Raw genomic sequence first — 50541 nt, forward strand, 5'->3', positions numbered from 1 at the left:
TTTTTTTTTTTAAATTGCCCAGTCTCTGGTATGTCTTTATCAGCAGCATGAAAATGGATGAATACAACAACAAACCTTGGACTCCCATTTGCCTTTTTCACTTGGTTCACACATCACCATTGGGAATCTCCTGGAGAGGTGGTGCTGTGATTTGGAGTAGGACATGAGTGCTTCCAGATCCCTGCCATATTACAGTCTTAATGGCACACTGGTTTTTAACACATCCATGAATAAAGACAAAATATAAACCCTATTCTACAATGTTGAAAGATCCAGAAAAGAGAAAACAACCTATCTTACTACCAAAGATCATCTCACACAATAATATATATATATTTAACATATATATTACATATATTATATGTATATAGAATTAGCTCACAATTTTGGAGGCTGACAAGTTCAAAATCTGCAGAGCTAATGTCTCAATTTGAGTCTGACAACCAGAAGCTATAGAACTAGGAAGAGCCATTGCTCCAGTCTGAAGGCTATTAGGCAGGAAAATTATCTCTCATGTGGGGGAAGATCAGCCTTTTGTTCTATTCAGGTCTCCAACTGGTTGGATGAGGCTGGCCTGTATTACAAGGGTAACCTGCTTTGCAAAGTCCACTAATTTAAAGATTGATGTCATCCAAAAACACCCTCACAGAAACACCTAAAATAGTGTTTAACCAAAGATATGGGCACTCCATGGTTCAGTCAGGTGACGCATGAAATTACTGTCACATGGGGTTAGTACAGCTGGCACAGCATTATAGATTGGGGTTTCTTTGCTCTATTAAGAAAATATCTGGTTTCTAACTATGACAGAGAAGCTAGTGTCAGATTAACCCTTCCTTAAGAAAATTATAAAAGACAAATACAACATAAAATTTAGATGGCTGAAGGTACTGGAGCACAATGAGGAATGCTATAACTTAAGAATTGGGAGGAGATTCCAGAGAAAGGAGAACAGCACTGAGGTGAGGCTTACATTTGCTGCTGCCTTTTTCCTCTAGGACTTTTGCTGGTTTTAGGTCTGAGGCATAAAGGTGAACAGAATACAGTCGCTTAGAGCAGGAGTCCTCAGTTCCCCAGGCCATGGACTGGTACCAGTCCGTGGCCTGTTAGGAACTGGTCCTCTCAACAGGAGATGAGCGGCGGGCTAGCAAGCAAAGCTTCATCTGTATTTACAGCAGCTCCCCACTGCTCGCATTACTGCCTGAGCTCCACCTCCTATTATATCAGCAGTGGCATTAGATTCTCATGGGAGCGTGAACGCTATTGTCAACTGCACATGTGAGGGATCTACGTTGTGTGCTCCTTATGAGAATCTAAGGCCTGATGATCTGCCACTGTCTCCCATCACCCCCGGATGGGACCATCTAGTTACAGGAAAATAAGCTCAGGGCTCCCACTAGTACTACTACATTATGGTGAGTTGTTTAAGGATTTCATTATATATTACAATGTAATAAGAGAAATAAAGTACACAATTAATGTAATGTACTTGAATCATCCTGAAACTATTCCCTGCAGCACCAGTCTGTGGAAAGATTGTCTTTCATGAAACCAGTCCCTGGTGTCAAAAAGATCGGGGGTTGCTGACTTAGAGCCTTTAATAGTGTCAATGGGCTGGAGAAACAAAAATTGGAATTCAGAGCCAACAAGTAGTTAGGATTCAAGGGATCAAGTTTCTATATAAAAGATAATCATGATGAAGTAGATACAATGTCCCGCATGAAATTTCCCTTCAAGGTAATTTTCTGCCTCATAAGTGATGCATGTGTGGAATGAGATACCAAATAATCATGCAAAAGCCACCTTCTAGAAGAGCAGAGATTTTACCAGCCTCACAGAAGGGAAGGGACAAAAATTGGTATATAAACATGTTAACGGGGAGGAGCCCTCACAAATAGCCCAGGCTCTTAGTTGACATCTCCCAAAGACAACATTATAGGGGTAAGGCCCAAAAGAAATAAACCAGACCCCCAAAGGACTGAAATCCATCCTTGGCTGAATCAAAGTAGTCTTTTTATACTCCATCTGCCTGAGAAGAAAATAAAATCTCCTCTTGAGGAAGATAGTATTACCCAAAGCCAGATAATTTTTGATACACACTTTGTGGCATTCAGTGAAAATGACCAGACATTCCAGGTAACAGAAAAACTGATTAAACACCAAGAGAAAAACATAGAATAGACTGTAGAGATTCACAGTTGATCCAGATATTGGAGTTATCAAACACAGGGTTTAAAACAACCTTGATCATTCTGTGTAATAAGATGGAACAAAATATAAAGAATTTCATAGAGAACAAAAATGCATAAAAAGAGTAAAATAAAAACCCGAGGACTAAAAATCAAAAGAACTGAAATTAAGAATTTGATAGATTTATTTAAAAGCAGATCAAACATAGCAGAAAAGACTAGAAGTTTAAGATAGGCATGTAGAAAGCATCCAGATTACACATGGAAAGAAAAAAGAATAGAAAATGCAGAAAAGAGTGAAGGAGACATGACACACGATGAAGACATCTGATATATGTTTGATTGTTCCAGAGAAAGAAGAGAAAATGGAGTAGAAGCAATTTTTAAAGAGATAGTATCTATTTTCCAAAACAGACATCAAGTCACATATTCAGGAAGGTGTATGAACCCTAATATTAATTAGGATTAATTAAGATTAAGATTAATTAGGATTCATACATGGAAAACTATACCTAGGAATATCATTTGAAAACAATTGAAAGACAAAAACAAAGAGAAAAATGTTAAAGCAGCCAAAAGGAAAAGTGGATTACTTGCAAAGGATAATAATAGTAATTATAGATAACTTTTTAACTCAGACAATGAAAGTCAAAATGGGTGACATCTTTATAACACTGAAAGAGAACATCTGGCTATCTAAAATTGTGTGCCCAGTGAAAATATCCTTCAAGCATGAAGGCAGAAGATGTTTTCATCTTGAAACACGTTTCATGTTTCATCATGAAAACAAAGATGTTTTCATATGGGTTAGGAAAACAGAGACACTCCAAATACTTCATGAAATAAAAAGTTTTAACATACGACTTGAGGCTTATATAAGTGTGGGAAGAGAAGGGGTGGGGCAGCTGGAGAAACAGAGTCACCAGCCACTGTAAACAGAATTGGTGGAGTGGGCAGGATAAAAAACAAACATTGAAAGCAAAACAAAACAACATAAGCAAATAAAATACTTCTATGAAACAAAGCTGGAGGACTTGACATAATATCAAGACTTACAAAGCTAGGTTAAATAAGACAGCGTAGTATTGACACAAGGAAAGACAAATCATTCAATAGAATTGTAAATGAGAGTCTAGAAACAGACCCACCCATACATAGAAAACTTTAAAAGTCTCAGCTCTGTTCATGGCTAGAATAAAGGGAATAGAAATTTTATGAATATTTTCATGGTCTCTATGATACACGTGGAACCTTGAGGTGGAGTGACAGACACCAGTGTCCCTAGTGATATTTTCATTACTTGGACCTGTGTGTTCATATCGGCTGTAACTGGCCAGGGCATTAGTCCCAACATTGAAAGCCATTTACCTCCATTCCAGGGTCAAAATAAGTATACCTGGGACTCTATGGCGTTACAAAGATGGTTCAATTCCACCACAGAGAGCATCGCAAGATCTCTGAAAATATAAATTTTAGATGGCTGTTGACTTATCTTGAAAATGGCCCATTCTTCTAGGTGGTTAAAAGGTTGGTTTGGAGTGTAAATACATCTGAAATGTACGCTTAGGGAGACTCTTACCTAATTCACAGATGACTGAAGGAGTTATCTTAGGGAGGAAAAGGAGAAGAAACCCAGTGAACAATCTCTAACAATGATGCTTTTCTAGAGAAAATCACGTGGCTCTCCTTCACGTGAGCCTCTGCAATTTCAGCCCTGATCCCTAGGCCAGCGTTCCCCCACTTAGTGCCACAGTGTCATAGCTAATGTTCCTGCAGCAAGAATGGTTCTGTTTTGCAGATGTCACTTTTCGTGCCCAGATAAGGCCCCTGAGGCCTCTCCATCAACACATTTGGGTTTTGATGTGCTGCCTTCATGGTTTCGCTGGGAGGTAGTTATGTGGCCAGTGACCACTGAGGGGATTTTGGCATTACCTGGTACGGAGTTCTGCTCTGTGGGAGAAAAGAGCACCCTTGACGGTTGGAGGATCCAAAAGATGGGGCCAGAAGGAAGCTTCATTGAGCACCTAGTGGATTTCAAGTGTTTAATGTTTCACATTTATGTATTCTTTTGATTTCCACAATTCTTTAAAGCAAGGTTTGCATGTTCCATTTTGCAGAAGAACTTGAGGCACAGAGGGGTTGAGCAATGTGTCCAAGGTTGTCCAGCCAGCTGAAGGGTGTAAGATGTCACTAGAGTCCAGGGAGCCTGCCTCAACTGGCTTCCCAAGGAGAAAGGAAGGGAAGAGGCCAAAGAGAGAGAGAGTGCTGTCTACAGAGCTTGGAGTATAGCGGGGCCTCTCCCACTAAGTTCTCTCCCAAAACTTAGTGCACCTTTATATCATGTCCTTCACCAGGGTGCTTTCTTTCCTGCCTCTGAGTCTTTGTCATGGAATTCTGCCATGTGACACAACTTCCCCTCATAGCATTAAGGTAGAAAAGGTTTTTTTACTTATCCTATGCCAGTCTCTGTACTAGAATACAGAAATAACCAACAAAGGGCACATCCCTGTCCTCAATCAGTGCTTCTTAAACCACCAACTGTCCATCCATGCTTCTGGATCTTTCCCTAGAAAGTCTTCCCCAGATGCTACTGCTCATGTGGCTTCTTCCCTCTCCCACTTCCTATGACCCTGGGAGTTGGATCCTTGTGGTATGGCAGCCAATGAGGCGTGGCTGAAGGGCTTTTGAGTTGTGCTCACAAAAGGAAGTGTGGCATAGAGATGAAACATGTGGGCTATGGAGATGAACAGCCTGGGTTCAAATCCAGGCTCTGCACATGCTAGCACATTGTGCTTCAGTTTCCCCACCTGTAAGATAAAGATGTAGCAGTGCCTTCCTCTCATGACTGTTGGAAATAGAAAGTTTATTGACATCTGTCAACTGCTTATAATGGTGTCTAACATGGAGTGAACACAAGACTGGTCTCAACAGTGTATTCCCTACGCAGCACTGGGTGCAGAAGACAGAAGCCTTGAAGGGTTGGTCCATACCTCCATGACAGTTAATGAATATCTTTAGACCACTGACTACTTTGGTCTCAATCAAGTGCCACTTTCTTAGAAGACATGACAGGGAGGGATCTTTCTGTTGCAGTTTTCTTTTATCAAGAAGGATGAATGTGGATACATTGCAGCCTTGGGCTTAAATCCAGCTTTGCCACTGAGCAATCCACTTTGTCACCATCAGGGGCCAGCTGCCCCTTCATGTACACTGTAGGGACTTTCCCGGGCATATTCTTGACCACAAAGACCTTGTCCTTGCTGTTGTCAAACAGTACATATTTTACTTAATTGTTTTGTTTACTGCCAGGTTTCGTCTGCTTGAATGTAAGCCCCATGTAGGCAGGACCTATTATCTGTTTTGTTCACTGCTGCATTCCCAATGCTTGGCATAGGAGGTGTTTAATAAGTCTGTTGAGGCAGTGGATGCATGTGCTCCGATAGCCCTGCATGGAGCATGGTCAGTGGTCAAATGGACCTCATGGTGCCATCCTGGGTGGGCCTTAGCCTGGCCGCACCCTACTCCTTCTTATCTCTGCCCAATTGACAGATGACTTCCCCATCACTACTTTGTCCACATCCACATCTGCCCACAGGCCTACAGCTACTCTCCACTGTCTACAAGGCCATGCTCACACTCACTCCACGGGGACCCAAAGCCTCCAGCCTTTTATCTCTGAACACCTCTCTAGCACTACCTTCCACCATGACCCTACCTGAACTTTCCATGGCTGCAAAGCTGGTTTTCTCTCATTTTATTGGGGCATACCTTTTCCTCTCTTTACCCATTGCTTTTGCCGATCGCATCTCTCCCCTGCCCTCTCCCAGACTATCCTACCCTTTTCTCTTTATTTAAAGCTTACCTGGTCTTCAGGATCTGAGCCTCACCTCCTTGGAGTAGGGTCAGGGGTTTCCACCACTGTAGCACTTTCTGGGATGGCTCCTTCCTAGACATGCACCACCTATATCCTACCCCGCTGCGTGTCTGGGCACGGAGTTCATTGTAGTGATGGGTATTGTCATCCAAGTGGTACACACATGCAGCTTGGCATCTCTTTCTGCTTCCCCACTACTTTCAAATAAATGCCTCTTGGAGGGGCACACATGGAAGAGTAGCCTTTCTATCTCTAATGGAGGCTGCATCGCAATTGAATATGGCCCCCAATTCACCCCGCTGACCCTGCCCTATGTCCATCATCCCTCCCAGCCATGTTTGCCTTCCTACTTTCTTTGGTCTTCGTGTTGCCCTGGGCTTTGACACGCTGTTCTTGCTGCTTGAACTTGACCTCCCTCCAGGTTGACCCGTGATTACGCCGGCCCATCTGCACACCTGCTTTTCTACGTGGGCTGTAATTTGGAGCCCTGACACAGGTCCAACCTCCTCTTGAGGGGATCTAGCCCCTGATGTCTGGGCAATGACATTTTAGGACAACCTCTCTAGTCTGTACAGCCCATATCGGCCATTGTGAAGGGAAAGACTGGCTTACTCCTGCTGATGCCCCCTGTGTTTTTCACTATGACCCTTACCCAAAGGACGCTCAACAAATATCTACAATGGTGGCAGCAGCAGTGGACATCTCCTGGGAGGCTGTAACATGAGGGTCGTTCTCATCTTCAACTTTCTAAGCACAACTAACACCAGATTTGGGACAATTGTGAATGAGTGGCTAGAAGCTGTTCCTCCCTTGTAAGGATTGCTCCTTAGTGTTCACAGAACCCAAGGTCAACTTTATTAGAATCTTGGCACACTGATTAACTGAACCACATAGCAGCCCCAGGATGCAGGCTGGTTCTGGCCTATCTGTTTGGTCCAGGACGAGATAAGATAACTCCTGGCCTCCCACCATGGTTACCCTGAAACTGGGTTGACAACTTTTCCCAGGAAGAGTAAGCTCTGGGTGGTGATCTCCCAAAGGAGCAAGAGGAAAGGCCTGTTGAAGTGGGCATGTGGGTCTGACATGGTGTTCAGAGATGGGGGCTGGGAGAGGAGGCCTGAAGCAGCCCCGGCCTCGGTCCCCTTCTCACTCATGTCCACCATTGCCTTGTGTGACACCTAGAGGACAAGAGGGGATGAAGACAGCATCAGTTCGGGGAACTTCAAGGGGAAGACACTGTATTCCTGCCATGAAGAATAGAAGGGACCTAAGGAAGGGGAGGTAGGGAAGGAAAAGCCCATGAAGAGATGCCTTAAAGACTGTGGTATTAAATAGTCTGCATAGGACAAGGAACAGGGAACTTGACTTTTAAATGTCCCACATGCCAAAGGAGAAACCTCCTACCTACCCCCACCTGCCCACAAACATCCATGTTCACCACTTTACCTTGGAGATGGTTTTGTTGAGCTGCCCAGTGACTCCTGAGAAGTCAGCTTCTAAGTTGAGTATGTTGGTGAGACCAATTTGGGGAAGTATGTCTTCCAGGTTATATGTTCCAGAAATTGAAAACCTTGGCAAGTGCAAATCCAACAGACTGGAGAGAGAAACAGACAGAGAAATGGTGCTCTCTTGTTAATATGTGCCACTCTTGCTCTGTCTGTTGGCAGCCTGAGCCATGGGAGAGAGGCATTTCCCAGCGTGAGAAGCAACCAGTCTTCCCATGACACTGTTCACTATGGCGGACCATGCCACTACCCATACCCACAGCTCCCTTCTCTTTGGACCTCCTGGAATATCTTGTGGCTGGATCTGAGAGGACTCCAGGCACAGCTACCTGTCTTTGTCATCTCCATCACATTTATAGAGGGCTTTCTAGGTGTCAGATATTGGCTATGTTTTTTCAAGGCTGAACTGATGGAATCCACATCATGACCACATAAAGTAAATACTGTCAACATCTTCCCACTTCCGTATCTGATGCATCAGCAAGTTCTGTTGGCTCAGCTTCTGAACTAGGTCCTAAATCCACCTCCTGGCATCCCCTAATACAAGCAGCCATTGTCTCTCACCCATCTCCACTTCAGGTTCCTCTAGTGTTAAATGGCATGGTGATGCCCCCTCCTTGGGGCTGTTGTGAGGATCTGATGGGAGATCATGTGTGTTGGGCATAGGGCACAAATGAACTCCTGCTTCTGCGTTTGGAGCATCTTTACCAGCTGATTGCCACATTTCCCTGGGTTAAGTTCAGAAATTTCTTTGGATCCACAGCAAATCTGCCCTTTCTCTCTGGGGTTATTCTTCTTTATAATTATGGTTTGACAGCTACCCAGGCACCTGAAAGCATGACTAGTTCATAACCAACTTGAACACTTCTGCCTCAGAAAATCGAATTCAGGTTAGAGAATCGTGGCTGGTTTGACTCCTGGGCAATATGAGGGTCTTGATGCCTAATTGAAGTAGGAGGACATCTAGGGCTATTTGACAAGTTTCCCATAGGCAGCACTTGGGTGGGAAGCAAGACCCGCGCCAGTTGGCTGGGGGGTGGAATAGAGTCTAGTGGGGCAGGGGTCTGACAGAGAGCCCAAAACACAGTGGATGTTTAACAACTGTGAATGAATACATACACGAATGGTGTGCCAGGAAGTGCAGTTCCCCTTGGCAAGCTAACCTGCCTCACATCTGAATGGAGTGAAACATGGCAGAGTCTGAAGTTCTTATATCTAAAAGCCCCTAAAAATGGATACTAAGATATTGTAACTCTCTGGCACAAGGAATATCTGAGATTTAGAGGAGTAACTTCGGTCAGTTTCGCTTTTAGAATGTCAAAGTGGGAAGAAGTCAAACCAAACCCTCCCTGAGGGAAAATCTACTGGTCTAGAAGAGTCTATGGCACTCCCTTCTGTGATGGGGGCAAGGAGAAGGCTCACCCCAAAGGAGCCAGGGACTATGGAGCTGAAATTAGCAACTGACTAGAGCCGTGGAGCTTCATGGACAACAGGAATAATCTCTTAAATCCTGGCCTCTCCCCTTGGCCCGTGCCTCTTATTTGGTACTTTAATCTCTGCCCAAACACAAAATGCCTTCTCTATCCCTGGTACCTCAGTGTGAATGGGGTGCTGAGAGAAGCCACCTTTGGATATGTGGGGTGGCTGGTGCCTCCCAGGTTGTGGTGGATTCAAGATGACCGTCAAAAGGTGGCATCTATGCACCCTCCCCTTGAATCTGGGTGGGCTCTGCACCACCCAGCCATTGGCTCTGCAACCACCCATTGGCTCTGCCACCAATACAATGTGGCAGAAGTGCCACTGTGCTGATTTCCGGGCCTAGGCCTTACCAGAGTGGTAGCTTTCATTTCCTGCCTTTGAAATATTCTGTCTTGGAGACCCTAGCTGCCATAGACCAGTATTAACTGTGCTGATCTGCTGAACCTGAGCTAGCCTCATGGAGACACTACATGCAGAGAGAGATGCCTGCCAGCCTTAATCTCTTCCAGCCAGCCCAGCACAAGCACCAGACACATAAGTGAAGAGAGTTCAGTGGCTTCAGCTCCAGCTGCCACCTACCCCAACACATGAAAACTGCCCAGCTGAGCCCAGTTAACCCATAGAACCAAGAAAGTGATTGTCTTAAGTCATTCGGTTTTGGGGTGGCTTGTTATGCAGCAAGCAGTAAGTAGAACTAAGTACCAGATTTCATCTCAGAGTACCCCATAAAAGAAGATGCACCCCCAAGAAGGTGTTAGCTGGTGAAGGGGGTCTAGGGAAACTAGAAAAAGCTGAAGTTGCTGTGATAAAACTACAAACCATAAAGCAAGTGAGATGGGAAATAGTTTAGAGATCACATAAAACAGGAACTTTAATGTTTACAATGTTCTTAATATTTAATTTTTAAACATGTTTTAATTAAAATAGAAGCACCCTTTAACAATATAATGATAATAATAATTTTTTATTAGAGATAGGATCTAGCTTTGTTGCCCAGACTGGAGTGCAGTGGCACAATCATAGCTCACTGTAACCTCAAATTCCTGGGCTCAGGTGATCCTCTTTCCTCATCCTCCCGGGTAGTTGGGACTATAGGCATGCATCAACATGTCCAGCTATATATGTTTTTTTCATTTTGCATAGAGGCAGGATCTTGCTATGTTGCCCAAGCTAGTCTCAAACTCCTGGCCTCAAGTAATCCTCTCACCTTGGCCACCCAAAGCACTGGGATTGTAGGTCTGAGCTGCTGCACCCAGCCATGATTATTTTTCACTGTCTCTGATCTGATTTCTTTTGCTGTACTTAACCACCTTCTGTTAGTGAATTGTTATTGGAGGGTGTGGTGGGGAGAGAGGAAAGCAAGAGGAAAGGAGATGGGGATCAGACAGACACCAGGAAAGTATAATAACAGTCAATGCCTGGTGAGCACTTCTTATGCTCCACGTACCAGTCTAAGTTCTACGTTCTCTATGGGTAGAAACTCAATGAATCTACTGAGCAACCCAATGAGGCAGGTATCATGTTCTTAGTTTTACAGTAGAGGCCCAAAAAAGGTGAGAAAATTGCCAAGATCACACAGTTAGTAAAGGACAAGATGGTGAGCCTAATCGAGATGGATGTTGGGCTTTTGCAGCTGGAGTTGATCAAGACCTGCTGGGGTTCTTGAGCAAGGTCAGCCAGCATCCTTCCGCTGTGACACTTACCTGGGCAGGAGCAATTGGCCCCATTTTCTCAGGGTCTCTGGCTGCAGAGCAGCCTCCACCTGCTTCATTTTCCCCGGGTCAGGGAGGACCAGCAGCGCCAGGGCATTTCCTCTGTATTCTATCTGGAGGACGGTGCAAGCCAAATCCTGGTCATAGAGGAATCTGTGCATTTCCTTTTGGTGCATCATGGGGACCTGGAGAGAAGTCCTCTCATCCACAAAGAAACTTTCCTGCTTCTGGGTCTGGTAGCGACTGAAAGGGTGCTTCCACTTGGCTTAGGACACAAAACCCATAAGGCCATGAGAACTCTTTTCAAGAGAGCAACTCTGGGTAGACACACACAAAACCACAGTTCCTCTTGGCTATGCAAGTATATGGCAAAAAAAGTGGAATGGTTACAGAGCCAGGAGACCAGAATTTAGGCCTGGCTCAGTCTCTAGGACAAGTCACCAGTGTTTGAGCACTAACAGCCTATGATTTTGTTCCATTTCAGAGGAACTCAGCTTCTAACAAGCCAAAAGGTATTTTTCCATCTACTAAGCATCTTCCATGTGTTAGACATTATCTCTTTAAATTGTCATAAAAATTAATACGAAATAAGTATTATTCCCATATCAGGGATGGTCAAACTGAGTCTTTGTGAGTTTATTTAAACATACTAATTTGCAGAGCTGGGATGACTGACTGAGCAGCTCAGATTGCTTGCAAACACTGAATTAATCCTTCTCAACCAAACTGCCTCTAGACAACAACCTTCTACAGAGACGCTCAAGAGCGCCTTCCTTCACTCACCTACCCCAACTCCCTAATCTTCAAACTGAAAAAGGAAAAAGAATTCAATTAATAAAATGTCATGCATTAGGCAAAAGCCCATTAAGATGTAGTTAGAAATGCAGAATTTTGGGGTCATGGTTACATTCACACGTGTAGTATCTTCTCTCTTACTTCTTATAAATCTGTCCCCACAAACACCTCTTGCAAGCACTCTGGTCTTGATAACAGGAGAACTGGGTCATCCTGTCCTACATACCCACGCCCAATCAATGACCAAGTATTGCTGATTCTACCTCCAAAACCACAACTTTATTCAAGGCCACCGTGCTACTTACTTTGGACCACTATGAAAACCTCCCAACTTGTCTCTCCTCTCTCACCCTTTCTCCCTTCCAAACCACCTTCCAAATTGTAGCCAGTTTGAGCTTCCTAAAACATATGTAATCCTGTCACTTCACATTTAAAAGTCTTTGGCAATTCTAAGGTTCCCTGAATAAAGCTGGGAGCCCTCAACCTGGCCCTGTTTCCCTCTGCATTGCAGCTCTTGGTTTCTTCCTATTATTCTGCTATTGTGTTTGATGTTCTATCCCAACTAAATTTGTTTCAGTTCTTTGAAAATGCAATGATATCTCTTTTCCCTGGACCTTTAGATATGCTGGTTTCTTTCAACCTGAACCCTCTTTGCCCCACCTCTCCCAAGCTTCTTCACCTGAGTGGATACTACTCGCTCTCATGTCTTAGCTTGGGTGGCTGTTTTACCAGGAAGCTTCTCAAGTCTGGATGGGTGTCTCTTTTGGGAACTCTGTGGCACCCAATGCCTACGCAAGGACAGCATCACCATCCCACTGAGTTATTTTGCATCTGCACTTATTTCCAACCCACATGGACTGTGGCTACGCACGGGTGGGAAAGCTCTATCTTATTCATAGATTTCCCCAAGTGGTTAGCAAAGAACCTATTAGCTGGCTCTCTGCTGTAAGAGCATTTACTTGCAGAGGCGGTGGCAATAATTCTGTCTGAGCAAGCCTCACCTTTGAAGAAGATGTAATTGGCAAGAACCATGAACGTGTCCTGGCTGAACTCCGGGAGGCAGTCCACGACTTGCCCGTATGTTTGCCTTCTCAAATAGTCATTAATCTGCCTCCCAGTTGTAACAGAATCTGTGAAGTTGGCAGAAAAAGCAAAAGCTCCATAAAGCTCCTTGATGCTGTCCAAATAGTGCTGCCGAGGCTTTAGTCGCTTGTCTAGGAACAGGGAGTTTCCTACTTTTAGTTCGAGTTTGGGGCTGGGCAGGGCAAGGGTGTGGAGGAGGCTCCGGAAGCCCTGGTGGATGTCGGCTTCAGGGGTTTCTGTGAGGTTGAATCCCAGGCCCTCCAGGATCAGAGCTGAGGTGTTAGCTTGGGCCCCAAGAGAGAGCAGGGCCAGGGTGGTGGAGATGCTCACTGGCGAGAAGAAGATGTTTCCGGGGGTGTCTGCTGCCAGCTCTTTATACAACCGCAAAGCAAAATTGGTAATGGTGGGTGTGATTCTGTGGTAGGCGGGGGCTGGCTCTGAGAGCTGATGCCTGGGGGGTTGAGGCCCCTGCAGACTTTTATCTCCATGGGCAAGAAGGGGCTGACAGTGGACAGAGGCCAGGATCCCTGTTCCCAGTAGCCAAAGCCAAGCTGGACCCATTCTCTGAAAACAAGAGGGTGAACATGTCACTTTTCTCCATAAATAACGTCATGATTCTCTATTGCTCATACCACAAATCCCACCTTCACAATGTGCCCCACAGGGCTGCCATGAGGGGCACTGAAGAAGACAAGGCTGTGGATGATTAGGATTCTGGACACTTTCCTCCGAGGCTTCAGTGAAGGTAGCAGCCCTTTATCTGCTTTACATATAGTAGGTTTCTAACATTTTGTTGAGTAAAAGTCTCTGGACTATAAAACAATAGCAATAACAACAACAACAATGGCAACTCCTGGCCAGGCATGTTGGCTCACACCTATAATCTCAGCAGTTTGGGAGGCTGAGGTGGGAGGATCGCTTGAGCCCAGGAGTTTGAGACCAGGCTGGGCAACATAGGGAGACCCCCTCTACAAAATGTTTTTAAAAATTAGCTGGGTGTGGTGGCATGTTCCTGTAGTTGCTGAGGTGGGAGAATCGCTTGGGCCTGGGGGGTCTAGGCTGCAGTGAGCTGTGATTGTACCACGGCACTCCAGCCTGGACGACAGAGTGAGAACCTGTTTTAAAAACAACCACCACCACAACAGCAAAACAACTTCCATCGTCTAGCCTCCCTCCCTCTTTTCTCTTTCTTTCTTTCTTTTTCTTTCTTTCTTTCCTTCCTTCCTTCCTTCTTCCTTCCTTCCTTCTTCCTTCTTTCCCTTTTCTTTCTTCTCTCCAGTCATTCTTTCAATCATTCATTAACTTTCAAGTATCTGCCTGGTCCAAGAGGTAGCTAGGTCCTCAGTATTTAGTGGGGAAAGAAGTAAACAAAATTTCAGATTTCCTAGAGTTAAGGGTTTAATTGACACTAGCTTAGGTGACACTCAATAGCTATATATGTGATGACAAATTGAGAAGAACATGCTTGGAGCAAATGTCCTGGCCACACTGCCAGTGATATTAGGCCTCCCTCACATCCAGCATGGCTATTGACTATGATCCTGCCCATTGGAAAGAAAAGGATGATGTGCAAAGCCTCGGTCAGGCCCCAAGAGAAAGAAGAGTGCCCTCCCCCTTTCCAGTTGTTCATTAGCTGGAGTGGCGATGTGAGGATCGGCCATCTGGATGTGTGGATGAAGACAGCCCAGGAGTGGGGAGCAAAGTAGCAGGACTGATGGAGCCTAGAGGAGCGACGAGAGACAGCAACTCTGTCTCCATGTCTCTGTCCAGCCTCTGATATCTGGGATACCTCTTGTCACATGCAGAGGCTGAAACCTCTATATTTTTTTTTATTGCTTCAGGGCTGTGGGGATGATGTCTGTTACGGGCTGAATTGTACCTGCCCGAAATTCATATGCTGAAGTCTAGACACCTAGTATCTCCAGATATGATCTTGTTTGGAAATAGGGTCATTGGAGATGTAATCAGTTAAGAAGAGGTCATTAGAGCAGGATCCTAATCCAATATGACTGATGTCCTTACAAGAAGGAGAAATTTGGACACAGACAACACACAGGGAGAATGCCATGTGCAGATGAAGGCAGAGATCAGGGTGATGCTTCTACAAGCCGAGGAAAGCGAAAGACGGCCAGCAAACTAGGAGAGAGGCAAAGCTAGGAAAGGAGCCTGGAGCAGATTCTCCTTCACAGCCTCAGAAGGCACCAACCCTGTCAACCCCTTGATCTTGGACTTCTAACCTCCAGAACTGAGAGTCAAAAATTTCTGTTGTTTAAGCTGCCTGGTATGTAGTATTTATTAAGATAGCCCTTGCAAACTAATGTGATATCTCTTGTGCTTTATTTTAAGTTACAAAATGTGCCAGAAGAGCCTTTATTCCACTTCCAGGGGATCAAAGTGGTACAGGAGCAGGAAGACCCCTTGTTTTAGGGCTGGGAATGCAGCCTGAGCTGGAGGGGGAACTGCAGTGCAAACAGGGTTGTCTCTACTCACCCTGCCCAATGTTCCATGCTCTCCTTTCCCTTTCAGTCCCATCCCCCCGCCCTACACCCATCTTCAGGTTCTTGCAGAAGACTCATGACCACATTGCTACTGGGACCCTCCCAAACCTTGATTTTCTCAGTAAGGAAGGCAGCCTTCTCTTCTCCCGTCAAATCCAACTCTTCCACCGTTCCATTCACTGCACAGCAGCTGTGCACTGCTGACCACCTCTATCACTCCTCATTAGTTTGTCCTGATAACATTTGTGTCTTAACTGGCACCTTTAATAATTTTTTGCCTAAACCAATGACTTCTGGATCAATTGCAAATGCTGCGACAGTGAAAGAGAGATTATATTTTTGCAAATGGGTTTGTAGCCCCTGGTGCCCTAAGTAGCCTGCCAAACGACAAAGGCCAGGTGTCAGGAGGGACGAATGTGGTCTCATTATCTGCTATGTTGAAATGCGTTTGCTGGTCAAAGTACTGTGGGCATGCCCCCAAGGCTACGTCCTCCCTTTCTCCAGCACAGTGTGGGTTCACTTAATGACAGCCCCAGTGAACTCCCAATGTGGGTTCACTTAATGACAGCTTCCATACACTTCAGATTTTCTTTTGATCGAAAATTTGGAAGATGCAAATCAATTTAAAAATTGTTCTACCCCTGGGTAAAATAAAGTGCCTGTAACGAAACTATTTCTGGTTTATTCTTTTTATCCCATTGAACTCAGCACCATTTTCTACTCCACTGCACCCCAAGGACTCCCTGACTTGCAAATGACCTATTTCCCAAAGGGGATTCAATTGTAAATGAGGGGGCCTTGGAATCAAGGCTGTGCAGTAACTCACTGCCTCATACTGTGCAAAAGCAGCTGTCTGAAACTCAGTGTCTCCCTTTGCAAAATGCGAATGATATTGCCCACGTCCTGGGTGTGGGGCCATTTCGGGATTATATGACAGTCAATGTACAAAGCTCCAGGCATGCCGAAAGTACTCAATGGCAGTTTTTTTCCCTTTCTATCAAGCCTGGGGTAATGATGCCCAATTCATTTCTTAATTCCTCTTCCAGAAAGATCCCAGAGGAAAATTAAGAACTATATTCATGAAGTATAATATTCTCACTTATTAAGGGTTTATGAAGTGATAGGATATTACATGCATTGTAACACTGGCTCCTGACAAAGGCAGGGGGAGGGGTGTGTGTAAAGGAGATAGAGGTGACATTTTGGATCAGCTCAATGCCTGGTGGAGGGGTGCTGCTGGAGTTTAGCTGGGGAACAGCTGGGCTCCCGAAAGCTCTTGAAACACCCAGAATAGTCACATTCAATGAAGAGTGGTCCTGCCCAAATACCGGTAGTGCCCTTGTTGAGAAACACTTGCTTTGTCTTATTTAATTTAATCCTTATGAGAACCTCAAAGCACAGGGATTATTAGCCCTACTGTACACAGGGAACGACTGATGCAGGGTTAGGACAAGCCGCCTGGTGAGAGCAGGAGCAAGACTCAGATTCCAGACCAGAGCTCCTAAGCACCCTTTTCACAGGACAGCTTCTAGTAAATTTGCTGCAGCATCATTGTCATTGTGCTTTGGGTTGTATTGTTTCATTTTCTTGTCTAACTGGCAGGAATATTTGGGATTCTTCTCTCAGAATTCTTGAAGTTTTCCATAAAAGGAGATTGAAAACCTGAAGTCTCTCCTTTAAGACTCAGAGGGTGTACATGGTTGCATTTCTTCTTCAGGGACTTACTTCTCCCATCCTTACCACCAAAGCCAGGAACACACACACACACACACACACACACACACACACACACACACAGAGAGAGAGAGAGAGAGAGAGAGAGAGAGAGAAGGGAGTGAGGCAGTTGCTGCCCCTGCCCTCATTTTGGGCACAGGCAAAGTACTTACAGAGCAAAGGCACTGAGCAGGGGCCCAGGTCTTCAGCACTGCATCACCTCTACCCACAGGAAAATGGTGTTTGAAGATCGCAGCAACCTGGTCAATATTTGTCAGGTCAATTCTGGGAACCGGTATGAAGACAATGCACAGCAAACAGGAAGGGCTCTTTTTTTTCAAAGTATCTGCCCTGACTGCCTGTCCCACAAACAAATGGTGGATTGTGACTTAAGCCCAGGCTCGGTTTGAGAATATTCTGATGCTGGCAGCAGGTGGTGGTGTGGTTGCGGCTGATGCCTGTGTCTGTGGTTGTATGATCCAGGCTGTATTCTTTTTTTTCTAACTTTTTTATTTCCATAGGTTTTGGGGGAACAGGTGGTATTTGGTTACATGAGTAAGTTCCTTAGTGGTAATTTGCAAGATTTTGATGCATTCATCACCCAAGCAGTATACACTGAACCCAATATGTAGTCTTTCATCCCTTACCCCCCTCCCACCCTTTCTCTCGAGTCCCCGAAGTCCGTTGTATCATTCTTATGTCTTCCCATCCTCATAGCTTAGCTCCACTTATGAGTGAGAACATACGATGTTTGGTTTTCCATTCCTGAGTTACTTCACTTAGAATAATAGTCTCAAGGTCCACCCAGGCTGCTGTGAATGCAATTAATTCGTTCCTTTTTATGGCTGAGTAGTATTCCATCATATATATATATACACCACAGTTTTTTTATCCACTCGTTGATTGATGGGTATTTGGGTTGATTCCACAATCTTGCAATTGCAAATTGTGCTGCTGTAAACATGTGTGTGCAAGTATCTTTTTCATACAATGACTTCTTTTCCTCTGGGTAGATACCCAGTACTGGGATTGCTGGATGAAATGGTAGTTCTACTTTTAGTTCTTTAAGGAATCTGCACACCGTTTTCCATAGGGGTTGTACTAGTTTACATTCCCACCAGCAGTGCAGAAATGTTCCCTTTTCACCACATCCACGCCAACGTCTATTATTTTTTGATTATGGCCATTCTGGCAGGAGTAAGGTGATATCACACTGTGGTTTTGATTTGCATTTCCCTGATCATTAGTAATGTTGAGCATTTTTTCTTATATTTGTTGGCCATTTGTATATCTTCTTTTGAGAACTGTCTATTCATATCTTTAGCCCACTTTTTGATGGGATTGTTTGTTTTTTCTTGCTAATTTGTTGGGATATCTCTGGATATTAGTCCTTTGTCAGATGTATAGATTGTGAAGATTTTCTCCCACTATGTGGGTTGTCTGTTTACTCTGCTGACTGTTCCTTTTGCTGTGCAAAAGCTCTGAAGAGCTTAATTAAGTCCCACCTGTTTACCTTTGTTTTTATTCCATTTGCTTTTGAGTTCTTGGTCATGAAATCCTTGCCTAAGCCAATGTCTAGAAGGGTTTTGCCAGTGTTATCTTCTAGAATTTTTATAGTTTCAGGTCTTAGATTTAAGTCCTTGATCCATCTTGAGTTGGTTTTTGTATAAGGTGAGAGATGAGAATCCAGTTTCATTCTCCTACATGTGGCTTGCCAATTATCTCAGCACGATTTGTTGAATGGGGTGTCTTTTCCCCACTTTGTGTTTTTGTTTGCTTTGTCTATGATCACTTGGCTCTAAGTACTTGGGTTTATTTCTGGGTTCTCTATTCTGTTCCATTGGTCTATGTGCCTATTTTTATACCAGTACCATGCTGTTTTGGTGACTATGGCCTTATAGTACAGTTTGAAGTTAGGTAATGTGATGCCTCATTTTAGTCTGGCTTTGGCTATGCAGGCTCTTTTTTGGTTCCATATGAATTTTAGCATTTTTTTCCCCAGTTCTGTGAAGAATGATGGTGGAATTTTGATGGGAATTGGCTCTGAATTTGCAGATTGCTTTTTGTGGTATGGTCATTTTCACAGTATTGATTCTACCCATCTGTGAGCATGGGATGTGTTTCTATTTATTTGTGTCATCTATGAGTTTTTCAGCAGTGTTTTGTAGTTTTCTTTTAGAGATCTTTAACCTCCTTGGTTAGGTATATTCCTAAATATTTTATTTTTTTGCAGCTATTGTAAAAGAGATTGATTTCTTGATTTGATCCCCAGCTTGGTCACTGTTGGTGTATAGCAGACTTACTGATTTGTGTACATTAATTTTGTATCCTGAAACTTTGCTGAATTAATTTTTCAGTTCTAGGAGATTTTTGGAGGAGTCTTTAGGGTTTTCTAGGTATACGATCATATCATCAACAAACAGTGACAGTTTGACTTCCTGTTTACTGATTTGGATGCCCTTTATTTCTTTCTCTTGTCTGATTGCTCCTGCGAGGACTTCCAGTACTATGTTGAATAGAAGTGGTGAGAGTGGGCATTCTTGTCTTGTTCCAGTTCTCAGAGGGAATGCTTTCAACTTTTACCCATTCAGTATTATGTTAGCTGTGGGTTTGTCATAGATGGTTTTTATTGCATCAAGGTGTGTCCCTTATATGCTGATTTTGCTGAGGGTTTTAATCATAAAGCGATGCTGGATTTTGTCAAATGCTTTTTCTGCATCTATTGAGATGATCATGTGATTTTTGTTTTTAACTCTGTTTATGTGGTGTATTACATTTATTGACAACCATCCCTGTATGCCTGGTATGAAACCCACTTGATCATTGGATTATCTTTTTAATATGTTGTTGGATTCTGTTAGCTAGCATTTTGTTAAGGATTTTTTGCATCTATGTTCACCAGAGATATTGGTCTGTAGTTTTTTGTTGTTGTTGTTGTTGTTGTTGTTATGTCCTTTCCTGGTTTTGGTATTAGGGTGATACTGGCTTAATAGAATGATTTAGTGAGGATTCCCTCTTTCTCTATCCTGTTGAATAGTATCAATAGGATTGGTACCAATTTTTCTTTAAATGTCTGGTAGAATTCAGTTGTGAATCCATCTGGTCCTGGACTTTTTTTTTGTTGGTAATTTTTTAAATTACCATTTCAATCTCACTGCTTGTTATTGGTCTGTTCAGGGTATCTAATCCTTCCTGATTTAAACTAGGAGGATTGGATCTTTCCAGGAAATTATCCGTCTCCTCTAGCTTTTCTAGTTTATGCACATAAAGGTGTTAATAGTAGCCTTGAATGATCTTTTGTATTTCTGTGGTGTCAGTTTTAAAATCTTTCATTTCATTTCTAATTGAGCTTATTTGGATTTTCTCTCTTCTTGGTTAATCTTGCTAATGGTCTATTTTTTTTCCAAGAACCAGCTTTTTGTTTCACTTATCTTTTGTTATTTTGTTGTTGTTTCAATTTCATTCAGTTCTGCTCTGATCTTGGTTATTTCCTTTTTTTTCTACTGGGTTTTGGTTTGGTTTGTCCTTGTTTCCCTAATTCCTCGCGGTGTGACCTTAGATTATTCGTGCTCTTTCAGAGTTTTTGATGTAGGCATTTAGGGGTATAAACTTTCCTCTTAGCACTGCCTTTGCTGTATTCCAGAGGTTTTGATAAGTTGTGTTACTATTACAGTTCAGTTCAAATAACGTTTAAATTTCCATCTTGATTTCGTTGTTGACCCAGTGATCCTTCAGGAGCAGGTCATTTTGTTTTCATGTATTTGCATGATTTTGAAGGTTCCTTTTAGAGTTGATTTCCAGTTTTATTCCACTGTGGTTTGAGAAAGTAATTGATATAATTTCAATTTTCTTAAATTCATTGATACTTGTTTTGTGGCCTATCATATGGTTTATCTTGGAGAATGTTCCATGTGCTGATGCATAGAATGTATATTCTGTGGTTATTGGGTAGAATGTTCTGTAAACATCTGTTAAGTCCATTTGTTCCAGGATATATTTTAAACTCATTGTTTCTGTATTGACTTTCTGTCTTGTTGACCTGTGTAGTGCTGTCAGTGGAATATTGAAGTCCCTCACTATTATTGTGTTGCTGTCTACCTCATTTCTTAGATCTAGTAGTAATTGTTTTATAAATTTGGGAGCTCCAGTGTTGGGTGCATATATATTTAAGACTGTAATATTTTTGTGTTGGACAAGGCCTTTTATCATTATATAACGTCCCTTTATCTTTTTTAACTGCTGTTGCTTTAAAGTTTGTTTTGTCTGTTATAAGTATAGCCACTTCTGTTTGCTTTTAGTGTCTATTTGCATAGAATGTCTATTTCCACCCCTTTACCTTACATTTATGTGAGTCCTTGTGTGCTAGGTGAGTCTCTTGAAGGCAGCAGATACTTGGTTGGTGAATTCTTATCCATTCTGCCATTCCGCATCTTTTAAGTGGAGAATTTAAGCCATTTCCATTCAACATTAGTATTGAGATGTGAGGTAGTATTCCATTCATTGTGCTATTTGCTGCCTGTATACCTTGCTTTTTTAATTGTATTTTTGTTTTATAGGTCCTGTAGGATTTATGTTTTAAAGAGGGTCTGTTTTTATGTGTTTCCAGGATTTGTTTCAAGATTTAGAGCTCCTTTTAGCAGTTCTTGTAGTGCTGGCTTGGTAGTGGTGAATTCTCTCAGCATTTGTTTGTCTGAAAAAGACTGTATCTTTCCTTCATGTATGAAGCTTAGTTTCACTGGATACAAAATTCTTAGCTGATAATTGTTTTGTTTAAGGAGGTTGAAGACAGAGCCCCAGTCCCTTCTAGTTTGTAGGGTTTCTACTGAGAAATCTGCTATTAATCTGACAGGTTTTCCTGTATATGTTACCTGACGATTTTGCCTCACAGCTCTTAAGATTCTTTCCTTCATCTTGGCTTTAGATAACCTGAAGACAGTGTGCCCAGATGATGATCTTTTTGTGATGAATTTCCCAGGTGTTCTTTGAGCATCTTGTATTTGGATGTCTAGGTCTCTAGCAAGACCAGGGAACTTTTCCACAATTATTCCCCCAAATATATTTTCCAAACTTTTAGATTTCTCTTCTTCCTCAGGAATGCCAATTATTCTTAGGTTTTGTCACTTAACATAATCTCAAACTTCTCAGAGGCTTTGTTCTTTTTTTCTTATTCTTTTTTCTTTGTCTTTGTTGGATTGGGTTCCTTTGAAAACTTTGTCTTTGAGCTCTGAAGTTCTTTCTTGTTTCTTTGATTCTATTCCTGAAACTTTCCAGAACATTTTGCATTTCTCTCAGTGCTCTCCTTTATTTCCTAAAGGGTTGATTTTTTTTTTATTTATGCTATTCCTTCACTAAAGATTTCTCCCCTCATTTCTTATGTATTTTTTTAAATTTCCTTAAATTGGACTTCACCTTTCTCTGGTGGCTCCTTGATTAGCTTAATAACTGACCTTCTGAATTCTTTTTCAGGTAAATAAGGGATTTCTTTTTTGTTTGGTGGCGAGCTAGTGTGATTTTTTGAGGGTGTTAAAGAACCTTGTTTTGTCATATTACCAGCATTGTTTTTCTGCTTCCTTCTCATTTGGATAACCTCATTTGGATAGCTTCATTCTCATTTGGATGTCAGAGGGAAGATCTAGGGCTCAAGGCTGCTGTTCAGATTCGTTTGTCCCATGGGGTGCTCCCTTGATGTAGTACTCTCACCCCTTTCCCAGGGATGTGGCTTCCTGAGAACCAAGCTGTGGTGATTGTTATCTGGATTTAGTCACCCAGCAGGTCCACCAGGCTCTGGGCTGGTACTGGGGATTGTCTGCATAGAGTCCTGTGGTGTGAACCATCTGCAGGTCTCTCAGCCATGGATACCAGCACCTGTTCTGGTGGAGATGGCAGGGGGGTGAAATGGATTCTGTGAAGATCCTTAGTTTTTGTTGTTTAATGCACTATTTTTGTGCTGGTTGGCCTCCTGCCATAAGGTGACACTTTTTGAGAGATCATCAGTTGTGGTAGTATAGGGAGAACAAGGCTATGGGTAGGGCCTTAGAACTCTCAAGAGTATATGCCCTTTGTCTTCAGCTACCAGAATGGGTAGGGAAGGACCATGGGGGGAAGGAGGCAGGGCTATGTGTGTCTGAGCTCAGACTCTCTTTGGGCAGGGCTTGCTGTGTCTGCTGTGGGGAATGGGGGTGTGGTTCCCAGGTCAATGGAGCTGTTCCCAGGAGAATTATGGCTGCCTCTGCTGTGTCATGCAAGTTGTCAGGGAAGTGGGGGAAAGCCGGCAGTTACAGGCCTCACCCAGCTCCCAAACAACCCAAAAGACCAGTCTCACTCCCACCATGTCCCCCCAAACAGCACCAAGTTTGTTTATAGGCAGTGGGCAGGAAGGGCTGAGAACTTGCCCCAGGCTACCAGCCTCCCACTTATGAGAACAAGTAGGGCTTTCACGCCTATCGGCCTGTGGAGTCTGCACACCAGATTCAGGCCCTCCCTTGAGTTCTGGCCAGGAGACTTCCTGTTCAGTTGGAATTGTTACAAAGTTCAGCTGGGGGTTTCCTTCTCCCTGTGGTCTTTTCCCAGTATTTCCGGCAGCCCTCCCCAAGAACACCCATGAGACAACTCTGAAATAGCTTTCTGAGGGTGGAAAACCCACAGGCTTTTCCTGCTGCTTCCTCTACCCCTATATTTTGCTTGGCTCTCTAAATTGACTCAGCTCCAGATAAGGTCAGATCCTTCTCCCATGATCTAGACCTTCAGGTGCCCCAGTGAGGGTGTGTGTTCAGTGACAGACAATCCCCCTTTCCCACTTTCACAGCTTGGGCACTCACAATATTTGGACTGTCTCTTGGGTTCTGCAGGAGCAACCTCCTTCCTTCAGAGGGTCTGTGGGTTCTCTAGGCTTTCCTGGTTTATTCCTGCATTAGTTCTGAAGCAAAGGGTCAAGATGCGAGTGTTGAACCTTTGAAATTTTTTTCAAAGGTCCACACAGTGCTCTGTCCAAGTGCGAGCTGCAATTTAGTCTTGCCTTCCGTCTGCCACTTTCCCCCCTTTTCTTTTTCTTTTAGGCTATGTTCTTTATTGGTCACCCTCACCGCAAGAATGTGAGAGAGGCACAGTCATCCCTACTTTGTAGATGGGAAACTGAGGCTCTGTGAGGTTAAGTCACTTGCTCATTAAGTGGACGGATGGGGCCACACTCAGAACTTGGATCCTATCCCCCAGTCCAAGCCTTCACTACCACACCAAACCATTCCAGTATTTTGTTGATGCTTCACATAAAATATAATCTGTGCATGAATAAAAAGATTGGAAGGGGCTGGGTGCGGTGGCTCATGCCTGTAATCCCAGCGCTTTGGGAGGCCAAGGCAGGTGGATCACTTGAGGCCGGGAGTTCGAGACCAGCCTGGACAACATGTTGAAACCCCGTCTCTACTAAAAATATAAAAATTAGCCCGACAGGGTGGCGGGTGCCTGTAATTTCAGCTACTTGGGACGCTGAGGCTGGATAATCCCTTGAACCTGGGAAGCAGAAGAGGTTGCAGTGAGCCAAGATTGTGCCACTGCACTCCAGCTTAGGTGACGAAAAGAAAATTGGAAGGAAATTTCACAAACAGAGAAAGCTCTTTCTTCTTACTACTTTGAGAAACCTGTGAAGTGGAATCATTGGCTCATGATCACCCATGTCTCCCAAGTAAGTAGAACAAGCTTAGAATTAAATGAGTATTTATTTATGAGAGAATCTCTTTATGACAAAATTGAAGTGACTTTTAAGTTCTTCTTTGCAGATTTTTGTATTCTCCAAATTTCTTACAAAGAGCATGCATCTTATTCATAATTAAAAACAATAAAACATTATTGTTGGAAAGTAGAATGATTTAATAGTACAAGTAAAGCTCATCCTAAAATAAAAGGTCATTGAGGTTGGCACAGTGGTTCCAATCAAGGCACTTGTAAAACATAAAGTCTCCCAGGAGGTCGAACCTGAATCCCTAAATGGGGTGGAGGTGCAGGTGCCCATGGGTCTGCATTTGCCACTCTTGCCTTGAGTGAAACTTTCATATGATGCTGTAATACTCATGCTTGATATTCTGTGACTGATGATTTTGCATCTTGAAATGATGGCCCAAACTAATGGCCACAGTTGATTATGTTCATGCCCTCTCTGTGTTTTCATGGGCATGCAAGAATCATTTTACAAATTCTCCAACCACAAGCCTCAACCTCTATACTTCACTTCCTGCCCAATAGGGATGTCCCACCTAACCACTCCCCACACTGCAGTACTAAAGTCTCTGGTCACATGTTCCTCTTGCTCCTGTGCCTCTGGACCAGCCCCGGTGCTTCCCCGTGTGGCCCTGTGTGGTGGGGCAGGCCCCTTCCTCTTGGGTCCTCAAAGTAATAAACTCTTCTTTCAAAGTCAGGTGTCTCTGTCTGTCACCTTACCATACCCAGTGGAAATGATTTCAAAACAAAATGTGAGGTACATTTAAAAACAAATGCGAAGGATTGGCATTTCAAAAAACAGAGCTGGGACCTCAGCAAGTTGATAGAAAATGTCCCACGGCAGTTTTTGTATCTGCTTGCCAATGCAAGTGTGAGTGGGCACCAGGATGCCACCTAAGCTTGCTCTCACTGTAAAGTGCCACCAGAAGAAAGGCTGTCGAAGGGATGCTGACAGCCGTCACCCACTGCTGACTACTTGGGGCTCCTTATAGTTTCTGGAAAAAACTAGTTGTGAACAACAAGTGTCATTAGTCACTTCCTCACACCTACTATCTCCTTTGTGCTACTGTAGGACATCTTCTTGCCTACTCTGCAGGAGGCTGGAGCCATGTCTGAGCAGGTATGCTCCTTCCTGGGAAGGATGCCTGGCTTCTCCACTATGGCCTTTATAATGGAGAGCCTGAGGGAAGAGCATTGTGTATAAAACAAAGCTTGCTCCAGGCAGCATTGTGGGAGCCCTTCATAACTGGCCATTGGTCCTTGTTCTAAGTCAGCACAGGAAGGCCCTGTGGCTTAGGTTAGTTGTTTTTACTCTTTGAGTGTCAGCTCTTCTGTTTTTGTTTTTTGTTTGTTTGTTTGTTTTTGTTGTTTTGAGACAGGGCCTTGCTCTGTTGCCCAGGCTGGAGTGCAGTGGCAGCTTGTTCTGTTTGTGAAATAAAGTGGGAGCGTGCGGGCCAGGGGGTTAGGTTCCCCTGGGACTTCTGCCAGCTCTCCAGCATAACTCCTTTCTGTTTTGTTTCTTTCCTTATAAAATAGCATGAGAAAGCCTACATGAGGCCCCTGGCACATCCCAGGTGTATGGGGCACCGGGGCCCCCAGAAGAGGAGCCTTTGGATCTGATGGGAGCAAGGGCTCTACTGAGGCTGCCAGAGATGCCCTCGGTAATGAGGGTGACATAGAGGTGCCAGCACAGCCTGTCAGGCAACGAGGGAAGGAGGGACGGTGGGTCTGACTCAAAGGACACGAGCTGCCTTTGCTGTAGTGCAACCATGGCCCATTGCTCATTGTGCTGCTCTCAGGACTCAGAGTATGGAAGCGGGACCATTGCCGTTACAAACCCGCAGGGAAGGGGCTGAGCACCCGGAGGGCTGTGTGTGCACACACGACGTCATCGGAGTCAGGAAGGCAGCCAGCCGCGAGGAGATGGGAAACTGGTCCACAGCACCCAGGGAGACCTTCACAGCCCACGCATTAGCCCTCGTCAGCCGGTGTCCTGGCGCTCCCCACAAACCCAGACTCTCTCCTTGGCTAACAATGGCCTCCACCAGCCGACCTCTTTGAGCCTCTGTGTTCTCATTTCTTCCATCTGCCACACATGATGCCACAAGGTCCCTGCTCTGTCTCTCCAACATGCCACTCATTCCTGACTCACAGCCTTCATGCTCACACCCCTCCCTTGTCCTCTCCTCACTCTCAGTCATCCTGTTCAATGCCTTCGTGGCACTTATCATAAGCTCTTACGATCATGTTTATAGGTCTGGTTTCATTGTTGCTGTAGGGGAGTCTGTCTCCCCCATTTAGGCCTAACAGGCCAGGAATCTTGTCTGTCTGATTTACTCCTAACATATATTAAGTGTTCAATAAATTTTTGCTGAATAAATGAAGGAAAAAAATCATGCAGCCTCTGAGATGTCATGGGATGACAGCCCAGCCATTGCGAGTTCGCCAGTAAATCATTTTCAGATTAGGACCCTGTTGACAGATGAATTCATATTTTAGTTTTATTGAATGTATTATTGTAATTCTGCAATAGAGGTGCCTAACCTGGGTTGGCGTATTTCCATTCCTGGGAGCCCCAAGGAATGGAAATATGGTAACCCAGCAACATCCCATGAAGCTAGTTACCTGGGAGAATTTGTGGAAAAGGGCACTGACTGGGGTTAATGGGTGTTGGCTTGTGACTGGGGTCCCTGTTGATGGTTTGGTGATTGAGCCTTGGAAGTGGCGTCCCTACCAGCGAATCCAGCTCCACTAGGGTCAAGTGCACCCTCAGAACAGAAAGAGGGATATGGTTTGTTATTTCTTGTGCATTAGCAACGTGCCATCAGTTAACAGGCCATTTCCCACCTAGGATTTAGTGGGATTTTCCACTTTCCCTAGAAAGAGAATACTGTCTGTGGCTTTATTTGTAATCATCATCAGGAAGGTCCTATTGAAGGAGACGGTGAAGTAAGAGGGACCATCCTTCGATCGGACTATGAACTTGGTGGCGGTAGCTGCTGCGGCCTCAGTGCCCTCTTCACTGACATCCAGCACAGCCTTGTGGGTTGCCTGCCAAGGGAAAAACAAACATCAGTGGCCCCAGTGGAGACACTTTTACTTAACTGAGTAAACTAAACTGAGTGTTTTTGCCCTGGAATGGAGATGTCTACCTTGAAAGGATTCAAGGTTCAAATGCCTGGCATTGGGTTTACTCAATACATTGCAGTGGGTGTTGACTACGGTCCATTGGTCCTTACACCGGGATTGAGATGGTTACAAACACAGAGCAGGAAGACCGGAGTGAGTCTCAGTTCTGCCACTTATGGTTGCAAAATTATTAAGATGCTGCGTGCTTCAGGTTCCCGATCTATAAAAGGTAATAATAACTGCATATGCCCCGTAAGGTTATTGTGTAAATTAAGGGAGATCATACAAAGCAAGTGCTCGTGGACTTGCCAGCAGTAGTAATTGCTGCAGTTCTTGCATGGCAGACATGGGTTTGATATGACTAAGGTTAGATCCCTTCTTTGTCTTCTAGGGAAGAGATTCTTAACCTGGAGTTCCTGGATTTCTAAGCTTCAGGGAGGCTTGAGCTCCTGTGACTACAGGCATTATTTTTCATAGGCTCACAGATACACTTTCCTCGAGAAAATGTCCATTATGCTCATTGTATTCCAGTGGGGCCTCTCAACATTTTCTGAAAACCAATGACAAAGGTCCCCTTCAGTGGCCCCAGGATCACTTCTGACTATTATAATCCACTATCAAAATAAAATTTTAGGTCAGGGATCAGTAACCCATATGTGTGCAGGGGCTAGGCAGGTAACCCCAATTAACTGACAGAGACTTCTTGTAAGAGCATGGGGTGCCCACATTACCTGGAGGGCATGGGGTGCCCACATTACCTGGAGGGCATGGGGTGCCCACATTACCTGGAGGGTACTGTCTGGTTAAAAGGGGCACTCATAGCTCAGCTCCTGTGATGGCTGCCATGTGGACACATAGGCTCACTGTTGCCATGTGGGAATTAGAGTTAGTGATTTGTTTCAAGAGGATCAGAAATCTAGACTTTTAGATCTAATATACTATGTTTTAAAACTCCTCTCTCTCTCTCTCTCTCTCTCTCCCTCTCTCTCTCCTTACACACTGAAGGCCAGACAACACATCTACAGGATGCAGATGACCTGTGGGCAGCCACACTGTGATGCCTGTGTGAGGGCCTAAACTTCAAGGAGGAAGAAGGTGAGGTCAGATCCTGAGGGAGCACCTGCTCTCCTGCAGCAGGCATGGGGGAGCAGCTGACTGCTGAGGATGGCTTCAGAACGTTTGTGTGAAGAGGGATAACAGATGCTGCGTGCCCAGAGGGATGGTGGCCATAGGCCGCAAGATTCGGTTCTTCTGGCCACAGAAGACCCTGACTTCACCTTTCAGGCCTCTGTTTCCTTATCAATGAAATAAGAGCGTTTGATTAATTCTGCAGGTGCTTCCAGCTTGGACTGTTTTGCAAATATTCTCATTCAACTCACTTTAGAAACCTGCAGGGAGTCTCTCTTTGTAATTCCAGAAAAATCAGCATTTTCGTCAAAGGCATTTTGGATGCCCATCTTCGGGAGGATGGTTTCCAGATTGTAGGAGGCAGAAATGGAAAATCTGGGAATGAACACCTCTATCCACCTGTGGAGTAGGGAAAAGGAAACAATGAGGTCACAAGCCCATGGTGTCTGCATCTCTGCTCCTAGATGCCATTTTGGGAGACTCCGTTCTTCCTCCAACCATTGCTAATTGCTGCTAAAAAGGTCAACACATCCTAGCCAAGAAACCCAGGTTGCTCTTGAAATAAGCCTCCCAGCTGAGCAGGTCCAGCACTAAAAACATGCAAGGAGATAGACGAGCCCCCAGTGAAGTGGGTGCAGAGGTGAGAAGGTAGTCAGCAAGGGAGTCTATGGCAGAAACCAACAGGAGACGTCCAGTAGCAATGGAAGCTCATCAACCACCCACTCACTGTCCGGAATACCTCCTCAGCAGCACTTCCTGATGCAGGCCCTGCTAATAATGCCCTAGAGCAGCAAAGTCTAGCAGAACTTCCTGTGATGCTGGGAAGATCCTAGACCTGCACTCTCCAGTACGGTAGCCATTAGCCATGTGTGGCTACTGAGCAACTTAAACAGTGGCTTGTGCAAATGAGAAACTAAAATGTTAATTTTACTACATTTCAGTTAACTTAAGTGTAAATTACTGCAGGTGGCTTAGCGGCTACTATATTGAACAGCACCACCTGATAATTTAGCACAATATTTTTTTCTTCTGCGATGGTTTCCCTGAACCGAGAGTAAACAGCCCACATGTATTGAACTTTTTTTTTTAGATGGAGTCTCACTCTGTCGCTCAGGCTGGAGTGCAATGGCACAGTCTCTGCTCACTGCAACCTCCGCCCCGTGGGTTCAAGCGTTTCTCCTGCCTCAGCCTCCCAAGTAGCTGGGATTACAGGTGTATGTGGCCATGCCCGGCTAATTTTTTTGTATTTTAGTAGAGACAGGGTTTCACCGTGTTGCCCAGGCTGGTCTTGAACTCCTGAGCTCAGGCAATCCACCCACCTCGGCTTCCCAAAGTGCTAGGATTACAGGTGTGAGTCCAGCCTGAACATTTATTATATGCCAGACATTGTCCCAGGCACATTCAACAACACTTCCCCCATTTTAAAGATGGTAAAGCTTACTTTTAGTGCTTTGCCCAAGGTTATGTACTTAGTGACTCACAGCAATGAAAGCACAAAAATATTGGATGGACACATTTCAGTCCTCATCTGACAGGTGTCTTGTGACCCCTCATGCCAGGGACAGCTCTCTTTTCCCTGCCACTGTCCCCGTTCCATGTTTCCTCTGTGCTCCATCTGCTGCTCTGTGCTCTGTCCCTCCCTCCCTGAAATTCTGTGCCACCTCCTCTTCCTATGCCCAGCCCCAGATGCAGCCTGAGAAGAGAAGAAATCGCTGACACAACCTGCAGCATCTCTTCATCCTTGAGTTTGAGTTTTTGCCAGTGCTGTGTCCTCTACCAAAGCTGCCCTTCCCAATCCTCTGTGTGCTCATACGCTACCCACATGTGCAGCTAAACCCCACCGCCTCCTTGAAGCTGTCCCTCAGTCCCAGTTGAAAGTGATCTCTCTCTGCTCAGAAGCTCCTCAGCACCTCAGCACCTTTCCTGCCCTCCCGTGTGGCATTGCCCAATCTCTTTCTTGAATTCCAGTTACACTGCAGCCTTCCTTCTCTCTTCCCAGACTATGAGCACCAGGGAATGCTGCTAAAATCATTCTAAGATGCCAAAAATATATTGCTGAGAGACAGAACATAAAACTTTGACATTCCTTTTTTATCTCATGATTAATCTTTTTGATAGTCTCCATATTTTTTATACTCACCATACTAATTATAGAACTAATAATAACGTTATTAGCTAGCATTTACTGAACACTTACTATCTTCTAGGAATTCTTCTAAGCACTTTCTAAGTAGCAGGTTACTTTATCTTTTCACCAACCTTTGGATTTGGTAATATTGTTATCCTCTTTCTTATATGTGACCACCAATGCTTTTGTTTGCTTGCTTTTATGGGATCATTCCATAGATTTCAATATCAGATAGGCTTCTAGAGCCATCTCTGCAAGCATATAACAGCTACATGACCTTGGGCAATTCACTTACCCCCTTGGAGCCTCCGTTTCCTCATCTGTGTAATGAGTGGTACTAAGACTCCTCATCAGGTGATAGTGAACTTCAAGTGTGAACATGTATAGACAGCCCCAGGCTCTCTGTCCTGCATGCAGTTGGTGCTCACTGTGCAGAAGTGATTATCCAACAGCTGTTAGCACAATCTCTCCCCCATCTTTCAATGTGTGCAGCCCCTGCCTCAGGGCCCAGGAGATTGACACAGGTGCCCACCTTTTCTGGAGTGAGTGGCTCCACTTTCTCAGTGTTCTGGCTGACAAGGCCTGTTCCAGTTGCCTCATCTTGCCCTTGCTAGGGAGGACAAAGAAGGCCACGACATCTCCCTTGTAGTCCATCTGCAGCACAAAGCAGTTCAGCTCTGTATCCACCCCAAAAGCAAACTGCTCCTTCTGGTGCATCATGGGGACAGGCACAGTGACCTGCTTGCCCACCAGGAATGGGAAGTTCTTTCTTGTATATGCAGGGTGAAAGGGCTTCTCCCACTTGGCTAGCACAAAGAGAGAAAAGAAGTCTTTATGTCAAAGTGCAATTAGCGAGGCAAAGACAGCAAACTGAAATGGGGAATTACTGCTAATGGGTATGAGGTTTCTCTTTGAGACGACAAAAAAAATGCTCTGATATTACACAGCGGAGTAGTTGCCCAAACTTGTGAATATACTAAAAAGCAATAAAATGGTGAATTTTATGACATGTGAATTGTATTTCAATTAAAAATAGAATTAGTTAAATAGAACAACATAAAGTGAAGGTAACTTAGTAAGGGCTCAAAGCATACCAGTTTTCCTTCCTTCTCTTTCCTCTTTGCAGGATGGATGGATAAATGGGTGGATAGCCTGGCAGATGGAGGGTGGATGGATAGATGAATAGCTAATGGATAAATGGTTGGCTGTCTGGGTGGATAGATGGATTAATGGATGAATGGATGGATGGATGAACCGATAGATGGATAGATAGATGAATAGATTAATGGATAGGTTGTTGGCTAGCTAGATGACTAGCTAGGTGGATGAATGGATGCATGGATGGATGGATGGATGGACGGATAGATGGATGAACTGATGGATGGATGGATGAACTGATGGATGGATAAATGGGTGGATAGTTTGCTGGATGGGTAGATGCAGGGTGGAGGGATGAACAGGTTAATGGATAAATGGTTGGCTGTCTGGGTGGATAGATGGATGCATGCATGGATTCGTGGATGAATGACAGATGGATAAATGGGTGGATAGTTTGGTGAATGGGCAGATATAGGGTGGACAGATAGATGAATAGATTAATGGACAGGTGGTTGGCTAGCTAGGTGGATGAATGGATGCATGGATGCATGGATGAACTAATGGATGAACAAATGGATGGATAGCTTGGTGAATGGGTAGATGGATAGATGAATACATTAATGGATAGATGGCTGGCTGGTTGGTTAGGCACATGCCTGGATGGATGGACAGATAAACTAGTGCATGGATAAATGAGTGAACATGTGGATGAAGGGAGGGAGGAAGGAAGGGAAGGAGAGGGACAGAGGAAGGGAGGGATGATATGGTGGCATCCATGAAAACTCTGCCTGGAGATGCCAGGCACTTCTATCTTAAGGACAACCCTATAAAGTTGGCTTTATCATCAGACTATCCAGTCAGCACAGAGACTGGCACAGGTCAGGCACTCAACACATGGTAAATCTTTTAGAGACACATGCTGAGGATCATAGAGCAAGTATGGGGCAGAGGCAAAATTCAAATTCAAGTTGTTTGACTTTAAAGCTGATGTGCATTCCCTGCGATACAGTGAAACTGTAAAGCTCTAACATATATCTATATCTATATCTATATGTAGTTATATATGAAGGAGACTTCATATATATACGGGATACGAATGACAGTCACATCAGCTTGTCTACATTTCTACACCTGTGAAAGTGTTCACACTCTTGGATTTGCTTCTTAAACTGGGTTGTTAGAGAGCTCCATGTTTCTTCTCTAAAACTTTCAAGGGGCAGTGGGACAGCTGCTGGTGGCAAGAGATCCTTTCTCTCAGGTAGTTTCCAGATTTTTCCTATGGCTTTCCCACTGAGTCAAATGTAAACACACCTCAAGACGCTTAATCTGTCTACCCAAAGGGAGCTAAATGAGCCCCCACTGTAACTGGTAAACATGAGCTATCCTAGGTCCTGCAGCCAGCTAATTGCAAAGCTACTTAGAGCTCAGGCCCTCCCATTTCTCCACCCTGCAGTCTAGGGTTTGTCTGGCTTGTGTATTTCACTAAGCAAAAATCATTATCATCATCATAAAATAAATAAATAAAAATCAACTTCTCAAATCCTTACCTTTAAAGAAAATGTGGTTCACCAGCACCATGGCTGTCAGAAGGTCAAGGTCTTGGATTATGTCTACAACCTTCCCTTGGGTCTTCTTTTTCACATGGCTGTTGATCCTCGCCTGGGCAATGGAGGGGTTGGAGAAATCTGTAGAAAACACTTCTGCTTCATACAGCCTCTTGACATTGCCTAAGAAATTTGCCTGCAGCTGCAGCTCCTTCTTGACGAAGAGGGCACTTCCCATCTTCAAGGTCAGGTCTTTGCTGGGAACAGTCAGTGAGTGAACCAGGTGCTGGAAGCCCTGGTGGATGGCAGACTCTGGTGTGTGTGTGAGGTTGAAGCCCAGGCCCTGGAGAATCTGGGTCTTGGTGACTGAGTGGGCCCCAAGGGAGAGCATGGCCAGGGAAGTGGAGACACTCACAGGGGAGAAGAAGATGTTCTGACTCGGGGTCTCCAAAACCAGCCTGCGGTATAGGCGGAAGGCAAAGTCGGTGTTGAGGGAATACACCTGTGAGGCAGGGGTGCTCTTTGTGGAGGAAGGGTGGGGGTATCCACTGGGGGCATTGGCCGGGGACGCACAGTACATTGGAGCACAGAGGCCAACAGCAAAGAGTACTCCATAAAGGGAAGATGCCATTTTGGAACAAAATACGTCTGCAAGAGAAGTAAGAACCATTGAGGGGGTAAACTGAGGGTCCAGGCCCTGAATCAGAGACCCTTTAACACCCCACGCCATCAGCAGCAGAATGAGGACAGATAGGCCAGTTAGCAGAGCTCTCTCACATAATCTCTGAGCCTCACAATATTCCCATGATGTAGATCTTATTATTGCTGTTTTACTTGCAAATGAGTAAACAGGCCACAGAAAGTCTGTGTAACTTACCCCAAATAACATGGTTGACTTGTCCGTGTTCTGTGTGGGCTTCAAAGTCAGGTCTCAAATTCCAAATCCCATGCTTTTTGATGTTTCTGCTTCATGGACTTATTTTTTAAGAATTGAGTGTGTGAAACCAGATTGCATTAGCAGCCAGAAGTGGTTTCTCACCCTTTGGAGGTCCCTCCACACATTCTTTATCCATTTTGTGTAGATCTGATTATTTTCTCACCCTGGCTGCCTGTTCCCAGACACAGGCATTTACTAATGTGTTCATATCTCTCAAAAAGTGGAACCCTGGAGCAAAAGGCTGTCCTTTTTGCTGCGCTCCTTCAGGTGCCCTGAGCACTGGCAGTCAGTTGCTGATGAGCTGCAGTTCTAGTCACATCTGTCTGCTTCCCCTTCAAGCCTCAGCTGACACGGCTTTGGCACCAAGGAGACTTCAGACTAAATGACCTGATAGCAATTTCAAACCCCAACAGGGCTGGGCTTGCATCTAACCCTGACATTCGTGGTGGACAAGTAACCTCTCTGGACTTCTCTGTTTCGCCTTTGTAAAACAGAGATAGTTACCTTACAGAGTTGTTCAGAGGACTGAGTGTGATAAGGCACAAATTGTGCAGCACGGGACCCAGCACATGGTGAGCGCCGAATACATTACTTTTACTGTTGTTTTGTTGAAGTCAGAGAGAATTTGATTGGAGCAACTCTATCAAGTACTGCTCGCAGGCCTCCCCAGCCCTGCCTACAGCACCCTCACCTGTTCAGTTTCATCAGAAAGATTTCATTTACTTTAACACAACTTTACAGAGGAGCTCCAACCCTGTGGGTTGACCCTGAGATACAACAGTAAATGGTCATTTTAGAGAAGGAAGGTGTATGAATCCAATGCAAGGCCAGGTGAGGTCTGTGCTCAGCCAGAGGGGAAAGCAAAGCAGGTGTGTGCTCCAATAGGTCACATCCGTCTGAAGGCTTTTCTCTCCTCACCAATTTTATAATTTCCCCCCCATGACCTGGGTGTCCTTCCCCCCATCATCCTTTTCACAAGCACAGTGCCTTCATAACCCCCCTTGCCTTTCATCAGACTTTGCTCTTTAGTCATTTATACTACAGTGTGAATGGCTGCCACCAACTCTTCTCCTAGGAGCAACGGCATGAAGTGTTACTCCTGATTGTGAAGGAAAGACTTTACCCACTGGAACAAGAATTCAGTCAATAAGTGAACAATTATTTTGCCAGAAATGGAGAAGGAAAAGATAAGAGAACCTTTGCCAAAAGTGACAAAAATATTGCCACACATAGTCACTTGTCTATGTCAGACCAAGCATAATGTGACAGCCACATTCCCAACAATTTCTCTGTGGAAATGAAATATGTAAATGAATCACATTTTATTATACCAGATATAATCTAACTTAGATGGAACTTTATAAAGAACCCTTTTACTGAAAGAGTAATTCTTTTGCAAAACTGTTCATTTCTCTCCATTTCCACTTACGTGATTGGCGATTTCTGTTTTGTAGTTTTGTGTTTGCCTGTTTGACTAAAGTGGAATTTTCTTTCTAAGTTACATTCGCATCCATCCATCCACCTACTGGACTCTTTGCCAACCTGTTCTGAACTGACCTCCGGAGCTGCCCCCACCCTGAGTGCCCCATCTCTCCCTTTCTCCAAGAAGGCCATTTTACCCATGCTGCCATCTTCCAAGTCAGGAGACTGATGGTCACTCTGCACTCTTCGGCCACCCTCCTTCCCCACATCGTTCTTCCTCCCCGAGACATCGCAAGCCCCAGCTTCTCTCCATCTCTTTGCTTTTCCCTTGGTCCAAACCCTCCTTATCTCTCCCCTGGACAATCCTGAAGGCTTCTGGACTCATCTCCCTCCTCTGGTCATGCTTCCTCAAAACGTTTTTCTTAAGAAACTTTACCAATTTGACTCTGCACAGAGACGATCTACTGGGAGATAGAAGTGTTGGGGCTACAATGGGGGACAGATAGCCAGGGTCCTGGCTAAAGAGTTCTCTGGGAACCCTATGACATGTGGCCTTGAGAGTTGACTGCTTCCCCTCTCTTCGGCCCCACTGCTGGCCAGTGGATTTATCTGCAGCCTCTGCAGTCAACACCAATAGCAAACAGCCCAGGGTCCACCTCCCTCCCTTCTCTTCCCACTCACCCACCCCTTGCTCAGGCATAGCGTACTCTGCTACAAATGCCCCTCCTGGATGCCACCTTCCTTTGCTCATGGAAAAGCCCTTGATTCTCACTCTGGAAGACTCTACTTAGCTATTACCGGCTTGAGAGGCCCTCCCTGGCTCCCCTCTCCTGTTGTGACTTCATCACTCTCTCCCTTCTCTCTTCTGGCACTTCTGAAATTTACTCGACTTCTATTACCAAATGGATTATCACTGACCACACGCATGCCTTTAGATAATCTGTAGGTTCTTTGAATGTGTAATTTATGCATTTGGTCCATTGGGTTGAACATGTACACTTACTATGCAGGTAGTATAGGAGGTGTTGGGGCTACAATGAGGGACAGAGAGACAGGGTCCTTGTCCTTAAGGAGCCCACTGGGAAGACAGACAATTAGCAAACACCACTAGGCACAAGAAGTGTGTGTGTGGGATGAGTAAGTACAGGCATTGGGAACACCTATTCCATAACAAGAAAGGCTTCCAGTGGAAGTGGCAGCTGATTGAAACTTGAAAAATGTTAGCAAGGTAAAAGGGAAAAGCAGAGAAGAGAGAGATTCAGGCTGGGAGGACCACCTGTGCAAGGGCCCAGAGGGAACCAGAGCCAGGCAGCTTTGAGGAACAGAAAAGGTTCTGACACAGATTTCAGCACCACAGAAGCCGGCAGGAAGGGCTGGGGAGCGGGAGAGACCGGCTGCCGAGAGACGGGGCCCCATGCAGGGATGTGCGGACTTGGTTCTGTGCCCTGGAACCCACTGGGGGATGGCTGCAGAGAACCTCAGCAGCAGAGAATTCTCAAGACTATCCCTGCGCCTGTCTGTGTTCTTCATTGCTCTACACACCTGCTTCCTGTCCTCCTTCCCCCTTCCCCCACCAGCACGGAAAAGTGCCCAATGTATGGGCTCAGTAGACACTTGGTGTGCTGCCCTGAGATGGAGAAGCATTTACACCAGCCTCAGAACTGGGGTGGTGGCTGGGCGCGGTGGCTCACGCCTGTAATCCTAGCACTTTCGAGGCAGGTGGATCACCTGAGGTCAGGAGTTCCAGACCAGCCTGGCCAACGTGGCAAAACCCCATCTCTACTAAAAATGCAAAAGTTAGCCAGGCTTGGTGGCGGGCACCTGTAGTCCCAGCTACTCCAGAGGCTGAGACAGGAGAATCACTTGAACCCAGGAGGCGGAGGTTGCAGTGAGTCGAGATCAGGCCATTGCACTCCAGCCTGGGCAACAAGAGTGAAACTCCGTCTCAAAAAAAAAAAAAAAAAGCAACAACAACAAAAAACCAGGGAGGTGAAATGAAGGAGGCCTCCTGGAATATAAGACTGAAACCCCGAGTTTCTCTTATTTGATAAGCTCTGTGACAGACTGGGGCTCTTCAGGACGCCGTGTAAGAGTGTGGCATCTGCAGGCTTCCCTGTGACAAGCTGGGGTCCACTGTGTTAACTTGGGGTCTGCAGGCCCTCTAGCCTCAGTGGTGAAGCGGCAGCACTTATCTTGATGGCCACTCAGAAGTCAGAGCCCAAGCAACATCATGGTTCCCCTCCTAACCTCAGAGCAGTACTTTCTGTTTAGAGAACAGCATTGTCCTCGAATTGCTTCATCTTCTGAATTGCGTCGACCCCGATCTGTAAGGAGGGCAGTTCTGAGGAAGGGCGAGACAACGTCTGCAGAACGCCCAGTGCGGCGTCCAGCCCATGGTGGGCAGGAGACCAAAGTTGCATCTCTCTTGTGGCTCTTATGATTTTGTGTCCCTCCCTTGGAATCAGGGTGAAGGAATAGGATTGTCCCTGGCTATTCATGACCATGGGAGAGGGGACCAGGTTGAAGGAAGAGGACATCAGCCACATGGAGGGGAAGCGGGTGCTGCCAGGTGCCAGGATGCCACAAGCACCAGGGGTCTGTGCGCCTTTCTGTGGAGGCTGGCAGTGGGGCAGGTGGCTCTCAGGGGGCCCCCACTGATGCTGGGTTGTGCCTCCTAAAGAATCCGCATTCCCATCAGCAGAGGTGGCCTATTAGACGCGGCCTCCACGCCCCAAGTCTTGTTTCTTTTGGGCTTGGGTTGAGTAGGGGAGACCCACCTGAAGTCGGGGAGTTGGCTAGTAAGTGTCCTGAGTCATCGATGGTACTGGCCTCCATGTGACTTCAGGTAAGTCTCTGCTTTTCACAAGACTTCAGGAAGAGGTGGTCTCAAAAGGCCCTCTCTTCTGAGTCTGGGATCTATGTCTGAGGGCCCCCAGGTCATTGCTCTCTTGGGGGAAAACCGTGGTCAAAGCTCATTCAGTCAGCTCTTAAAATCCACCACATTCCCCACTTTGCTTCTCCCCACCCTGAACTCCTGTCCTCCTGTGGCCACCCCTTCTCTCTCCCAGCCCTGCCAAGGCCCTTGCCCCTCTTTTGGCTGTGGCCCGGGTTTATGTCAGCGTTCGGCCAGGGGGCACTGCTCATTGGGGTGACAGGGACACTCTGCCGTCCCCAGGGCTTGCCTCTTCTGGACCTCTCCCTCCCAGCTACCACAGCCTGCATTCCACCTTCCATTGTCTCTCACTCACTCCTATCTCCAAGCTCTCCTCCACCCTGCAGATAGGGTGACCTTTCCAGATGCTGATCTGGTGTATCACTCACTTCGCCTCGAATTCCTCAATGGCTCCCCATTGAGCTCAGGAAAAATGCTCAAGCCCCTGACATTCAAGAGCTTTATTTATTGGGCCCTGACTCACCTCCCCAGCCACATCTTTGGGGACCCAGCTGTTTGCATTCCTCAATTCCACCCCATCCCCTATCTTCGTTTGCCTCTTTATCCAGCTTGGCTGTCAAGGGCTTCATTTTAATCTAACGTGCTTCACCCCCAGGCCTGTGTCTTCATGTCCCAGCCCTGTGGCAAGGCTCCATGTGTGGTAGAACCTACCTATCTGCTCCTTTCCTGCCAAGTGCTGCTGGAAGAGGGGTTCTGCAAGGCAGCCTCGTCTACTGTGGGTTCCCAACCACTAGCCTTTATCCACCTGGCAACATGTAACTCATCAGCTCACTCTCCCATTTTCAGGGAAAAGCTTCACCTTTTCCACATCCTTAACCTTTTTATTCCAGGGTGGAATGGATGCCCACCCTGCTACATATGCGTATGTGCCTACATGTGCGCACACACACACACACACACACACACACACACACTGAGCAGACAACCTTGCCTCCTATCTCACATAAAAGAGAGATCCTATGAAAAGGAATTGTCTCAACTTCCCTCAAAGGGCATCCTCTCTGCCTATCCCTACTTTCCCAGTCGCCCCTCTCTCTCCCCTACACCTCCACTCCACCAACAAAGCAGAGGATCTGCCCTCCTTTGAGGTCCAGTCCCCCTTCCTGGGCCTTAGAAAGTATCTCTTCTCTCCATCTCAGGACCCTTCCACCTCTCTTTTCTGCACTTAAACACTCCCTCTCAAGCTGATCCTTGCTGTTAGTTTGGAAACTGTTCAAGTCTTGCTCGTTAAGACAAAGAAACCAACAACGACACAACAACAAAAACACTCCTTTCACCCTCTCATTTGCTTCTAGCAGCTGCCCTATTTCCATACTCCTCCCCTTGTGGCCCAAATTTTCAAGAGCTGTGTATTCATGGTCTCTGTGGCCTTACCTCCAACTCACTCACTGGTCCACTCCAGCCTGGCTTCTGTATCCACAAAAATGTGACCCAGATGCTACTAAAAGCCAACTAATGTGTCCAGTGTCTAGGTTCTCATCTTATTTGACTTCCCAGCTGCATTTGACACTGAAGACCATGCTCTGATCCAGTCCTTCCCTCTGGCTCAGTGAGACCACATTCCCGATCTCTCTGCACCTCCTCCTTACCCACCTTTGCAGGTTCCTCTTCTCTTGCCCTGTCCTTGCATGGTTGGCAAGCCGTGGCACTTGCTTACTTGGTTGTAGCTCTCTCCTCACTTTAATCTCTCCTCTCCCTCCAGCTGATCTCATGCCATGACACCCATGAGTTCATTACTAAGACATGCAAATGATATATTATTTTTATTCTCCAGCTCAATCCTTTCCTCTGATCTCTACATGTCTAACTGCCTACTTGATATCTCCTCCTGATGTTGCAAATAAACCTTACATGCAATATGAACCACAATGAACTCAGACTCCTTCCCAAGAACCATCTCCCAGCAACAGCCACAACCGAAACCTCTTTTCAACATTTCTGTCCCTGGGTCCACCATTCACCTAGTTAGCTGAGCCTAGGAGGCATCCTTGCACTTCCTTCTTCTTCATGTCAACTTATCCCCAGTTTTGTCAACTTTACCTCCTAAATGTTGCTCAAGTCCATCCACTTTTCTCTGCCTCCACTCTAGCAGGCTAGTTGGGCTGTCATTGTGTCTTGCCTGGGCTACCACAGAGCTTCCTAACAGCTCTCTCTGCATACCATGTCCTGCTCCTCCAATTCACTCTGCACATGACAGCTAGAATAGTCTTTTAAAACTCAAACCTGACTGTGTCACTTACTATTTAAAATGTCTCAATAGCCTCCCATTTCCCAAAGTAAACACTGAAGTCTTAACTTGCATCGCCTGGCCTCTGCTGGCTCCTCTAACTTCATCACAGATCATGAAGCCCCTTGCCCTTGAGATCCATGTTAGCCCATTCTGCTGATTTTTTTTTATGCTCACATGTGATATTTGTTGTTTCCTACTCCTGGAATAGCCTTCCAACTCTCTTCATCTGACTTCTCCCCTAATTAATTTTTATTCATTATTTAGGCCCTAGTTCGTGTGATTTCCTCAAGGAAACTCTCTTTGACCACTGAAATAAGAAAACTTTCTCCCAGCAGCTATTTTTATAGTACCATCAACTTCTCAGTGAAACACTTGTCACTGTCATAGTTTCACATTTATTTGTGCGACTGAACAATTCATGAATCAGGGATCCTGTCTACCTTAATTTTGTCTACTTGTGCACCCACTCTTTGGCCAATACTCACGGTTCAGTAAGTGGTTGCTAAAAGAATAAATGAATTGAAATAAAATGAAATAATCCATTTATCTTTGAAGCGTAATCCTGACTGGTAATAAGCAAGGGGAACTCAGGGTGATGGAAAGTCCTGTAGCTACTTAAGGTAAAGTTACACAGGTATATATGTAAAGTTTGAGTTGACTTACACTTTTGGCCAAAACAAAGTAACTGATATTGGTTGCAAACAGTTGTAAACAGATAGAAAACTAGACAAAATTTATGACACTATTGAGATACTCAAAAAATACATAAAACAATTCAGACATTAGAGAACAGGCAGGGAAGGGGAAAAATGAGATAAGCTCTACAATTGTCCCAATTTTCTTCCTAAGGACACTTTCTGGATGTGTGGAAGAAAACCCAAGGAGGGCATGGGAGGCTTGCTGAGCTTAGGAGACAGACATTAGAGTTTGAGAAAACTGAGGAAGCTATAATTTGTGCAGTGAAGTACTAGAGGAGGGCTTTAGAAATGTTCATAGGGGTCTCTTTAAGTCCAAAGCTAAGTACTAAGCTCTGCATGCATAAAGTGAAATTCCACATGGCTGGTCAACACACACACACACACACACACACACACACACACGAAAAAATAAACCTACTGTGAAGGTATAAGCAAAATAATTTCCAGAGTTCACAAAGCGTGAGGATATATTAAGGTTATGACCACCCAAAGTGGAGAGACCTGGAGCATTCAGTAGAGACCCAGAAGTGTCACATCTTGGCATTAGGGCTAAACTAACTTTGAATTAAAGCTGCACTAGACCCACCCTAACAAAGTTTAAAAACATGCCTTGACAAGCTCAAACAGATCTTAAGTAACTTACTGCCTGTTAAAACAAATGTCAAACACTGTAAAGGAAGACAACAAAATTGTAATGTTATGATGTCCAGCATCCAATTAAAACTTGCTAGACATTCTAGGACTAGGAAAATGTGACCCATGACCAGAAGAAAAATTAAGCAATATAAACAGGCTCAGACATAATAGAGATTAAGGAATTTGCAGACAAGGACTTTAAAACAGTTACTTAAAATATGCTTAAATAATAAAAATGTTACTGTAATGTGGGAAAAATCAAACTTCTAGAGATGAAAAACTTAATATCTGAAATGAAAAATTCACTGGCTGGGTTTAACAGCAAATTTAGTACTATAGAAGAAAAGATCTGTGATCTTGAAAACATATCAATAGGAACTATTCAAACTGAAGACAGCAAGCTGGAAAATAATAATAATAAAAAACAAGTCCCAGTGACTTGTGGGACAACATCAATGGTCTAACATATGTGTAATTGGAGTCCTAGGCAAAAAAAAGTGAGGGACAGTGGAGAACAGAAAATTTTGAAGAAATAGTGGGCAGAAATATTTGTGTACTTTATGTGAACTATACCTAAATAAAAATCAAAATACAGTAAGTTGAAATGAATGCCACCCTGCTGTTTCTTCCTCTACTTTCTATGATTACACACATATCTCAGTTGGCTTGGACTACCCATCTCATTCTCTTTGCCTGACACACTCCTTCCCATCCTGCCAGCTCCAGCTCAAAATCACCCACTGCACAAAGTCTTCTCTAGATCCCACAGAAAGTCTGCCCCTCCCTTTACAAACACCTGGAGCAAACCAGGGCAGTTTATCTTCTTATATGTCGGTCTCCCTGATTAGACAGTCTGGACTTTGTGAGGCATCCTCCAGAGTCGGACTATGATCAGTAAGTAATAGGGAGAGAGGTAGCAGATTGCATGGGAAGGAGAAAGTGGGAGGGATGTTGGGAACCCTGAGAACCAGGCACTATTGGCTCATCCACACCCGGGGACTTTTGTAAAGACTCATAGTTGGTAAAACACAGAGAGGCAGCCTAAAGAAGTATGGAACTTACCAAGCGTAATTGGGCTCTCATTAAAATGCAAATTTCCAGGTCCCATGCAGAACTACCTAATCAGATTTTCCAGGGAAAGATGAGAAGACTTGAGAGTGGGGAAGGCTGTGTGCTTCCTCTTCCTACCCTTCACCCCACCTTCTGTCCTTGCCCTAGAGAGAAGCTCTTCAGGGTTTCCTCTAGCTCTGAGGTCCTCAGTTCCTGGGGCCTCAGGGCCACCTTGAAAGTAAAGACCCATTTCTCCCCAAATTCATAAAACCAAGCCTGCTGGAGTAGCAACCAGCCAGGAGTAGATCCCCATGGGCCCATCAAGATGGAGCCTTGTCCCAAGTCCATACTCCTCCATGGAGCCTCTCCTGCTATGTCCAGGCCTTTCTGGGATCCTCTTAGGACTCTGGCTACAGGATCTCTTGCCTGCCTCACACATTCTTATGCTTCTGCTCCACTTCTGGCTTATTGGAGATATTCATACTATTTTTAAAATCTGGCTACATCTTTATACTTTTCTATTTCAATACTTGTTTTAATATTTCACCCATTGTTTCTCCTAACAGTGGAGCAGATTGGGTACCTCAAGGCTACTCTTGGAGTGCCATCTTAGCTACAGGGTACCCTTCAGATTGTCAAGAAGCCTCCCCAGCTGAGTTCCACAGTCCCCACCATGGATCTGTCTCAGGAAGTGCAGCTCCCTGCCACCCTTTCTGCTGCAACATTGTTCATTTCCTAGCCTGCCCAGTGTGATCCCCTGACTTCTAGGAATCTGAACCAAGCTGAGGGTAGAGATAGGGAAGGGAGATAGATCCAGACAGGACCCCAAGCCTTGAGGAATTTTGTCTGTCTGTTAATTAGTCTAGGGTTTTCTTTTTTTTTTGGCAATGGGTCATTATTTCAACATCATGGGACACATGGGATTCCTGCCCCAGCAGGGATCTTCATCCTGGAGAGCCCCTTTCTCTGCCTTGCCCAGGAATCTGTGATTCCTCTGTTCACATCATGGTGAAGAAAACAGCTACGGAAAAGCTGTCTGTGCTGGAAGGACATTCAATCTTCATGGAAGCCCACCCAGTGGACTACCCTTCCTGCTCTGGAGGCCTCTAAAAGCCAATACTCTATGGATGCGTGCCCAGCAGGTGCCAAGTGGGTTCGTGTAACCTATAGCATTGAATTCTCCCAAGACCCTGAAAGATCAGTATTACTATCCCCACATCATACAGATGCAAAACTAAGGACTGGGCCACCAGGGGATGTGCCTAATGTCACAAACCAAATAAATGGCACAGCTGTGAATTTGACCTCAGCCTGTCTAACTCCAGGGCTTCCCACCAATCTCCAGCCACCTGACACATTTTTCAAAGTCTTTAAAATAAAAGACCACTATATGTGACGTGTATCCTGGATTGGATCCTGGAACAGAAAAAAAATTCATTTAAAAAGATGGTGAAATTCAAATAAATTCTGTAGTTTAGTGAATAGTAAGCTAGCAACATTGGTTCCTCAGCTGTGACCGACGTCTCACAGTCATGGAAGATGTTAGCATTAGGTGAAGCTGTTGAAGGGTGCATGGAAACTCAGTGGACTCTCTTCACATCTTTTCTGTGAAGCTACAATTATTCCAAAATTTAAAAAGAAGAAAGTAAAGCCAGTCAGTCAAGGACATAAATCAGGAAAACATTCCAACCTTGGCCGAGGTCTCCAGGGATCAGGGAGATGACTGCTCTGTTCACAAGGTAAAGAATCTCAGGTGGTTTCTGCCCACGATGTGGAATCACTCAGTGTCAAAGTCCTCCCTCTTCCAGCTCTCTTTTGATCATTCTGAGTTCCCCCAGGAGGGAGTCTCAGCTTGATGCCAGCCCATCTTTACCACCATCTCAGACTTGCTGACTTTCCTTTCTAACAAGGGTGAGCAAACCACAGGCTGGGAGCCTGCAATCTGTGACAGTCTTGGTTGAATTTAATCACTGAATTAGTTTTGTTGTGTGCATTTTTACTTTCTACTTGTGGCAAGTTGTGCTAGTTTCTATGTATGACTGTAATATTAATTTTTCATTTAAACACATTTTCTTTTCCTAACATGAATTGATTTAAGGATAGGCCTTGAGCAAATAATGTACAAAAGAGAGGGGAATTTAGTCCTAATCATGAAAATGGTTTGGGAGTAAATAAAATTTGAGAAACTGAGCACTAATGGAGAGCTGGTTTCCCAAAGAGAAAGGGCACCTTGGCTTTGCACCCCTGTGGGAACACCTGAGCACTGACGTGGTGACTCAGCGGGGTAGGATACGTGTTCCTGGCTGGTTCTGAAGGGGAGACTAGAAAATGGGGAGGAAGCAGGCCATGTGACCTCAGCTCTGCTTGAACAAGGTTCCTGTCTCTCCTGTCCATCCTGGCTTCTCCATCCCTGGAACATAGCCTGGCACACAGAAGATTCCCAGTAAGTATTTATTGACTAAACAAATGCACGGGAGAATGACTATACGTAAAACTTTCTAGCCAGTTCTATCATTTCCAATATGAACATCAAAGTATTGCCCAAAATAGAAGGGTCTTCTGGGGGCATCCAGGGCAACCTCATCATTGCACAAATGGGCAGTGGAAGCCCAACAGGAAGAAGGTATTTGCTCCAGCCACACAGTCAGTGTCTGGGAAAAGCAGGGCCAGGAACTAGGACTTCCCATCTGTGATCATTCTTGCCAGCACACCAGTCTGTCGCTTCTGTTATGCGCCCACATGAATGACCTCAGCCTAGGCAGGCAGTGCTGCAGGCAGAGTGGGGGCAGACAGCAAACCAGACTCCTGGCACCCAGCCTATGCTGGAAGAGGTAGAAAGTCCCCTGCTCCGAGGCTGCACAGAGGTTTTCTGTATCATGTAGGTCAAGCTGGACCACACCAAGGCAGCCTGTCTCTCCTGGGCCTCTGACACTGGGCACCCTCATTCTTGGTTAGGGTGAATCCTTCTTTTATGCATCAAGTCCACCTTTGCTGTAGGGAAAAGAAAGAGAGATCAGACTGTTGCTGTGTCTATGTAGAAAGGGAAGACATAAGAAACTCCATTTTGACCTGTACCCTGAACAATCGCTTTGCCCTGAGATGCTGTTAATCTGTAACTTTGCCCCAACCTTGAGCTCACAAAAACATGTGTTGTATGGAATCAAGGTTTAAGGGATCTAGGGCTGTGCAGGATGTGCCTTGTTAACAAAATGTTTACAGGCAGTGTGCTTGGTAAAAGTCATCGCCATTCCCCAGTCTCGATAAACCAGGGGCACAATGCACTGCGGAAAGCTGCAGGGACCTCTGCCCTGGAAAGCCGGGTATTGTCCAAGGTTTCTCCCCATGTGATAGCCTGAGATATGGCCTCGTGGGATGGGAAAGACCTGACCGTCCCCCAGCCCGACACCCATGAAGGGTCTGTGCTGAGGAGGATTAGTAAAAGAGGAAGGCCTCTTGCAGTTGAGATAGAGGAAGGCTTGTTTCTCCTGCCTGCCCCTGGCAGGAGAAACTTGGTATAAAACTCTGTATAAAACTCAATTTTACATTTGTTCAATTCTGAGATAAGAGAAAAACCGCCCTGTGGCTGGAGGCGAGACATGTTGGCAGCAATGCTGCTTTATTATTCTTTACTCCACTGAGATGTTTGGTGGAGAGAAACATAAATCTGGCCTACGTGCACACCCAGGCATAGTACCGTCCCTTGAACTTATTTGTGACACAGATTCCTTTGCTCACATGTTTTCTTGCTGACCTTCTCCCCACTATCGCCCTGCTCTCCTACTGCATTCCTCTTGCTAAGATAATGAAAACAGTAATCAATAAATACTGAGGGAACTCAGAGACCGGTGCCGGTGCAGGTCCTCCGTATGCTGAGCGCCGGTCCCCTGGGCCCACTTTTCTTTCTCTATACTTTCTCTCTGTGTCTTATTTCTTTTCTCAGTCTCTCATGCCACCTGACGAGAATTACCCACAAGTGTGGAGGGGCTGGCCGTCTTCATTTGCATGGGCATTTCCCAGGCTAAAGCCTCCAGAGGACTGCGCAGCAGAGATCTCAGAGAGGAGAACCATAAAACCCAGTGTCTCAGCCTCCCGGGAAGCTGGCTGTGACCCCTGCCAGCGCCACTGGCACCGCTAGTCACCCTTACCTACTCCACTTAATGTCTCTTCTCTTCTCTCCTCTCCTCTCCTTTCTTTTTTAACGGAGTCTTGTTCTGTCACTCAGGCTGGAGCGCAGTGGTGCCATCTTGGCTCACTGCAACCTCTGCCTCCTAGGTTCAAGTGATTCCCCTGCCTCAGCCTCCCAATTAGCTGGGATTACAGGTGCATGCCACCACGCCCGGCTAATTTCTGTATTTTTAGTAAAGACGGGGTTTCTCCATATTGGCCAGGCTGGTATGTCCTTATTTCTTGATCACACCTATTGTTAATTTCCTGCCTCTCCCGAGTAACACGAGACCTCTGCAAGGGCAAGGATCTTTCTATATTTTATTCACAAACCCCTAAAACCCCTCTTGTCCCCGCACAGAGAGGACACTCAGTGAATATTTGTTGAATGGATGGATGGATGGACTGATGGGACAAATAAAAGCCACAAGTGCTCAGGGGATTTGTATTTGCTCCTATCTCTGTGGCAGTCTAGCTGTGGGACCTTGTGCAATTGACGTGATCTTCCTGAGCCTCCGTTTTCTCATCAGTAAAATGGGATGGTCACACCAACCGGAAGGGTTGTGGGCCAGTGAGATGGGGAAAGCACTTGTGTCGTGTCAGGCTTTGATAGGCATCTAGGAAGTGTCGGTTATGTCAAAATCAAAATCCAGTCATTCATTCACTCATTTATTCACAAGGTTGGTCAGCCCACAAATATGTGACCTGGGAAGGCTTCTGAGATGGAGAAGGGGTGAACCCTCCCTGAAAGACTGAGTAACATGCTGGAAGGAAGTCGTGGGAGTGGGAGAGGATGAGGAGCAAGGAGAGCATCCAGGCAGGGCGGGAAGATGTAGGGAGGTGGCACACAGACCTACAAGAAGGAGCAGGCATGGCCACATCCTAGTGGGCAGGCCTGCGGGACTAAGGCATGTGACTCCCTTACCAGAGGAGAGGGGAGCTTTGGAGGGGGCTGACCGTGTCTGGACAAGGATGATTAGCAGGGCAGTTTTTCTTTCCAGCAAATACGTGTTGGGTGTGTGCTCTGTGGCAGGTACCGGCCTGGGTATGGGGGATACAAGGACACAAGTCTGCAGGCAGAGGGACATAAAACACATGGGCTTGCCTGAGTCACTCTCAAACTGCACACCTGCTGCAGCCCGCCACAGTTCTTCAGTTAAAGACCAGCATCCCTCTGTGGCCCATGAGTTCCCACCTACCTCTTGGCCCCGCTCCCACCCCTTCTTGCTTACTGATCTCATTTCAGCTCCTCACCCGTGCCACTCCCGACCTCAGGGCCTTTGCACATGCTGTTCTCGCTGCTTGGTGGGGCCTCCCTGGGCTCCCACCCTCATTTCTTCCTCTTTTTTTTTCTTTTTCAAAATAGAATTTATTTGTGCAGTGAATAATACAAATGTGGCTATGAAAGCAGAACATGATATTTAAAAATATTTAAGGTATGCAACAGTCATTTTAAAAACAGAATTAGTTAAAAGGAAGATGAATAAAGAACTCGAGCTTATGCCTGATTTCTATTGGCATACTTAGAAATACCAATCAGTATTTAACATATTATTAACTATGCTGGAAAAAACACCTCTATATGCAGTTTTAATTCCTAACTACAGTTTAAAAACAGATGAGTTCCCAGCATTTGGAGCTCCTCCTAAATGTTACATCCTGGGGAAGCCTTTCTTGGGCCCCCAGACTGGACGCGACCTGTGACATGCGACCCCCGGACTGGACACGACCCTTCTGTGACACCCTTTGCAAGCTCTGCGACGTCTCCTTCACTGTGCCCACTGCAGCTCATGACAAACATGTGTTTATTGGATTCATGGTGGCTTCCCTCACTGATTATTAACCCCAGGAAGGCAGGAACCGGTCTACATATATCAACAATGAGCTCAGAGATTGCAGCCCAGAAGTCATCATTTAATGGAGGACTGACTGCAGCCCACAGGGGGCTGGAGGGAACATTCAGACCCACCTGCCATCGCCATGCATGGATGTAAGGGTTTTGGAAGGCTGCTTGGAAGAGGCTGCTTGGAAGATGTTGGAAAGGTAGAGAAGAGTTCATAAAGAGGTCCCAGTGGCCTGGGTATTAAAGGGTGAGGAAGAGTTTGTCAGGCTGGGGGAGGGAATTCCCATTGGAGGAGATGGCAGAAGCACTGGAGGGGGCTGGTGGAGGACCGCAGCAGGGGCTCTCTACTGCATGCCCACGTGCCAGGCACGATGGCCATGCAAGCTCACGTGATCCTCAGAGGTAGACAGGTAGATAGAGGGTGTTAGTCTCTAGCTTAGCCGCTGGAGGTAGATATTATGATCCTCTCTCAATAAATGAAGCGGCTAAGGCTCAGAAAGGTTCAGTGATATGCCCAGGTCACCTGGCCACTCGGTGGCTTTCCTGGCAGTGTCACTTCCCCAGTGTCATATGTTGCGCACCTGAGACCGTAGCTAAGGGTTTCTGTGTCTTTCTATACCCACCCCTCATGCTGGGGCAGGGGAAATGATGTCGGCAAAGGGCTCGGTCGGGATTCCCAGCCGTTTTCCCACGTCTGTGTCCCTGTGCGGGGTCTCAACCTTCTCCCTCACCCCCATCCTCTCGAAAAGGGGCTGCGCACTCTGGGCTCCCGGGCTCAGCCCTCACCACCGTCCACTAGCCCTGCCCCTCCCCCATCACCCGCAGGCAGCCTTCTCCACCAGCCTCTGGGGACTCTTGCCTTCCTTCCCCAAACCAGAAGATGGGGCACTTGCTGCATGTGGCTAACCCTGAGGCCACGAGAAAGCCACGTCACCTCTCTAAGCCTCAGTTTCCATGTCTGTTATAGGGACGCCCACTCTGGCTGCTCTGAGAGCACCTGTGACCAGAACACAAAGGACA

At 45.4% G+C, this 50541-nt stretch overlaps 2 protein-coding genes across 4 annotated transcripts; both read right to left on the reverse strand.

The window, feature by feature from the left end:
* Positions 1-6895: 6895 nt before the first annotated feature.
* On the reverse strand, positions 6896-17106 carry SERPINA11 (serpin family A member 11). Its single transcript, XM_004055635.5, has 5 exons — positions 17022-17106; positions 12556-13201; positions 10751-11024; positions 7510-7657; positions 6896-7241 (listed from the first exon to the last, which is right to left on the reverse strand). The coding sequence occupies exons 2-5, from the start codon at positions 13196-13198 to the stop codon at positions 7038-7040; spliced, it is 1269 nt and encodes a 422-aa protein (XP_004055683.3). The 5' UTR covers positions 13199-13201; positions 17022-17106; the 3' UTR covers positions 6896-7037.
* A 9930-nt stretch (positions 17107-27036) lies between these two features.
* Positions 27037-40555, reverse strand: SERPINA9 (serpin family A member 9). 3 transcript variants are annotated; one of them, XM_063698351.1, is made up of 6 exons: positions 40494-40555; positions 34004-34236; positions 33592-33703; positions 31479-31752; positions 29070-29217; positions 27037-27612 (listed from the first exon to the last, which is right to left on the reverse strand). In XM_063698351.1, the coding sequence occupies exons 1-6, from the start codon at positions 40528-40530 to the stop codon at positions 27409-27411; spliced, it is 1008 nt and encodes a 335-aa protein (XP_063554421.1). In that variant the 5' UTR covers positions 40531-40555; the 3' UTR covers positions 27037-27408. The 3 variants fall into 3 exon arrangements, with proteins under 3 accessions (XP_063554421.1, XP_063554420.1, XP_004055681.5); XM_063698350.1 differs by having other exon boundaries at positions 33592-34046; XM_004055633.5 differs by having other exon boundaries at positions 33592-34236.
* Between the last annotated feature and the right edge of the window lie 9986 nt (positions 40556-50541).

This window comes from Gorilla gorilla, chromosome 15 (assembly GCF_029281585.2).
Source record: "Gorilla gorilla gorilla isolate KB3781 chromosome 15, NHGRI_mGorGor1-v2.1_pri, whole genome shotgun sequence".
Taxonomy (NCBI): Eukaryota; Metazoa; Chordata; class Mammalia; order Primates; family Hominidae; genus Gorilla; species Gorilla gorilla.

Excerpts from the sequence above, each read along its gene's own strand:
- SERPINA11 (XM_004055635.5), bottom strand. The coding sequence starts at position 13,198 with ATGGGTCCAGCTTGGCTTTGGCTACTGGGAACAGGGATCCTGGCCTCT. Across the intron at positions 7,658-10,750 it reads GGCCAATTGCTCCTGCCCAG|TCTGTTGGATTTGCACTTGC; the intron begins GTAAGTGTCACA and ends TTCTCTCTCCAG. Across the intron at positions 7,242-7,509 it reads TCAACAAAACCATCTCCAAG|GTGTCACACAAGGCAATGGT; the intron begins GTAAAGTGGTGA and ends CTTGTCCTCTAG.
- SERPINA9 (XM_004055633.5), bottom strand. The coding sequence starts at position 40,530 with ATGCAAGGACAGGGCAAGAGAAGAGGAACCTGCAAAG. Across the intron at positions 29,218-31,478 it reads AGCCACTCACTCCAGAAAAG|GTGGATAGAGGTGTTCATTC; the intron begins GTGGGCACCTGT and ends CCTACTCCACAG. Across the intron at positions 27,613-29,069 it reads ACTCCCTGCAGGTTTCTAAA|GCAACCCACAAGGCTGTGCT; the intron begins GTGAGTTGAATG and ends TTCCCTTGGCAG.